This window comes from Suncus etruscus, chromosome 4 (assembly GCF_024139225.1).
Source record: "Suncus etruscus isolate mSunEtr1 chromosome 4, mSunEtr1.pri.cur, whole genome shotgun sequence".
Classification (NCBI taxonomy): Eukaryota; Metazoa; Chordata; class Mammalia; order Eulipotyphla; family Soricidae; genus Suncus; species Suncus etruscus.
Window position 1 is genome coordinate 97,097,052 of NC_064851.1, and position 72,089 is coordinate 97,169,140.

A 72,089-nucleotide genomic window follows, 5' to 3' on the forward strand; every position below is an offset into this window, starting at 1 on the left:
CCCTGAAGCTAGTTTATTCTGTGACCAGACACACTCATTTATTATGATTCCTTGTAATTAAAAGTCTGTGCTCAGCAAATTTTATCACTTGATGTGTTACAGCAAGGAGCTTTGTTTGGTGGCTATAAAATATTCCTTATTCCTGAAATCTTAGAAACTGAAATAGAATACTTTGATATTAACTATCAAAGAAATGTTTTCTCAATGTTACCCTTTTTCTCTACTAATGTTGTAATAAAGCTCTAGTCTTTAGGGACCATTGCTTTTTCTGGGCCTCTTGATGCCTTTCCCTAATGACATTTTTTTTTTTTTTTTAGGATTTGAGCAATCCAGATTTATTGTTTGGTTTTTCATTTGTATGGGTCTTCAGGTGCTGAAGTTGATATCATGATTACTCATGAAATTTAAATAAACTTAAAAATTGTAAAACTGGTAAAATTGATAAAAATTAAAGTTAAAAATAAAATGGAAATATTAAAAAATTATTTGTCATCCTAGATTTTAACTCTCTTCAAATCTTGTTCCATTCCCACATCTTTATTGGTATGAATTGTTTCATGTAAAAACAGATTTTATTTGATAAGGAAAGGCAAGAGTAACATGATTAAGAGAGAAGACTAGCTTCTCCAAAGGTTAAAGAGAGAACATTGGTATGAATTTATATATCACAAATCAATTAACAATCTATTCTTTTTTTGTTGTTATCAGATATCTTAAAAACATACATGTAACTCAGTAACCTATGTTACTGAGTCCTTTTCCTACTTTGTTTCTGTTCTGATCTCCTTAATATATTTTCATAACACTGGTCACATGCTTTTTAGTCCACTTTAATACCTTTTGATCATATTTATTTCTTCAGAACATCCCTCTTACCATTTTTGAAAATGTGCTCTCTAGTTTTTGGGATCTCAGCCATTTCAAAAACTACATTTTTTGTTGTGTCATGGTTCTCTTCATCTCAGAGTCATAGCCAAACACATAATTGTATCTTTCATAAGCATATCCATTTAGGAAGCCTCATTTAGCATCCTATGACACTCACTATAGATGGTAAAAGTCTTCTTTCCTACACTATCATCTCTTCAGCCCAAAACATTTATGGTTCTCTTATGTTACTGTGATCTTGCAGAGGATTCTTTTTTGTCTAAATAAGATCAATAATATGGGTTAAGTAATATTTGTAGCACCAACAGGTGTTTTTCCTACTGAGAGAAGGAACTAGCACTGGGAGAAGTGCTAGAGGCATCTAGAAGAGAAATCTAGAATATATTCCTGTTAGACATCAATGGAAAGAAGAGTTTACATAACTTCTGGGCACAGGGAATGTAGTTGTATATAAGTAGGTCAGAAAACCCATCAGATGATGGTTCAGATACTTTTCTGACACTCAATGCTTTTCTCTGGGGTTCTTTCAAATAAGTTTCCAGTATTATTTATTTCTTAAGGCTTTTATCTATGCGAGGTATTCCATTAATTTTATATAGGAATACAAAGCCAAAAAGTATTTTCTCTTTTCTTTTGATTCTACAATTAGATCCTTACCTTAATTCAAATACCAAGTAACTATTTGAAAAGGGGTTTGGAAACAATAAAATAAAGATATCAAAATTATCCTATAAAAACATGTTATATCATTAGCTTTAATTGTTATAAATTCCTATAAAAATTTTATAGAACAGGGGCCGGCAAGATAGCATGGAGGTAAGGCGTTTGCCTTCCATGCAGAAGGACAGTGGTTCAAATCCCGGCATCCTGTATGGTCCCCTGTGCCTGACAGGGGCGATTTCTGAGCAGAGAGCCAGGAGGAACCCCTGAGTGCTGCCGGGTGTGATCCAAAAACTAAAAAAAAAAATTTTCATAGAACAAAAATTTATTTAACAAAAATAATTTCTTTAGATGGGGTGAATTTGGGCTACACCATTAGAGCTGCCTTTATTCTGAGTTCTATAATCAGATATTGCTCCTGATGAGGCATAATGCCTCGTTATAATAGCAATTGAGAAAATCTGGGGCACTTGCCTTACATGCTACAAACTGAAGTTTGACCCCAAGATTCCTGTATGGTCTCCCAAGCACTGCCAGGTGTAATTCCTTAGTGCAGAACCATGGATAACCCCAGGGTATTTCTGGGTGTGACCCCAATAATAAAAACTTACCTAATTGAAAGTCCCAGATTATAAAGCTTAATTCAGTGATAAAGATAATTTTCATTTACACTATAGAATGTCAGCAATCACTTTTTACTGAGAATAAAGACAAAAACAGAAAATAATTTTTGTATAAATTTCCCCCAACCACAGTATAAAAGTGAAAATCCTAGAAAAATAATTCTCAAATGTATACACTATACTACTGTAAAGTAGATGGCATATATAGTAGTTGGCATATATAGTAGATGGCAAAGAAATGAAAACAACAGCTTGTAATAAATAAGAAACGATTTAAAAAATAACTAAGTACTATTTCATAAGAACCAAATGGAAGGAGTCTGCACATCTTAGAAATAGTTCACTGCAGAGAGTTTTCATTAGTTGACATTGTTCTGGTGGTCTGAAGCATAAAATGAACTTTAAGAAAGAGCAAAAGCTAGAGAAGAGAATATTTGAAACATATATCTGAGATTTTTTTGATCTTCTTGTTTTGTGTCATTTAAGCATATTAAAAATATTGAGTGTTTGGTTCATGGAAATGGACTATAAATTTATCCTAATAGTTCCCCAAACAAAACTTGAAAAAATTTTAGTGGAAATTTAAAAATTATAGAAAGCAGTTCCAAAATTTTCTGCAGACGGAGGAATTAATTTGCATGGTTTTCTTATCCCACTGCATTTTCTAAGGGTAATTCACTGCTCAGTTGAGGGAAATTGGAAATTTTTACCTCTCCCATCCCCCAGTTATACTCTCCCATGCCAACTTTTGGTGTATTACTTGAAACAATTCAGTATTTAAGTTTGTTTTGATTTTTTTATACATTTACAAAAATGAAATTTGCAATGGAAATGTAAAATGGCACTCAATTTCACACACTTTAGAGAAAATTTAAAAAATAAATTGATATATATATTTATAGCAATTAGAATATACCCTGTATAACCTAAACTTAGTAAATGTTGAATTTATAATTGAATTTATAAATATATTTATTATTCACTTATACAATAGATGTTTACTAACCACAATGTATGTGAAAGATAGTTTACTAATTCTGGAATTTATTATTCACTCAGCTAGTAATGACTGAAAACATGCTATGATTTGGTATTTTCAATATGCTACAACACAACAGTGAATAAAACAAAGTCCAGATTCTCCTAAAAGGATGTAAAATAATGATTAAATATATAATGTTTCAGGAAAAATGTTTCTGAAACATAATTGTATAATATAAGCAATGGTAAGGATGTATATAGAAGATGCATATAAATATCTCACTCACTAGCTAAACCCTGGAGAAAATAAACATAGCACATTTTAAAGTTATTTAAAGTTATTTAGAGTATTATTTCTGCTTTGGGTTGTTGAAATGCTGTAAGAAGTCTGACTAGATTGTAGACCCAAGGATCTGCAAAATTAAGAGCTGGATTATTCATCTATCTCTATCATTTGGAAAGCCTTAGATTAGGACTTCAAAGCAGAAAAAAAAAACAAAAAACAAAAATAATATTATAAAATCCAGTGAGATTTTGGTTTAGATTGAAAACTCATAATAGAAAAATGTATCATTTATATTTGATGAATTCTTATCTCAAATTTTAAATTTTAAGTTAAAAATAATTTAAAACTCTGAGGACTAAAGCAATAGTACAGCAGATAGGATATATCCCTCATATGCAATTAACCTGGGTTTGATCCTCAGCAGCCCATGGTCCCTGGAAAACATCTGTAGTGATACATCCCTAAATGAAAAGCCAGACATAATCTTTGATTGACATTGGGTAAGCCCCGCAAATCTTTTGATTTTTTTATTTTATTTTTTAATAATCTTTATTTAAGCACCATGTTTACAAACATGTTTGTAGTTGGGTTTTAGTTATAAAGAATACATGCTTCACCAGTGCAACCTTTTTATTTTATGCCAAATAACATCTTTTTTATATATATTTCATTTAAACACCTTGATTACATACATGATTGTGTTTGGGTTTCAGTCATGTAAAGAACACCACCCATCACCAGTGCAACATTCCCATAACCAATGTCCCAAATCTCCCTCCTCCCCACCCGACCCCCCGCCTGTACTCTAAACAGGCTTTCCATTTCTCTCATACATTCTCAATATTAGGACAGTTCAAAATGTAGTTATTTCTCTGACTAAACTCATCACTCTTTGTGGTGAACTTCCTGAGGTGAGCTGGAACTTCCAGCTCTTTTCTCTTTTGTGTCTGAAAATTATTATTGCAAGAATGTCTTTCATTTTTCTTAAAACCCATAGATGAGTGAGACCATTCTGCGTTTTTTTCTCTCTCTCTCTGACTTATTTCACTCAGCATAATAGATTCCTTGTACATCCATGTATAGGAAAATTTCATGACTTCATCTCTCTTGACAGCTGCATAATATTCCATTGTGTATATGTACCACAGTTTCTTTAGCCATTCGTCTGTTGAAGGGCATCTTGGTTGTTTCCAGAGTCTTGCTATGGTAAATAATGCTGCAATGAATATAGGTGTAAGGAAGGGGTTTTTGTATTGTATTTTTGTGTTCCTAGGGTATATTCCTAGGAGTGGTATAGCTGGATCGTATGGGAGCTCGATTTCCAATTTTTGGAGGAATCTTCATATCGCTTTCCATAAAGGTTGAACTAGATGGCATTCCCACCAGCAGTGGATAAGAGTTCCTTTCTCTCCACATCCCCGCCAACACTGTTTATTCTCATTCTTTGTGATGTGTGCCATTCTCTGTGGTGTGAGGTAGTAAAGTTGAGTAGTAAAGTTGTTTTGATTTGTATCTCCCTGATGATTAGTGATGTGGAGCATTTTTTCATGTGTCTTTTGGCCATTTGTATTTCTTCTGCCAAATAACATCTTAATAGGCATCTTTAAATTTCAATTGTATACCATCAGAGTGAAACTCTATATATTTTGAGATAAGTAGACTAATTTTCAGCATAACAATGTTTTTGATTTACCTTTGTTCTCTAAAATACATATTTCCCTCTTTTTCTCTCTTAGTTATTCTAAATTTCTCTAAATGAAACCACATAACTTACTAAAATTAAGTATTTTATTTAAATGTATATGTTAAGAATCCTTTACCTTATTACCATTCCTTCTCATCTTCCCACCAGCCCCATTCATCTATTCCCAGAGTATTATTTCTGGGCAGGTTTCTTGAAAGTTGTATGTGTATTAGACACTTTGTATTCCTATGCTGGTTTGCCTTAGATCCTTAGATTTTGCCTTAGATTTTTAGAATCTAATCTAAAAATTATAAATGGTGTGAAACTATAAATAAAAATACAAATATAATAGAAGCTGTTCTTTTCTAGGCTTTATAAATGTTAATAATTTACTTTATTGCATAATATTCAATAGGACATTTTGAATAGTATTATGGTACTAGTTATATTACAATAACATTAAGATGAATGAGTCAGTGTGTTTTTTAAAGTAATTTAATTTTTAAGTGTGGACACGATGAACTTTTGAGAAGACAAAAGGTTGTTTGTAATGGTTTTTCAAAGTAGAAACTAAAACATTACCACAAAAGCCTCTTTAAAAGTGCATCATAGTGTATTAAATACCTGGAGAAGAATACACTGTATAGTTAGTATAGTAAACATTTCTGAATGTGTGCTGAAAGACAAAAGTTGATAAAGAAAATGACTATACAACTTTTTTTCAGTGCTCCCATAATTCACAAAATTTAAACATTTGCAGCAAACATGAATGTTAGAATAATAACCTCCATAGAATTGAACTTTTTCATTAATTTTTAAACTACCTATTGATATAACTGGGCTTGACAGGTTGCTTTTTTCAATTGGTTGCCAACTATCAACACAATCTAAGGACAAAATATTGTATATGATTGCTTGGCAACAAAACACAAAATGTACTTATCCCTTTGTATTTTTTCTTTTACTATTGCTCTGGTTCTGACACACTTACTTTACATACGTCCACCCTCTTCAAATAAATTTATATACAAGGACCAGGGAAATGGTGGGGTTTATCTCTCAGGGTTTAAGGAGCTGTTTGTGCAGGATGCCAATCCCAATCGTTTCCCTAACACTGTATATGTCCCCCTAAGCATCACCAAGAGTGACCTTAGACACAGAGCTGGGATGAAAATTGTGATCCATGGAGTATGATACAAATTCTAAGAGGAAAAAAAAATTGCATAAAATACTAAATAACATTATGAAAAAGTAATAATAATAATATGAAAAAGTAACAATGTTATATAAATATGATAACTTATATTATTAATATAATTAATTATAATTATTATAAATAATAGTTTATTAGTTATAAATATGGTGAAGCAGCAAGAGTTATGATCTCTAAGCCTTGAAACAATATCGATAGGGAGGAATAGTCTTCCTTGATTTAGCAGCCTGGAAGTTGTAACATGAAACATATAGGTTTGTTAGGTGGGAGTAACATGTTCAAAGGTCCTAAACTGATGCCCAGGAAAACTCTGAGGACCTGAAATAAGTTCTGTGTGGTTATATTTTATTTAAAAAAAAAAGAAGAGTGATGAGTTGAGGCTCTAAATTAGGCAAAACAGTACCTTGCGGGTGAAGAGAAAGCTCCTGAAGAAATTAAGTGGCAAAAAACTAAGTAATACTTTGAGTTCTAGAAAGAAGTCTAGAAAGTTGTTTCCCTGAAACTTCATCACCAAGAGTGATCTTAGACACGGAGCTGGGATGAAAATTGTGATCCATGGAGGAAGTTTAGTTGTTTCTAGAAAGAAACAAAAAGGGATGATGATTAGTGCTGGTAAAAAAGAGAAATTAAAGGACAGAATTCACAACTTAAATGAAACTGAGATAAATTTATGATTTTCACTTATTCATTATATACCCGTTAGTGAGTGGATAGCTTTAAGTCTTTCAAATGGAAAACAACTGTGGTTTTGTTTTTGCTCTTACCTTGAGTGTGTTCTGCTTTTATTCTTGACATATGAGTCCCTGTCAGTTTTCTGAATTGAATTCAGAAGACTCCTTTAACTGATATATTTTTCTACCTCACATAAACTTAAAGGATCAAGAGAATGGTGCAGTACTGTTTGTAGTTCTGTTTATAAGAAGACAGAGCAATCAATGTTTGCACCCCATGAAAATATGGTTTCAATTTTGACTTTGAAATGGAGAAGAGATTTATTGCAAGCACAAATTTATCCCTGCCAAGCATTTTCTTATTTCTAGAGTACATAGACATCTTATGAAGCTTTGAATTCAATTTATTTTTTTCATTTGAATATAATGAAGAGCTGATAAATGACAGCATTTGTTATAATGATGGAATATCAGTTGAAATAGTATGCCAATAAAGATGGTGTATAGACATAATTGTTGACTACAAAGAATTTTAGCTGCTGTCTGTCTTACTGAGATTTCTAGATGAACACACTCCCTGACTTTCAAATATTAGCCTTGAAGTGCTGGTATCAAAAATATGGGGCAGAATTTTGAATCCAGTTCTTTAGAATGTGTTAAATGATTTATTGATTGATTTTGTTTCTGGATCATACTTGTCAGTGCTGGGAACTATTCTTTGCTCAGATCTTTGAGTCACTGCTGATTAAACCAGGTCACAACATGGTATAGGGATTGAACTCAGGTCTACCACATGGAAAGCAAGCACTATATCCCTTTATTCTATTTCCCCAGCTCCTCAAATTTATGTTGTGAACTATGTGGTTTATTATCACATTTAGCTACATAAGAGAGCAGTGACTATGAATTATAACATTTTTCATGATGAGTAAAAATAGTACATGTTATTTTACCAAAATTTGAAGTTTTTAAGTCCACATATAATCAATAATATGGTCTTTGAATGAAAAAGATAAGGTAATGTTAAATAGTACCTCAGATCTTTTTTAAATCCAGACTGCTAAAATTTATTAATATTAATATGTATCTTATTTATTCTGGCAGTGCAGAAATTGAATCCAGGGTCTCACAGAGGCAATAACAAGAATTTTATCACTAATATGTATAAATAAATGGGTGAAACTCATCAAAGCTGACCTTACATAATTTTTTATTCATTTTGCAACTTTTGTATTTACTCCTAGTTTTTCTTCAGCAACACATCATTGGTTAACTTTATTCATTAAAATATTCATATATTTGAAAATCCCAAAAGAAAATTTATTTGCTAAGTAACTTCAAATTGTTGATAAAATATTCAAGTATGGGAGAGATTTAACCTGAAATCTGGACCAAAGAATTGCTTAAGTATGAAGCCTTTTTAAACATAAAGATAGTAAATAATGCAATATTTTCAACTAATTTTTCAAGTGTTATAATACTCTTATTTGGCACAATTGGGGCTGTTTATAAATTCATATGTCTTTAAAGTATCTTAAGCTCTAGATTCTGTCCCATTTACTTTCTGCAGATGCTTGTGTAAACTTCTTAATTATAGCCTATTTCAAAATAATTTGACTTATATTATTTTTAGTATCAGTTGACATAGTTAGCTATTTTTTAACTATAGTATACTTTCTGTTTGTGTTTTCATATATTAATGGAGTGATTTTGGATTTATATAAGTTAATAATATAGAAAGTTTAAAATAGTGCCTAGAATACAAAAGCTGTTTTAGCTTCTCCAATTATTTATTGTTTTTTGCTATTCTATTGCCTTATAAAATCATAGCCCAAAACCAAAGCTTACATAACATATATGTAAAATGATCCCAGGAAAGGGTAAAGAGCCAGCAGAGTAAAGTAATGGAGGCAATGACACTACAGTAGATCAGATTGGCCATCTCTAAAAGAGTTTATTTAATATGTATTGAAACTGACTCCATCTACTCCTTGAATTTCTTCCCCTATTGATCAGGATGGTGACATGGCATTAATTTTTTCTATACTTTCAGGTTGACAAATTGTTAGTACCAATTTATTTTAATGTATCAAGAAGACAAGAATTGAAAGAATTAGGCTCAGATTTGGGAGAGGAGCTATCAGTGCATAGAGGTTCCAACTCTGCAAGCAGCCAAAGACTGCACAGAATTGTTGCAGTAACAGTATCATAAGGTGTGTCAAAGAGTATTTTAGATGGCTTATTTAGATAACATATTCTACTGGGTTTAAATATTTTGTTTTCATTGGCACATAATTGACATAATAATTCTACTAGTTTCACATGATTTTATATTTGTAAATATTGCAAAATCACCACCATAATGTCATTAACCTTGGTCACTGCATGCAAAGCTTTTTTTTTTTCTTGAGATGGAGCTATAGTACAGCATGTATGGTGTTTGCTTTGTGTGTGGCCTACTCAGGTTTGATCTTTGGCATCAAATTTCTTCTCCCAAACCTTTCAAGATTAATCCCTGAGTGCTGAGGCAAGAGTAAGCACCTGGTTTTTGCCCAGAGTGATCAATTCCAACTATCTTTGTATTGTGGTTCCATGTCTGCCTTAACTGCACTTCCTATTTTGAACTGGTCCTCCTGGCTCTAGTTTCTATTGATTTATATTACCATACTATATTTTTCTGTACCTGAAAGGAAATGGTGACTATAATACAAAGATTACCCATGAAATGGTAGAAACTATTCACCCAATACTTACCTTATAAGCAATTAATATCTAAGATATATAAGTCATTAGTAGATGTTAGCAGGAAAAATAATCTAACTCCATCCAAAAATGGAAAGAAAAGATGAACAAAAATGTCCTCAAAGAATTGCAGCTGTCCAAGAGGCATATGAAAAAATGTTACACATCACTATCGAGGAGATGAAAATCAAGAAAAATAAAAGACATTCTTGCAATAATTCTCAAAGACAAAAGAGAGGTGGGCTGGAAGGTCCAGCCCATGACATGAAGCTCACCACAAAGAGTTATGAGTGCAGTTAAAGAAATAAACTACATTGAGAACTTTCAAACAATGTAAACTTTCAAACAATGTAAATGAATGAGGGAAGTAGAAAGCCTGCCTAGAGTACAGGCGGGTGTGGGGCAAGGAGGAGGAAGATTTTGGACATTGGTGATGGGAATGTTGCACTGGTGAAGGGGGGTGTTCTTTACATGACTGAAACCCAACTACAATCATGTTTGGAATTAAGGTGATTAAATAAAGATATTATTAAAAATTAAATTAAAAAAGAGAAAATCAAAACAATAAGATATCTCATACCCCAGAGACTAGCACACTTAAAAAACGTATAAGGAAACTAGTGCTGATGTGGATGAGGGGAGAAAAGGATTCTCATTTAACTGTTGGTGGGAATGCTGACTTGTCCAGTCTTTTTAGAAATTATGAATAGTCCTCAAAAAACTAGAAGTTGAACTTCCCTATGAACCAGAAATACCACTCAAAATAGGATACAGAAAAGCCCTCTGCACTTCTATGTTCACTGCAACACTATTCACAATAGCCAAAATCTGGAAGTAACCCAAGAGCCAGAGAGTAGATGAGTGAATGAAGAAACTGTGGTACATCTATACAATGGAATACAACACAGCTGTTAGTATAAATGAAGTCCCAAAATTTTCTTATATATGGATAGATATGAAAAGCTTTATGCTAAGCAAAATGAGTAAGAGGAATAGGGATAGACATACCATAATAGCATTTGTTTGTGACATATGCCTTTTTATTTTTAGCAATGGCGTTCAGATATCAGATGTTTAAAATTCTGATAAATTAATTAAGAAAATTATGATAATATGGTTATTTTTGAAAAGAAATATTTGTCTGTGTCAGGGTCATGGGTAAGAAAGTTGCTTGCATGCTACTAACCAGGATTTAATATGCAGTACTCCATATCATCTCTTCAGCATTACATGGAGTGATCCCTGAGCATGGAACCAAAAGGAAGTCATAAGCCTAATCCAATTTAACTTAAAATAAAAAATATTTTCCTATTTTCATATAAAATATTCTCTCTTATTTTCCATTAAAAGATACATGTTTTTATTTACTTTAAGCAGTTGGAGTACTACATATTAGTTATACATGGCATTGTAATGGTATAAATCTTCCTAAAATTTGATTATTCAATTATTTCAGTATTTTGCTAAAAAGATAACCATCTCTGCATTTAATTGTTTTATCACCTTTGTAAAAAATCAACTGACCATAGATGTTATTTTATTTCAGAACTCTTTTATTTTTTACTGATCTATGTCTAACTAAAATACTACTACATTTGTCTGTATTATAGGAACATTATAGCAAATGTAGAAATTGAGTTATATATATTTTTTTCTTTAAACATAATCTGGGGCTAGAGAGATAGCATGGAGGTAAGACGTTTGCCTTGCATGCAGAAGGTTGGTGGTTCGAATCCCGGCATCCCATATGGTCCTCCGAGCCTGCCAAGAGTGATTTCTGAGCATAGAGCCAGGAGCAATCCCTGAGAGCTGCCAGGTGTGACTCAAAAAAAAAAAAAGAAAAGAAAAGAAAGAAAGAAAGAAAAAAAAGAAAAGAAAAAGAAAAAAGAAAATATAAAATAATCTAAGTTATATTAGCTTTTAATTTTTCACAGGAACTTTAAGATGTTTCAAGATTTTTACATAAATATTGCCTTATTTTCCTTAAGAGCACTTTCATTAAAATGTTTGTAAAGGTGAAGAGTAGACATCCTTGAATGATTCCTGTTGCTAGCAGAAAAGCATTTCATTTTTCACAATTGAATGTAGATGAAAAATAAGATTTTTTTATGATATGCATAATATCCCTTCATTAATAATAGTGCAAACCATAGTATCTATAGAGGAAAAAAAGAAGGAGACCAGAGACAAAGACAGAGAACCAGAGAGGGAAGGTTACTGTCTTCCCCAGAGGCAGAAAAGGGGTTGGGGGAAAGGAAACTGGGCACATTGGTGGCAGGAAATATACACTGGTGAAGGGTGGTGCACATTGTATAATGAAACTCAATTTTATGAACAATTTTGTAACCATGGGGTTTAAATAACATAACTAAAATGATTTTTTCAAAGATGCTATTTATCTTGTAACATAAATTTAACTTTGCTATATGTTCTTGACAGTTCTGTCATTGGGGTGATTTTCTTAGAATTTAAAATAAAATTGTAGGCTTATATAGGCTCTCTCTTATTTTTAGTTAAAACAAATAAGGTCATATTATTTGAACATTAAAAAACAACATTTAAGTGTTTGTTATCTTCCCAGTTTCTATACATTTTATACAAACACCTTTTTTAATCACTTTTAAGAATGTTTTTTCTTTCTAAAATTCAAGTAACAGAAAATATAAGTATATATCTTCTAATATTGCTTTATAATTTAAACACATAATTGTCTATAAGATAATTGTTTTTTACTTTATAATAAGTGAAAACACTCCTTTCTGACAATTATTATTATTATTATTATTATTATTATCTGAATACTTTACACTTGGATCGAGAGCTATGAGAGAAATTTCTGTATTTAATTCATTCAATGTGGCATTTTGCCATAGCTGCCCAATTTAACTCAGACAGTTCATGGAGAGATTTTGTGTGTGTGTAGTTCTACAATATATGTTATTGCATAGATATATCACCATTAGAAAACTAGTCCTCTAGAAATGTAGATTGTCTTCAATATTTTTACTATAGAGTTTGTATTGAGAATAATCATGTAAAATTGTCTATTCCTATCTTAGGAGACCAGTTCAAAGAAAACATGAATTTGTAATCTTTATAGTATACATTTTATTTGTGTTAACCCTTAAATCCTTAATAAGAAAATAGAGAGGTCTTAGGTTATGTTTTTGTACTTTTGTTTTTGTGTGTTTTGGGATCATAACTGGCAAAACTCAGGGTTTATTACTGGTGGTACCCAGGGAAACATCTGAGACATCATGTATTAAACCTGGGTTGGCAAGTGTCCCACCCACTGTATTATATGTCCAGTCCTGAATATGTCCAACCCTGAGTCTAGCCTGGGTTGGCAAGTGTCCCACCCACTGTATTATATGTCCAGTCCTGAATATGTCCAACCCTGAGTCTAGCCCTTGTCTGATCTTATTTTTATTAAATGTTTTGGCTCCAACTCATGTGCTTTTTCTATTCTACTTTTAGCAATGTATGTTCGTTCGACTAGACAATGTCAGAATGATTACAATATTTCATCATGATTTTATAATGACAGTAGAACATTGTATTTCATACATTTGTATTTGCTCTGAATTCACCATCTGTCATTTTCAATTGAGTTTATGTTGAGTAAAGCTACTATTATTTCATTCAGATTACTATAAAAACATAAAAATTGCAATATAAAACAATGCTTAGGCTAAAAATACTTGATGTAAATGTATTATCATAAACATTCCTTCTTAAACTATTTTTCTTTGTTCTTGAGAAAGACTTTATACATATTCACATGATGCAGGAGAATAAATAGAAGATTAATTTAGTTAAGATTATCTAATTTCCAATACTCTGGAAGAGGTATTGACACTACTTTTATTTGAAACAATATCATTGATTATAGCATAAAAACATGTTTTATTGAATTGTTCTATCCCCCAGCATCCCATATGGTCCCCCAAGCCAGGAGCGATTTCTGAATGCATAGCCAGGAATAACCCCTGAGCATCACCAAGTGTGGCCAAAAAACAAACAAAAGAATTTTACATAAAAATGATAAATAATGTAAAATTTTCAGGTTTATAATAATAGACTTATAATCCTCTCAAATATATTGAAATGTAAGTATGACGGGGAGAAGTAGACATTTAGCACTAGCAACTTAATAGCAATTAATACTCTTCCTGCTTTTAGTTGAACTGTTATGTTGTATTTCTGCATTAGAACTCCATTAATTAAAAAAAAAAGAACTCCATTAATTAAACATATTTTTACAATTGATTTTATATTTGTGCCTCTTTGCTAATAACATGCTTTAGTTTTATTAATTAACTAACTTGAAATAAATACTTATTAGGAATAACGGCTCTGGGGGACTGGAGAGATAGCAGAGCAATAGGTCATTTCATTTGTCTTGTATGCTGCTGACCCCAGAGTAACCTGGTTTGATTCCTGGCATCCTGTGTGGTCCCTCAGCCTGCCAGGGGCAATTTCTGAGTGCAGAGCCAGGACTGGCCCCTTATCTCCTCTGGGTGTGACCCAAAAACTGATCAATCAATTAATCAATAAATAAAGATTTTTATAAAAAAGAATAATGGCTTTGAATTTGAATTTTGGCTTCTTTTATTTTTAACAAATTGATTGCCTCACATAAACCCTATAATCTCAGAAGTAAAGTTCTCTTGCTGGTAAAGCAGACATAAAAATATTTACTTCATAAGATCATTTAAAGGATTAATAAGATAAAAATGTAACTTATTCAGCACAGTATTCTGAAAAATAAAAGATGCTTAATGAATGACAATAAAAATTAGAAAAGCAAAAGTTTCATTTCAATTTTATTATTGATATATACATAGAGGTGATTACATTAATGTAAAAAATTGAAATATGGTAGATATATACACACACAGGATTAGGATTTGTGTATTTATATAGATATATATACACATGAACATATATTCAAGTCCACAAGTAATATATAAAATAGTGAAGAAAAATACTTTTGTTAGCAAGAAATAAAAGTGCTTAATCTACTTACATATGTTTTACGATTACTCATTCTAATATTTGTATCTGTCTCTATATTAGCACATTCCAGAAGGATAAGCAATATTTTTAGCACTGCATTTTCTGAAAATCACATCTGCATGTACTTTAAAAGTTCACTGGGGTGCAAGGCTCCCTGAAGTATAATGCTCTGAGTATAAGTTAGGCTGGAAATCTTTCAGGGATCGCATCATAACACATCCCATGATTTCATGCATTACCCGCCTGGCATTGTTCCCAGTGGAATAGTAGAGATAGACACACTAACATGATTGCTGAAACAGTTAAAAATTAATCATCTGAAAATATTTTCAGATGAGGACTAGTGAAGACAGTCTACTAATTTTCATGTAAGTGTTTTGTGACATCACTTGATATTAAACTGTCGGTTCGGGAACATATCACCTGAAAATTCTCTCTTCATTAAATCCCAAAATGGTTAAATTTAGAGTAGATGACAGTGAACTATAAGAAAGTGGGGGAAAATTAGAACCTTGTCAAGAATATGTTTTAAATAAGATGACCAGAATTATCCAGAGAATAATTTTTATCATCAGTAAATATACTTTTCACCCTTTCCTCTTGATTCACATAAATTTAAAAAGAGACTAAAAAATGTGCACTAGCCTGCATTTTATTATGTAATAACTTTTGTATGGTACTGCTTTTCTATTTCTCACTTCATCAGAACTGTTTTTCATTTGGTTCGACCTCCTCAGCTGTGACGGTGTCGGAAAAAAAGCATCTGTAGTTGTGCAATCATCTACTGAAAGCTGTTCTGTTTCCATGTAACTATAGGTCTCTTTGAGACCAAATGGGAGATGCCTAATGTTAATAAGTAAGCAGTTTCTGCATAAATAAAGACCAGGCCCTGAAATCTACAAGCTTGATTAATTATTTTTTTTCTGTGCCAAGCCAAATGTACTCATAAAACAAGCGATAAAGTTGTGAATTAAACCCTTAGTTACAAATGTATTAGGAATAAATATGGTTTCTATTTATAAATACAAATATTATAGTACTATGCGTTTCAAGTTTAATCCATTACAATGGAGAAAATACAAATATATGATCCATGTGCTCAAAACACATTTGTACCATAGTACTACAGCAATGGATCAAATGTTTGTCTTTGTTTAAGATGCCAAAAATATGCCTCAAAGTGTTTGAAGTTGTGAGCAAGTCATATCCTTTCTGACTATCTCCCACATACTTCAATATTTAATTTGATCAAATGGGAATCAGATTAAATTACATGGTAACTTTGCTATGATTTGTATATATTTGAAAATAGGTCTTTAAAAATAATGGTGCTAATTGTTTAAAAGGAGGGAAACTTGTACTTTTATGATTTTAGAAGGTGAGAACAATAGTAATATAGTATACTGGCTTTTATTTTCTAATGCACTGAGGGGAATTTGATAAATTGATAGAAAAATATATGTATGTGCTTTTTAAATGTTTCTCAATTTTAACTTTTGAATTAAAAGTTGGTTTTGAAGTACCATAATTTATAGTTATTCATAGTTGAGTTTTAGGCATATACTCTTCCAATACCAATCAAGCCCGTAACTGGTATTAACTTCTTTCTACCAATGTCTCCAATTTTCTTCCGACTTTTCAACCTGCTTCCTTAACAAGCAATTTGGGTTTTGTTCTTTTTTTAGGAGTCACCCAGTGAGGTTCAGGGATTACTCCTGTTTCTATGCTCAGGGATTACTCCTGAACAAATTTGAGAGATCAGCTGGGTCAGCTGCAGGTAGGATAGCAGTTTTTATGTGACAGCACAGTTTTTATGTTTATATGTATTAATCCTTTATTATTTTTAAAAAATAAACAATTCTTTAATGAACCACTGTGAGAAACACATGTTTTTTTTTTTTCGGGCCACACTTGTTTGATGCTACGCGCTCAGAAATTGCCCCTGGCTTGGGGGGGGGCATATGGGACGCCGGGGGATTGAACCATGGTCTGTTCCTTGGCTAGCGCTTGCAAGACAGGCGCCTTACCTCTAGCGCCACCTCGTCGGCCCTGAGAAACACAGTTAAAGAGTTGTTCATGATTGACTTTCAGTCATATAATGTATGCCAACCTTCACCAATGCATATTTTCCTCCACCAGCTCCCCAATTTTCATCCCACCCTCTCTGCTGACCTCTCCCCTGACTGCCTCTGTGGCAGATAGTTTTCTTCATCTCTCTTTCTCTCTCTCTTTTCTTTTTCCTTTTAGACACTGTGGTTTGATCACTTAATTCCTTTCAGCAGCCAGTTCTTTCCCAAAGTGATCATTTCCAACTATCTTTGGTATAGTGGTTTCTTGTCTAACATATCTGAACTCCTCAACTATGTGTGGCAAGCTTCCTACCATGGACTTGTCTTCCTGACCCTCCTCTCTATTGTCTGGATATTTTAAAATAGTAATTTTTTTGTATCTTACAAATGAATGAAACAATTCTGTCTATTTCTCTCCCTCTGACCCATTTCACACAGCATAATATTCTCCATATATCTTCATGTATAAGCAAATTTCATAACTTCATTTTTTCCTAACAGCTTTATAGTATCCCATTGTGTAGGTATACATTGTTTCTTTAGCCACTTATCTGTTCTTGGGCACTTGGCTATTGTCAATAGTGCTTCAAGGAACATGGAAGTTCAGAGGATTTTTTTCTGCGTTGTGTGTTTGGGTCTCTGGGTTATATTCCTAGGATTATATATATCCAATTTCTATTTTTTTTAAATATACATATTGTATTTCAAAAAATCTGAACCAGCTGACTCCTCACTAGCAGTAAATAAAAGACCCTTTTTACTCTCTTTGCAAGCACTGGCTGTTTTTCTTTTTGATGGGTGCTTGTCTCTGTGGTGTGAAATGATACCTTATTGTTGTTTTTATTGCATCTCCCTGATAAGTAATGATGTAGAACATTTGTTCATGTGCTCTTTGGCCATATGTATTGCTTCTGTGAGGAAGCTCTGTTCAACTTTTCTTTTCATTTTTGGATGGGGTTAGATATTGTCTAAATATTATTTACTTTATTTAGAGAACATTGATCACATAAATGACATAAATGACTACAATAAGTTTGTTTCCAGTTAAGTTAGAATAGAGTTATTAAAATGGGAATAGGTAAAAGAAAAAGAAAGAGAATGAAATTTAAAAAATATCTAGTTAAAAGTAAATTTGTGAAAATTATTTTTTTAATTTTACTTTATTTCATCTTACTAGGTAATGAGGTAGGGCAACCTGTCCTTAGATCAAGTTGTTGCTGTTTCCTCATCATCAGGATATCCTATAACCCTGCTGCAAGTTGGTGCCATAGCGGTATTAGGGACTCCCCAGGGGGAGTTTGATTCCTGGTGCTGTTGCAAGAAACTGTGTTGGTTTTACAGTTGGGAAATGGGGTTCAGGTTTGTACAGTCACTGTCCGATCACATGGAGTCTAATTCGAGTCTCCATGACAAATAAATGTTCAGAGTGGCAGACTCCCCCTTATTAGAAAAAAGTGGATGGTACCAGGAGCAAACAGTCGCATGAACATTGAGTGGAAATAAAAAATGATCAGATCCAAACACCATATTCAAAGTCATCAACAACAGAATCAAGATAACAATCTGCAACAAGTTATAGACAAAAGGAACTTGCTACACTAGCAGTACAAGGTGCAAAGTGAGGAGGGAGGACAACACTGGTGGTAGGAATAGCCCTAATTCACAGTCACTATGTACCTCACAACTGTGAAAGACTTGTATTTCACATTGGTCACAATAAAACATGTAAAAAAAACCTTATAGTATATTGAAACAATTGTGATCTACAGAGTCCTTCATAGTTTAATTTCAGATATACAATTAGTCAGGGCCATTCCCACCACCAGAGTCAACCTCCCTCTACCAAAGGAACCAGAATATATCTTATACAACCATCTTGTGCCGCTGGCCTGCCACTATAACAGGCTCCTTTAAGTTTAGATTGTTAAAGTTTTGTCTTGGGTATTTATTTATTTCAGTCCTTATTTATTTCCCTGCCAATGCATCCAAGACCTTTTGGCCCCTGACCCCCAGCCTTTTTCCCGTTAAGCTCTACCAGTGCCTTATGTGTCTTAGATATTAACCTTTTATAATATGGGGGTTGAGTGAATAGTTTCACACATTCTTTGGGCAGTCTTTTTATCCTAGTCATTGGTTTTTTTTCAAATACAGAAAAACTTTTTAGTTTAATGTCATGCCATTTGTTTATCTTTGCTTCCACTTGCTTGCTCAGTGATGTTCCCTACTCAAAGATGCCTTTAACATCTATGTCATGGAGACTTCTGCCTACATTTTTTTTCTATATAACTTATCGTTTCAGGTCTGAAATCAAAGTCTTTCTTTCATCCATTTTGATTTGAATTTTATTCATGGTTAAAGAGGTATGAATTCACATTTTTGCATGTAGTTGACAAATTTCCTAACATTGCTTGTTGAAGAGGTTTTCCTTGTCCTGTTTTGGATTTCTTTCCCCTTTACAAACCATTATTTAATCATATACCTGAGTGTTAGTCTCAGAATATTCAAGTCTATTCCATTAATCTGAGGGTCTGTATATACTCAAATACCATGTTCTTTTAATGACTACTGGTTTATAGTACATTTTGAATTGGGGAACAATGCTACTTTAAATGAATAACAAACCTTTTATTTTTTGCAGAATATTTTAGAAAGTTAGAATTTCAAAGATAAGCTTTTGTAAGTAAAATGCAATTTAAATTTTTCAGTAGTATATAAAATAGTCTATTTCCTTCTGTAGCGGCATTTATCCCCATTCCTTTTTTTTTTTTTTTTTTTTGGCTCTATTTAGTAGGAAATTCTAGTAGATAAGTTTTTCTTGGGTTCTGAATCCATATTAGAACCAGGTGATGGGATTGTTTATCTTGTTATTTTTACCACCATTTGCACCAATATTATCCTCTGGCATTGTTCCTTTTTGCACAAGCACATTAAAATGGGGAAAACTTATGTGTGGAAATAAAATGAAATGGGTGTAATTAAAATCAAGTGACATGCAATCTATGAGAGCAGATAGCACATTGCTAAAGGTGAGTGAGAGACATGAATAGATAAGAGCCTAGCAATACTGAACAGTCACACCAAAATTGACTGATAAGTCGTGCTGAATATACACCTTTAAAGACACTACACATGTAGAAGTTCAACTAAGCCAAGTCTCATGCTCTAGGCAGGGGTCTCAAACTCGCGGCCTGCAGGCCGTTTGCGGCCCTCCGTACAACATTTTGTGGCCCTGCCCTAGAGGAATCTTTTTTTGTTTTGTTTTGTTTTAGTTGTTTGGGTCACACACCCCCAATGTTCAAGGCTTACTACTGACTTTGCACTCAAGGATCACCCTGACTTTGCCTCCTGCGGCCCCCAGGTAAATTGAGTTTGAGACCCCTGCTAGAGTTTTTGAAGAGTCTAGAATTTGGCAACTTTCCATATATTCTGGTAGGAGTGACTGCAGCCCTTTCTCTTTTGTTTGAGCAGTTGACATTGCAATGGAAGTTCTTTTTTATTTTTTTTTTTGGTTTTTGGTTTTTGGGCCACACCCGGCGGTGCTCAGGGGTTACTCCTGGCTGTCTGCTCAGAAATAGCTCTTGGCAGGCACGGGGGACCATATGAGACACCGGGATTTGAACCAACCACCTTTGGTCCTGGATCGGCTGTTTGCAAGGCAAACACCGCTGTGCTATCTCTCCGGGCCCTGCAAAGTTCTACACTTTAATTACCAGTACTTTTATTGGCTTTTTTTTAAATGACCCAAGTCTATGGGACCAAAGCAATAGCATAGTGGTAGGCCGTTTGCCTTGTACATAGCAGATCCAGGACAGACCTGGTTTGATCTCCCCACCCCCGGTGTCCCATATAGTCCCCTACCCAGGAGCAATTTCTAAACGCATAGCCAGGAATAACCCTTGAGCACCACTGGGTGTGGCCCCCACAAAAAAATGCAAAAAATAAAAATGACCCAAATCTTTTATAACTTCTTTCTTTTGACTGTCAATTAAATTTAATCTCATATTGTCATATTATGAATTGTCTCTCCCCTCTTATTAGAGTAATATTGTGATTTTATGCCACTTGCTTAAGTCATAACTTTAACCTCTCACTATGGTTGCCAACAGCACTATTGAGTCTTGAACATTATACTTATAATGTCTAGACCTCTAAAAAGGAAGATCATGATCAAAAGCCATTACTATATTAGTAATTTTTTTTTTTTTGGTTTTTGGGTCACTCCTGGTGATGCTCAGGGGTTACTCCTGGTTATGCACTCTGAAATCGCTCCTGGTTTGGGGATGATATGGGACACCAGGGGATCGAACCATGGCCTCTCCTAGGTCAACCATGTGCAAGGCAAACGCCCTACCACTTGTACGACTGCTATGGCCCCAAGTACAAAATTTTTATGCCTAAAATTCAAACTAAATTTAACTCTCAAATGTTAATTTTGTAAAGATTAACTGAATTTCCCATTCTTATCTCAAGTCCAGGTAAGTTTAGGTCCTCCTTATGTAACCTTATTAATTTCAGAAACATACACACCTTGCATGCAGCCAACCAGGGTTGGATCCCCAGATCCCATCTAGTTACCCTAGCCTGCCAGGAGTAATTCTGAGCACAGAGCCAGGAGTAACCTTTGAGCACCAGGTGTGGGACTCCCCCCACCCCAAACAAAGAATAGAATGATTTTTAAAACTTATATTTTAATTCCTTTAGATTGATTACAACTACTTCTAGTATAATCTATAATATCATAGTTTTTCTTAAAATTGAGACTCCTATTTGGGTATAAAATGTCTGGCATCCTAGATATAATTTTATAAAAATGAGTAATTAAAGACTTACTGACCACACTCCATAGACATAACTCACAAAGTAAAAAAATAAAAGATTTATAGGAATTTATAAGATTTATACTGGAATGAATGACAAGAAAGGAAAATAATCAGGTGCTGGGAGAGCCTTTGGGTTTTCAAAAACCTATCTCTGATTGAGCTTCCTTTTAATGTTAAGCTCATGGCTACTAGAAAATTTGGATTCTTAGACTTATTCTATCATGACCTACTGTCATAAATTAAGAAAAGAATGATATTCTTATTGATTCTATGATAAAAGTCATGTGGAATGACTCTGATTCACCTGGGTAATATGCCCCTTCTTGATCCATTTTTTGTGATTGAAAGTAATGAAAAGAAAATGTATGTTATCTAGTCTAATCTACAAGCATGATAGTCCTCATCATCAAGAATGGGGCTGTTTTAAAGAAGGAATTCAGGGTTACAATCACAATAGTATAACAACTCCCCCCAAAAGAACCCACACAACACACAATCATTTACATTTTATTATACATTTTTTTGGTTTATTTTATAAAGCATGGATTAAAATGTATGATTTATACCAAGTATTTGCTATGATATTGCTAAACTAAAGATGAAAATATTTTGTGTGAACAGCATTTAAAACCATGATAGTTGCCAGCTAGATTACTATAAAAGTAAATACAACTGAGGCAAGATGTTAATCAAAAAATTTAATCGAAACACTATAATGTAATGAGTTATGAAATTCTTAAGTGAGAAGTCAGAATCAGATCAAAATTTTCAAAGGAAATAAATGACTTTTAGTGGGCTTGTTTGTTGATTTTAAACACCTCTCTGATCTTTTTGGGGATATTAATTGTATAAAAAACACTGAGGGAAAATTATTAAAGTTAACTTTTTTGTTATGTTTTGTTGACACACCCAGTAGTTCTGAGGGCTTACTCCTGTATGTAGTTCTGAGGACTTACTCCTGGACCTTGGGAATCATATGCATTTTCAGGGATCCAACCTGGATTTGCCACCTGTAATCGCAAGTAGCCCGCTTGATTTACTATTGCTCTGAGCCCTGATGAGCACTCTTTGGACAAAGTGTAATTTTCTCTTCATTACAAGTCAAAAGAGAAGATTCTGAACAATATCAGTTAGAGTTGTTAAATTAAACCTGCCCATGCCCTATGGTTAGAGAATCACAGGGAAATATATAAGTTAAAGAGAGTCACTGGTACTAGTGGGAATGTATGATTTTCTATCTATACTAGATGTGGAGAAGACCTAGAATTCCTGAGTATTTCTTGAGAGAATTACATAGATCTTTATTAGATAGTATATTTAATATAGTTTTATTTAATTATTTAATAATAAAGACTTTATTAAATAATTTAAATTAAATTAACATTATTTTATTAAATAAAATGAAACATTGATTTTATTTAATTATTTAATATTAATGTAATAATACTTTATTAAATACTATACAAACATATCTGTTGGGGAGAATCCTCAAAAAGAATGGTAAAGTCAGAATCATTTTGGGAGAGAAGTAAGTAACCAAAGACAGGAATTATATTCACCCTAGTAAAAGGAACTTTAGATCAGAAATCATCATTGATGGAAGGATGGCATGGTAAAACATTACAATATGGAAACATGAAAAAGAATTCTCTTCTTAGGGAGTTAATGGCTAACATTAGCTATCTTCCAGCCTTTAAGAGATGAAAAACAATTTCACATGATAGTAGATGATATTCAATTAAGAATTTTTCTTCTCCCAGCTTATCATCATTTACACTTTCTCTTACATTGTCACTGGAAGGAAAATTAAAAAATTCTGTAGCAAGATCAAAATCAGGAGTAAGGGCCTAAGAAAAAGAGTAGAAGAAAGATTCCAAATGAGTCTTATAAAAGAATGAAATATAGTTTTACTCAATTAACAAACCAAACCAAATAGTAAAACAAACAAAATCAAACTAGAAGATTATCTGATGGTATGCTATAGAGTGTAACTTTAATTCTGAATAAAGTTAGATGCTTTGACTAGCAGTACCCAAGGTTGGACATTTAAAATATGGAACCCATACTTTGAAAGCCAGAGCAATCATATTACTTTTTATTACCTAAAAGTGGAACAGTTGTAGGATAAGCTGTGCTATATTCTGAACTCAAAAAAATTAGCCCATATCAATGAATAGATTTTAAAGGAAAAGTGCGTACAAAATCATGCATTTTTGTTTCTTACATTTAAATTAGTTTCCTTTTCTTTTAAGCATTATAAATCCCTATGAATCAAGCTCAAGTATACTTAAGCAATTAATTCTTATGAAATGATAGACCAACTTTATAAATTAATGCTCAAAAATGCGATGTACTACACAATTTGCATCTATGATTATCACTACGTGTATATTTTATATTCGTTATCATTTAGTTCATCGGGAGTCCCATTATAATGTAATTTATAGGAATGGCTTTGTTGAACTTAAACATTATTTGAGTCAGATTTACATTATTAATACAATAGAGAAAAATCAACCACTAATTAGAACTTGCAAAATATATTTTTACAGATTAAAATGAAAAACAAAATGCCGTTTAAATGTTTTAATTGGCTTCAGTTTTACAACTGCAAACCAGATGGTTTCTTTTCAAGTAGTTTACAATGTCTTTGTTGAATAACTGAATTACCAAAACAGCTGTGATCATTAACATTTACCTAAACAGAAAAACATGTCTGCTATTTGTTTACTAAAAAGGTACCTATTTTTCAAAGGGTTGGCAAATAAATCATGATTCTATTTTGCATAACATACAATAGAGAAGCTGAGATAGAGGTGTAACAACCTGCATCTTAAAGCTAACATCAATTTAAAAAATCTAACTTATTTACTAGGTGTCTTAAAACATCTGAGCTCTGTAGATTCTTCCAATTGTAATTTTTACTTACTTTTTTATGTAAAGAAACTGCTTTTAGATTTATTTTAAAACATGCTAATACTTTAATTTACTACTTGTTTCTGGAAGCAAATAGTCCTCACATAAACATGTAATGTTAAACAGTTCTTTTTACATTAAATTCTTAGCAAATGTAAATTTCTAGATATATATGTAAATGAATGCAAATACAGTTCTCTTTAGAAATATCAAAAAAGACACTTAAAGGGATACACTGGTGAAAGATATTATTTTGCAAAAGAAGATAACTTACAAGAAAAATTCTGATTAGGTGATTAGGAAATTATATTATAAATATTCCATAGCATTCACATTTTTCAATCAGAATTTTTCTTTGTAATTTACCATTTTGGTAAAAGGTCTAAAGCAATTGAGTTTTGTCCCACAAGTTTATGTTAGGCTAAGCATTTTAATTACTTTAGGTTTAATCTCAGGAAGACTCTCACAGTGGGGATTCTATTATTGAGAACCTTGGGGATTCTATTATTGAGAACCCGAGGATAAAAAGCAGAGTGAGGATTCACATCCCCTTAGCAAGCTTCCCTGTATATTTTCTGACAGTTAAAATATGGTACAAGAGCAAAGTTTCATAGCACTAGAATTTTTCTCGCTTCTGATTGTGTAATATTTGGTAACAATTCATTGACCAATGAGATAGCGTATTGGGGGCTCATAATTAAAGAGAATGACTGCATTCAATGGAATAAGCAAATAATGAAAGTTACCAATTTTATAAATCAAATACTTATTTATTATGGTTTCACTACTTTTTAATAGTATACCTGGGTTTAATGTATATTAGGCTAATTCTAACCTTTTTTTTTAATTAACATTAAAGCTGCATTAAAAATATGTGTACATAGTTTATGCACTCATACAAAAACTTTAATTAAAATTTAAAACTAAGTATAAAAGGTCCTAAATACTATGATGAAAATAGCCCATTATATTTTGTATACATGTTTTAATTTTTGTGAGTATCTTGCTGGTTTTAAGAAATGTGAAAAGCTAAAGCCCTATCACTTGTCCTTACGTTATTTACAGAGACAACTGGTAACCCAAAGTTGGTGTGTCTTTGAGGTTTATATTATATATGCTTATCACATATATGAAAACACACTATTGTTTTCCCTTTGGGTTTACTCTTTTTGACGTTCTTTAGGCATCTTGTATTTTTTTTTTGGGGGGGGGTCACACCCAGCAGCGCTCAGGGGTAACTAACTACTGGCTCTACGCTCAGAAATCGCTCCTGGCAGGCTCGAGGGACCTTATGGGATGCCGGCATTCTAACCACCATTTCTCTGCATGCAAAGAGAACGCTCTACCTGCATGCTATCTCTTCGGCTCTGTACCATCTTGTATTTTTGTTCCCATCTCTCTCTTCAAGTTGGGGGAAATTCTCAATTATCTCATCATCTAGTAGTTCTCTTCTTTTCCCTTTTCCCTCTTCTGGAATTTCTATGATTATGAAATTGTTCTTGGCATTTCATTCTATTCTCTTCATTTGTTTCCCTTCTACCTCCTAATCCATTTTTTCTTTATACATTTATTTATGGTTTATCAAGTGTTTTGCTTTTGTGCTTCATCCACATTGCATTTTTAAGTTCAGTTATTACTATTTAGAATATTTCTTCTTTTTTTTTTTTTTTTTTTAATCCAACAGCCAAAACAGAAAATTTAAGACTTCTTTTGAGCCATGCTGCATTCAATCTCGAACTGTGGAATCAGGGGAATTGTCCCCGTTTCTTACTTTTTCATGTAAGATATTGGGTTTTCTTGCCAGAAATCTTGTGGTTATAATCACATTAATTTTATTAAATTTGCCATACATATAATTTATGATTACTACTCATAACATAATATATTATAGTTATATATTTAAGTCTTTTATATGCCTTTGAATGTTTTACTTTTTTCATAAAGGTTGTCTTTCGTTTATTAGATTTTGTAGATGATAGAACCTCCCAGGTGGGGCTCTGAGGACTCAGAGGGGCTAGAGGGTGATACTTTTCCCTGGAGGTTAAGTGCTAGGGCTACTATGTGGTGCTCCTGTAGTCTTTCAGTGCCAAAGACCACCCTGTCACCCAGTGAGGCCTGTATAATCACACCCAACAACCCTCAGAGGCCAATAGTGCAGGTGGTTTTGGATTGCAACCTAACTATCTGCCTAACTTGGTGGTAACTTTTTTAAAGTACATATTTAAAATATCATCTATTATTAATTTTACATAATGAGCTCCTACCAAAATCAACAACAAATAACTAAAACAAAAAACCAACAGTATTAAACTCTTTTATCACTGATTTGATAGTAGTTTATCATATATTACTTTTCTACAAAAATGATATAATCTTTTTCATTTTCCTACTTTCCCTGTTTTCTATTTTTCATATTTCTACTTTATTCTAATTCCCTACAAGGTCTTCCAAAGTTATGTTGATTAGATGCTTAGAATATTTTAACAAGGGCCCGGAGAGATAGCACAGCGGCATTTGCCTTGCAAACAGCCAATCCAGGACCAAAGGTGGTTGGTTCAAATCCCGGTGTCCCATATGGTCCCCCGTGCCTGCCAGGAGCTATTTCTGAGCAGACAGCCAGGAGTAACCCCTGAGCACTGCCGGGTGTGGCCCAAAAACCAAAAAAAAAAAAAAAAAAAAAAAAGAATATTTTAACAAAGTTTACTCCCTGTAGGAATTTTGATTGATAAGCTCCATGAAGAAAGTTTTGTTTTTATAAAAGTTTTTATAATTTTCTCTTTGAGTTTCACACTCAAGATAACTCCCTTATATCCACTACCCTCTTTACTGATACTTGTTTTAGTTTGCTTTTTTTAGATCGTATATGTATGTATATCTTTTATATTAAATTATTTTTAATATGGCGCTGAAGCCCAATTTGATCCCAGGTTCACATGATCCTCAGAGCATTACAAAATGTAGCCCTGGAGACCACAGAGCACCTCTGGGGATTTTGTGATGCCTCAACGCAACGAAATACTTTTGGCTTCTTGCAATGAACTGATATTTTTAACCGAGAATAATTAAAGGGCTCCAGATTTCCTGAGCTGCTTGAGAAATTCCTTCAAAAGAATACCAGCATTCAGACCTAAGAGATAATCAATGAGTAACAATGATCCTTGTCATCTGCTGACAATGGTTTTATCCCCAAAGCCCATATGGTGTCCTGAGCACCTCAGTGTTCTGTCAGGAGTAAGCCTGAGCATAAGTAGGTATGACCCCAAAACAAAAAAACAAATCCAATATTTAATTCCTTTTAACATTTTTAAATTTTATTATTCAATATATACCTGTATACAATGTTATTTGTACTTATTGATTTGTGTAAGTCTGCTTTGTTTGTATTCTTTAGTTATAAAAATTGTGCCTTTATTTTTTTAAGTTTTATATATATATGTATATCTGTATCTGTGTCTATACATCTGTATACATTACATTAGGATTACACTAAAAATCCAGTTTCATATAATTACAGTTTTCCACTTTTAACTGACTTAATTGCCTCAATTCTTTCTTTTCTGATAAATACCATTTGCATTCTTAATCTGAGTTTTATTTGCTGTATTTATTATGTTATTTTTATATATAATTTATTTGTTATATTTCTTCATTTTCTTTTTTTAATTATCTTTATTTAAACACCGTAATTACAAATATAATTGTAGTTGTATGATTACAGTCATGTAAAGAACACCCCCCTTCACCAGTGCAGGATTCCCACCACCAATTTCATTGAGAAACAATGATGCAAAGAGGACAAGGTAAAGTTACAGTGAAAGAACAATCACCCATAAACAGAGTTCTCAGAAGAAAACTCCTTGCTGACACCTAAATATTGAATGTACAGTCAAAAAAAAACATTAAGAAAAATAAGGCAGAACCCATATACTTTGTCCACAAGTCCCCAGATTGTAGGACATTATAACATTTCTTAGCAGTACACAAAGCAACATAAAGCCATGAGATTTATGTGACTCCTTAACTTTGAAGGCATAGTATTTTTATATATTCATGCACATACATACTAGTTTAAGTTAACATCAAAAGTTTAAGAGGTTTTTTTTTGGGGGGGTATTCAAAAGGGCACAGTAAAAACGGTGTTAAAGTGGCAAATATTGTTTGCATAGGCCCACCAAAATATGGGGGTCATAGAAAGGAATAGCCTTGGTTTAAATACAAGGAGACACTACCCCTGAAGTTTCCTGGCATAAGACCAACTCTAGGCTCCAGGCAAACTAGTTTATTCAATCCAAGTCATTGTCTGTAGTGCCAATACAGTTTTATTTTTCACACAGTCCTATTGTTAGCATCAGATTTCTGTATTAAAGATCCTGGAATCTGCACATCCTACATTGACGTCAGGCTGGTGTGGAGTATTTTCTAGTTTCACCTCACAAGTAAGGGGCAATAGAGCAAGCCCTGTCCAGTAAGGAGGTCATTGTTCTTGTTAAGTCTTTTCAGTGTTAAGGGAAGTCTCTTTTGAGTAGATCCATGTCAGAGCAGTTGTAGGGTCTTCCCTGGTAGAGGATTGCCTCCAGCTGATGTTATAGACAACCTTGGATGTTTTGTAGATTTCTTCCCTAGATCAGGGGTGAATGGAGAATGCCCATTCTTCTGAGGCCTGTGCCAGGTCATTGCCATGTCAATGTTCAGGGTGTAAAATCCCATTGCATTACAAGATTTGTGTGTTCCCATCTCTATTAGATAAGAACTTATTGGTATGTATAGTATTTTCCTGTTTTAGTGTGCCTAAGCAAACAATAAATAGAGCCACGTGGCGTTATCAGAGTATATGGGGGCGTAAAAATACATCCAACAATACCCATGATTTGGTTCAAACATAAGCATTAAACTGAGGGATTCTTTCACACCAAATTCCATATTGAGCAGTTCACAAAGAGAAGATAAAAAAGGGGGGAGAACCGTAATTGTATAAGAAAATATTCAGCAAAAGTTATAGCCATCAAAGAAAACACCCATAAAATGTTGAAAAGACATATGTGTCTTTTTTATGCCTTTTGGAATAGTTGGGTGGGTGTTAACTACAGGGAACCACTTTGGTCTCTGACTTAGGACTCTAGAGTACTTAAGTTAGAAAGTTTAAATTAGGAGAAAATGATAGGGGTTAAGGAAGTTAAAGAGAAAAATGATCTTTTTGTAGGGGTGTACAAAAGGGCAGAGTACAAAATGAACATTCTGAATACATAAAACCATAACTCAATGATAGTGAGTACTATTAATGTATCTTGTGCACGCGGGGGTGCTAGCCCCTGAGCGATTTTGAAAATATACACTGAAAAGAGATTACCAGTGAAGCTGGGAGGCCAGAAGTTCAGGGCCCCACCCATACCCTCCCTAAGGAGCTGAATGGATAATGGGGGAAAGCCTAGGGTACCTTCAAGCTCCGCCAAGGGACCCAACTCACCGGCTTGCCCAGGCATGTGGCCCAGGGTAAGCCCTGGAGATCTAGAGCAAGGCGGCAGAGGGGTGCTGGGGTTACCCAAGTCCCGCACCCCCCCTCCAGGCCTGGTTAAGAAGGCCTCCAGCATGGCGGAGGCCTCCCAAACCCCATACTGCTAGGCTCCAGGCTCCCCTTCATTTTCTAAATACAGTGTAATTATAGGATGTTGTCTTGATCTTACTTATTTAACTGAGAACAATAGATAAATCAATGTTATCATAACTTATTAATATATTATTTTATATTGAACTTAATATTTTATACTGAACATTATTCAATTATGTATATATAAAACATCATTATACATTTATTTTTAGAGAGGCACTTAAGTTTATCACCTGTAAGATATTATAAATAATGCTGCAATGTATACAGTGGTGATTATTTAAATTTAACTGTTGTTTCTGCACTTTGAATACATATCCACAAATATTATTTTTGGTACAAGTAATCAGAAGTAAAATTTCTGAATCATACTATTTTTATTATGTTATAAATGAATATTAATACTATTTTTATTATATTTATTTATTTTGGGTTTTGGGCCACACCCCGTGACCCTCAGGGGTTACTCTTGGCTGTGCACTCAGAAATAGTTCCTGGCTTGGGGACCATATGGGATGCCAGGGAATCAAACCACAGTCCATTCTAGGTCATCCCTGTGTAAGCAAATGCCCTACTGCTGAGCCAACACTCTGACCCCATTAATATTATTTTTAAAAGTGGTTGGATGGGCCCGGAGAGATAGCACAGCGGCGTTTGCCTTGCAAGCAGCCGATCCAGGACCAAAGGTGGTTGGTTCGAATCCCGGTGTCCCACATGGTCCCCCATGCCTGCCAGGAGCTATTTCTGAGCAGACAGCCAGGAGTAACCCCTGAGCACCACGGGGTGTGGCCCCCCCCAAAAAAAGTGGCTGGCTTCCACCTGTTTACATTTCCACCAATAGTGATAAGAGTTTTCTTTCTGTATGTTCATAATCAACACTTACTTTTTCTTGTGCATTTTATAAATTTGTAGATTTGATATCTAATTTTTTCACTTGGTATTCTTAATAATAAATAATAATAAGCATATTTTTATTTTATACTTTATATTTTGCTGTTAATCAACTATATGTATTCTTTTAGAGGAGATTGTGTTCAGAATTTATGCCCTTTCTCAAATAAGTTGTTTTGCTACTGTTGATATTTATTATGTATTTTACATATTAATCTTTTTTACATAAATCCTTTATAAATGTCTTTTTCTTTTGCATAAACTCTTTTATTGTGTTGATTATTTTTTCAGTGTGCAGAACAATTTTCCTTTGATGCAGTCCCATTTTCTTTATATGATTCTGGTTTATTTGCTTTCATTATTGTAGACAAGTTAAGAGAGATATAGCTAAAGTCAATGTAGAAGTGTTACTACCTAGGTTTTTTTTCCATGAATGTATGGTTTCAGGTATTATACATAAATCTTTACTACATTTTAAATTTTGTTTTTGGGCTGGAGAGATAGCACAATGATAGGGCATTTGCCTTGACTCAGCTGATCCAGGATGGACGGTGGTTTGAATTCTGGCATTCCATATGAACCCCCATGCCTGCCAGGAGCAATTTCTGAGCACAGAGACAGGAGTAACCCCTGAGCGCTGCAAGGTGTGACCCCCCCAAAGAAAACACAAACAAAATTTATTTTTAATTATATGGATTATTGTATTTATTGTCTTATTAGAAATAAATTATTTAAGTGAATTACTATGAGATTCATAGTTACAAAGTTGTTCATTTTCAGTCATAATAATTCAGTTGTGTTTTAATCATAATTCAGTCTTATTTTTTATATTATTGTTTTTCTAGAAAACTTTTTTAATACGTTTTATTGTGACCAACATGAATTACAAGTCTGTCGTAGTAATATTTAAGGTACAGAGTAACGTTGAATCAGGGGTATTCCCACCACCTGTGTTTTCCTTTTTCCAATCCTGTTCATAGCATCCCTCTCCTTTGCCCTCCAGACTGCTAGTATAACTGGTTCCTTCTGTGTATAGCTGGTTGAAGATTGGGTATTGATTCTGTTGTTGTTGACTTTGGGTTTGGTGTTTAAGTCTGATCATTTTTTATTTCTACTCAGTGTTCAGACGACTGATTCTGGTGCCATTCATTTCCCCCCTCAATTTATGAGGCAGAACAAGATGATTCAAATTATGTTGTTCTGTTGAAGAACAAGAAAAAAGAAAATAAACCCCCCAAAAAAAACAAAAAATGAAAAACAAAACAAACAAACAAAAAAACTGGGAAAAGTCTGTCTAGAGGTTATAAATATCAATTTAAAAAGAAGAAAGGAAATAAAGAAGAAAAACAACAAAAAAAGCCACAAAAACCAAAAAACTAAAACAAAAAATAAAACAGAAAAAGAAACAAAAATTAAACAAAAGACCAAAACCAGCAACTACAAAGAAGCACGACAGCAACAAATATGACAACCAAACTATATCCATGAGACCAAAAGAAAAAAAAAGAAGAAAAAAGGAAGGAGGACTGGCGTGGCAAGATTTTTTGTTTGTTTGTTTTGCTTTGTTTTGTTTTGCATAGGCACAGTAAATATTGGGGAAATTAGAAAAGGAATTCCATTGGCCTAAAAAATACATTAAAGCATACTGTCATGGGAATAATTACAGGCTTTGTACATGCTCTTTTACACACCCCGAGGAATTTATAGTGCCAGGAAACTTTCAGTTAGTTATGGCTGATAGAATCAGGCCACTAACTAGAGATCTTGGTATTTGCACAAGTCATAGGATGAAGCCTAGGATAGCATCTTTCTTTTTGATTCTAGCAGTTCTGTTCCTTCATTGTTGTAATCAGTCTTCTGTAATTAGTGGTCTTGGTTTTTGCACAGATCCTAGGATGAGCCTAGGATGGAGTCTTTCATTATGGTTCTAGAAGTTCTGCTTAGTCTCAGTTGACAAAGTCAGACCCCTGGATTTAGAGATCTTGGTTATTGTACAAATCCTAGATCAAAGCCTAGGCTAGGGTCTTTCTTATTGGTCCCAGGATAAGTTCTGCCCAGTCATAGTTGTCAAAATCAGTCTTCTGTTGTTACTGATCTTGGTTTTTGCACAGATCAAAGAACTATGTGTCTTCTGATATAATCTTACTGCTAGGTGATTAGTTAGGACAACCTGCTCTTATATCAAGTTGTTGCTGTTTCCTTGGTGTCAGGATGTCATATCAAAACTGGAGCAAGTTGGTGCTAGAGCAGTATTAGGAATTTCCCAGGGGTAGTTTGGTTCCTGGTGCTATTGCAGGAACTGTGCCCATTCTATGTCTAGGCTCTAAGGCTCAGATTAGACATTCACTCTCAGATCACATGGATTCTAAATTGTGTCCACATGACACATGTTCAGGGTGGGAGTAACCTCTATATTATAAAATGTCTGGGTTCTTTTTTGGTTTTTGGGCCACACCCAGTGACACTCAGGGATTACTCCTGGTTACATGCTCAGAAATCGCTCCTGGTTTGGGAGACCATATGGAATGCCAGAATTGAACAGAGAGATCTGTCCTGGGTCAGCCACGTGCAAGGCAAACACCTTATTATTATGCTACTGCTCTGGCCCTCTAGAAAACTTTTTGATGAAAGTTTTACTCTTCATTTTATGCTCTGGACTCCCTTGTTATGGTTAAACTATCAGTGTTTTTTAAATTTTATTTCTGAGCATTAAATGCAGTGCCACTGATTTGTGTGCCTGCTTTATTTTTATACCACACCTTCAAATTATTATTGCTCTAATATATAGTTTAAAACAAAGGCATTCAATTGCCTTATTATTTCTTTCTTTGGAATTTTATTAGCTATTTGTGGATCTTTTGTAGTTCCATATAAATTTTAGGTTTCTTATTTTTATTAAATTAAAAAAGATTGATAGGGAATGCACTGGATCTATATATTGCTTAGGTATGATGACAAATTTTAACAATGCCAATTCTTCCAATTCATTAATATATAATATTTTTTTTATTTTTGTGTGTGTTCTCTTCTGTTCCTTTGAACAATGTTCTATATTTTTAACTGTTGTGCTTTCTCATACAAGAGTTTATCATGATTAAATTTTCTCCAGGTGTTATATTCTTTTAGATGCAATTAGAAATAGAATCATTTTCTTAGTTTCTTCTTCTACTACTTTTCAGTGGAGTACTTATTGGTTTCTGCGCATGTTATAAAATCATCTAAAAAGAGTAAAAAACATTTTTCTTTTTATTGTGAATACCTTTTATTTCATTTTTATGTTAATTGCTCCTATGCTATGTTAAATAATAGGGTTAAAATGTATATCTTATTCTGGGTTAGGTAATTTTTTTTTAGTAATTTTACTATTCAGTATAACAGTAGCTATTGTTTCTGTTTGTTTGTTTTTGGGTTTTGGTTTTTGGGCCTTACTGCTTGTGCCACCCCACAGGCCCCAATGCCTATTGTTTTTTAATGTTAAAAATATCTATCTTTTTATATTTTGATATACCTCTGTCCTCCTCATTTTGTTGAACTATCATAAATTGATGTGGAATTTTAAAAATGTTTTCCAATATATATTGATATAATTATATAATTTTACCTTGATTTTTTTATGTAATATTATATTAGTTGGATTGTTTATGTTGAAAAAATCTCGAATTTATTTAATAAATCCAACTTCATTATGATAACTGATCCTTTTACTGAGTTATTAAATTTGTTTAGCCTATTAAATTTTGTTAAGGATTTTTTGTAACTATATTTATTAAAGGGAGTGACTTAAAGTTTTCTGTTCTGGGCAACTTTTTTGGATTAGGTATCAGCATAATATGTACCTCATAAATATATTTGGATGTATCCCCATTTCCCCCATTCAATTTTTGAAAAGATTTATTGAAATTAATTTATTGAAATTTATTGAAATTAATCTCTAAAGCCATCTGATAATAAACTTTTTAGGAGGTATATTATTAATGCTTTGTTTTGTCACTTCTGATTATCCTTTTCATATTTTCTGTTTCTTTCTGATTTAGTCTTGGAAAGTTATGTATTTCCAATAATTTAAAACATGATCATCATCACTGGTTATTAAGGATGTTCAAATTAAAATCACAATGAAGTATTATTCTCATACCAGCAAAAATTGCATCTGTCCATGTACCTATAGACAAACACTTGGCAGGTTTGTGGAGAAAAGGAATCATCATTTACTTTTCTGTCTCAGTCACTATAGAAATAGTGTTGAGATATAATTTTAAAGTGTTAAGATGCAACTACTATACTATCCAGAAATTATACTTTGAAGAAGAACCCCAAATGTGTATTGTAACACTACTAGCAATGCTTTAGATCTGGAAACAACCAATGTGCCAAATAACAAATTGTGGATAAAGATAATTTGATTCAATTTGCACATTGAAATTTTACTAGCTATCAGTAATTATAAAATATAGCTGTAGTAACAATATGGTTAGAATTGGAGAGTTCATGTTAAGTCAGAGAACAATAAATACCAAAATAATTAATATGTCAGATAAAGAAAGCAAGAATATTAACAAAACCAAAGTTAAACAAATCTTAGAATTTGACCCTCAGAACTAGTGTTTATAGAGAAGGTAAGTTGAACAGATTGAAGTTGACAATAAGCCAATGGATCATAGTGGAGGATTATTGAAACTTTGATAGTGAGTGAAATATGGTAAAATATTTGGAAGGGGTGTGAATTATATCTACAATATTTGCAATTTTTTAAACCAATGTTATCTTAATAATTTAGAAAAGTTAAATATGCAAAAGTAGAAACAAAGATCATAAATTGATAGCCATTTATTCACATTTTTGTGAATTTTCTTCTGGCCATTTTTTTATATTTTTAATATTTAATTATTTATTTGTTTGTTTATTTTTGGCCACACCCGGTAACACTCAGGGGTTACTCCTAGCTCTGTGTTCAGAAATTACTCCTGGCTTGGGAGATTTTATGGGACGCCTAGGGATTGAACTGCAGTTTCTCCTAGGTTGGTGTGTGCAAAGCAAATGCCCTACCATTTGTGCCACCGCTTCAACCCCATGTGCTGTAATTTTTAAATTAAATTTTATGGCTATTATAATCAATATATTTTCAGTGACTAACAAAAGTTTGTCCAATTTTTTGTGAAAATTTTCACCTTTATATATTTATTATTAATACTTTCAGTAATACTTTTTTAATCCTACAAAAAGGTGTGTCAGCAATGGTATATTTAATTATTAATTTCACTTAGAATTATTCAAATTTATTAATAGTATATGAATTAAATTTGATATTACTATTTTCTTAATGTATTCCACACTTGCAGAGTAGTACAAATATTGAACACTAAATACAACACGAATTAGTTAAAATGTGGAAAACCTTATGGTTTCTTTTATAGAGACCATACCACGCTGTGCTTATGAACTACAAGATCCACACAGGACTGTCGGGAGCAGGGGAAACCTTGCCAGAAATAGAATGCAGGTGTCACAAATATAATAAGTGTGCTATACCAATGAAGATATCTACTCAAGTAAATAAATAAATAAATAAATAAATAAATAAATAAATAATTGCTCATTAATTTTAAAAAACAATTGCCTCCCCAAAAATTGACAAATGAACATGATTGTATAATTGGATACTTAATACATTTTTAAGCATTTAAATATGATATTTCAGTGATCTAAAATCTATGTTTACATATTGTATATTTCTTTTGTGAGTCTTATGTGTGTCACATCAGTGTCTTTCAATATTTTTGAACTCATGTTACTGTAAATGTGGTATACATGCATTTTTCTCACTTGGAGCTATTTTAGACTTCCTACCTTATTATTAAAAATATCATTCAAAATATTACTTTAAATATAGCTATAAAATAGTTAACTGAATGCATATACCTAAGTTTGTACATTATTCTTTAATTTTTTTCATATCTTTTTGCATAACATTTTTATATATCATCCTAGTGTCATTGTTACTTTTGTTTCTATCATTACTTTTCCATTTAGATGAACCTATTATTTCTAGGATTTAGAGTTAAAGGTTATTATCTCTCATGACACTCTGCAGGAAAAATCCTTTATGTGTGTTTTAAAGTTCTAATTGCCCTTATAAGTTTAAATCCAATGAACCATGGCAATGTAATTCTTTAAGGAAAAAAAAAAACAATTGAAAAAATGAAAGTTTTAAAGAGCATTGTATTTTAATATTTAGGTTGTAATGTGATTTTTCAGTGCTTGATCCTGTAATGAATAAAAAGTTAAGTCTTTTTGAGGTACCTTTTTTTAGTAAGCAGAATTTAGATGCTTTTCTTACATTTAAAGGTACTATAACATAAATGGAAAATGATAAAACAGAGATAATATCTTAATGTTTTTTTCTTTTTTGGTTTTTGGACCACACCTGGTGGTGCTCAGGGGTTACTACTGTCTCTGTGCTCAGAAATAGCTCCTGGCAGGTTTGGGAGACCATATGGGATGCCAGGGATCGAACACGGGTCTGTTCCGGGTCAGCAGAGTACAAGGTAAACACCCTCCTGCTGTGCTTTCACTATGGCCGCAATATCTTAAATTTTCACTTAATTTTTTTTTAAAAAACAAAATAAACCTTATTATTTGGAGTCATTCAAGCTCTTTGACAACTCTATCTTGCAAAAAAAAAAAAAAATTCTTTGAGCCAGAGTGACAATCCAGGGATATGACCCTCTCCTTGCACAGCAATCCAAGTCAATTCCATTCTGGTCATTGCACATGGTCACTTAAACACCGAAGTTCCACCAGGAATGATCTCTGGGGAAAAAACAAGGACTAAGAACTGAGCACTAGATGTGACCCCTAAAAGAAATAATTGTATCACTATCAGCTTTATCAAACTCTACTATTCTTAAGATAAAATAGCTTAATGTCTAAGATGTTGTTATAGGAACTAAAAACAATTTTCCATTATACTCTAATATAAATTTTAAATATGTAAACAATTTACAAAAATGTACTTACATTGTAAAAGTTATGAAAAATGCAAATAAATTAAAAAATCTTCTTTGAATGCTAATCTCCAGCTCGTAACTATATATGAAATTGTTGGCGAGAATTATTAGAATTACGTATTACTTTGCTCTCTTTACTATCCAATAAGATCCCTAATTACATGTGACTATTATATGTAAATTAGTTAAGTTTAAATAAAAAGCAATAGGAATTATATTTCAAATGTTCAATAGTCACATGCTGCTTCTGTATTGATTAGAACAGATAGAGTAAAGCATTCATCACTGAATAAATTTCTACTGATTTAAGTCCAGGAAGAGAGCCAGTAGTTACCATCCTAAATATATGAAAATGTTAGTTAACAGAAAAAAAGGAACTTTACAAATTTGATTAAGTTAAGGAATTTGATAAAAAAAAAAAAGATGATCAGTAATATTTCTGTAGGTCAAACAGAACAGCCAGGGTTCCTAAAAGAAAGGGTCAGGAGTGTCAGAATTAAAAAAATAAATAAAAGTGGGAGAATGTGGTGGAAATAGTAGGCAGAATGATGAGCTATGAAAATAAAGGGAAAGGATTACTTTTTTTTCTTTTCCTTTTATTATACTATGGATGAAACCCAGGATCCCACATAATACAAGGCAAGACAGCTGAGCTAAATCACCTTCCCTTCTGCCAGCCCTTTGAAACCAAAAATCAGAAGGAATTCTAAAAGTTGACAAGTACAGTGAAATCAGTATGCTTGGGAACTTCCAGAAGAAAGGCAGCGTCGTTGACCCTTGATTTGAAGACTTTTACTGAAAGGTGATTCAATTTGTGCCGTTTTGAGCTCTCAAGTTAGTGTGTAGTTGTTTTAGCATACCAAACTTTCCCACAATACCCCCATCACTAGCTTAGCTACAGACTAGAGGCACTAACAGGTTTGACGGACAGGCCCAAGAAAGCCACGCCTCCTGTGACGCCACTGAACCTCCCGGCGGGTGCTCGCGATTGGCAGAGCAGCACCGCCGGGGCGGGGCTTGCCTCGCTGACGTCACCATCGCGCGCCTGGCGCGCGCCATTGGCGGTGAATTCAAAACTCCGTCTTGCTTTTCTGCTGGGGCTTGCAGAAGCGTCTGGAAGCTGATTTGGTTTTTTGTTTTATTGTTTGCTTTCCAGCCGCCGTGAGCTTCCGGGAGGTGCCGGCGGGACCCGGGCAGTTACGAGCACTCCTACCTGCGAGGCGAGGATGGCGCCCTCCACCACCGTTTCCCGGAGGAAGCGGCTCAAGCGGAAGGCGCCCCGCGGCTTTCTGAGGCGCCTTCTCAAGCAGCGGAAGCCTCAGCTGCGCTTCGAGAAGTGCGCAGATTTACTGGTGAGTGTCGGGGTGGCGCAGGGCCTGGGGATCTGGACGCGCTCGTTTGCCTCTTGCAGGAATCTAGGTCTCTCCGCTGGCAGGACTTTGTCAACCAGGACCACGCAGGTTTCCTCCCCAGAGTCCAGACTCTCGGTGGGGTTAGGGTCCGCCAAGAGAGACAGACGTGGTTTTAATAGGTAATGTGATGTGTTCCATATTTATCTAGTGCTGCATGAATTTAAGGAGAGAAAACGTAACGTTCATTTCCTACTTCCAGCTTTCAAGTATTGCTTGAAATAATAATCTATATTTAATATATCATGTATTACAATATATATTTAAATTATAAATTTATTTATATGATTTATATTTATTTATAATTATATTTACATATATTTACATATATTATAAATATATTTAACTAATTTATATCATTTATATGTATATGTACAAATTAAATAGACAATTAAAAAAGATGACATAATAAATATATATTTAATATGTTATATAGCAAATATTTAAATATATAAATTATAAATTTATTTACATGATTTATATTTATTTATATGATTATATATTTATATGATTAAAACTATACATTTACATAATTTATATTTATATGTACAGATTACATATATTTAAAATATATGTTTAAAATAGATATAATAAATATATATTTAAAATAAATTCAGGCAGGGTCTGAATTAATTAAAATAAGTAGCTTTTTTTGTAAAAGGCGCACTACTAACACACCTTTTCAGTACCTCTCTTCGAGTGTTCCTGCCTGCAGCCTTCTTGGGATGTTAAATATATTGCTCATTTTAATTTAGTGTCTTAGCCGGAAAGCCATGAGCCAAAAGTTATTTGTCAGTAAGACTGCTCTCAACTGTGAATTAGTTTTTTCTGAAATAGTAAAAGAAAAAGACCTATTAGGTTAGGTTTCAAATCGAGATACTGCAGTCGCTATGGTGATATTGATGTTCACCTGAATCGCTTTTTTTTTTTGTCTTTTATGTTGAATGTTTTTGTCTTAAATACCTGAACATAAAGTAGAATGCCCACTGTTTCCCTAGCTTTAAAAGAATGGAACATATCCTTTGGTCTGTCACAGAGTAAAGGACATGTTTTGATTACGAGAAGGAATTTATGTGGGCACTTAATTTCCAGGAGATCAAGATAAGAAATTGGTTTCATTAGTCAACTTTTAAGCTACATCTCAAACCCCACCCCCCACCCCCAGCATCCTCATTTCTCTTCTGCTTACCATGTGTTGCCTACTTGCTATCTTTCTCTTACTAGACTTTTAAACAGCTGTGGCCTCATGTCACTTTATTTGGTCACCGGAGCCCAAGCACCCCCCACTCAGAGCTCCCCACCAAGTATTCCTAATCCTTCCTGTTCATTTTGTTGCTTTCTGGATTTCTGGATTCTGGATATTGGTTGACACTTTCCTCAGCCATTTCCTGTTCTCTGTTTCCCATAGTGGTAAGAGAAGTGGCATAGGTGAATTAGGTTCATGTGAAACTGATTGGCAGAACAATTTAGGATAGTTTAGTCTGGAATTTCCATTGGTGCTGGGTGGGTGGGCTAAAGGGAAGATAAGGAAATGTATCTGGTCTAGAATCCAAGATACTAACAGCTGTTAAAGATCAGTTGTCAGAAATTTTAAATATTCTCTTTCCTCTGGCATTAATACTTGCCCAGGGTACCTTTAGATAGGTGGTCTCCCTAGTGGAGTGGAATCAAAGTGGCCTGGGAAGGAAGTGGACTTGAATTTCTAAACTTTTGTAGAGAAATAAACCTTTTGGCTATCCTGAGTGTATGGTTGTTTTTGGCTTTTCCTAATTTTTCTTCACTGTCTTGTATATGCTGTCATCAACTTGGTTTCTTTGCTTTTTGATTTTCTCTCACAATAGACAGTTGAAAATCATAGCCAGGAGTGGTACATTTTACACACGAATACTTAAAATTAAAACTAAGGTGTTATGTTTTGATTTCCTTTTCTGTGAACTTGACAGCAGTTAGGCTAGATCAGACTAAAAGTCACCAACTAATTATTAAATATTAATGACTAATAACATTGAGTAATAATTTAGTTGTTAGAACAAAGGGCACTGTTTCATTGTGGTATGTAACTTTTTTTTTTTGGTATGTAATGTAAAGGGGGGAACTGTATTATTCATCTCATTTTGCATCACCTTTCTTTAACACAATTAGTTTCTGTCTTTTGTACATGATATTATTCTGTCTGATATGTCCTCACTCCACTCCACTTAGAAAACTCCAGTTCTTCTAATGCAGACATTCAAATGCCATTTCCTCAGTGAAGTTGTCTTAATCTTCTAAAATCAAACTTGTCTTCCATTGGCTGTTGCTACACATGTGTCCTTAATATATAGATTTGATTTTCCCACTGGTCTGAGAATTTTTGGTTTTGCTTTTGTTTTGGGGCACACCCATTGGCACTCAGGAGTTACTCCTGATTCTACAATCAGAAATCACTCCTGGGAAGCTTGGGATTATATGAGATGCTGGTCAAAGCCTGAGTACTTTTAATTGGTAACTTATGTATTCCTTTTGCTAAACATGATAACATTCGGAATGTGTATAATTAACTTTGGAAATACACAGTAGCTATATGGGTTGGTGTCTTTTCTAATATTTATTCATTGTAATATTTATTGTTCTTTTTCAATTTTTGGGATGTTTTACTTCCTTGATTGATTATATATCCCAAGGTTAGTACAACTGAGGATATCTGTCCCTCTTGATGAATCGGTTAATAGATTTATCATTTGAGTAATACTGTTCATATATTTGGTGTTATTGGAGGCTTGTGCGTGACAGAGGCAAGACACTGTCTCTTTTGATCTATTGAGATAAAATATTCAAGAAATATTGCACAGTGAACACCTAAATATACTTTATGGTTCTCTTGATTTTAACTGTTGTATGCTGTTGGGTTACACCTTATTTTACCTAAAACAAAGTTTATTCCTGGTTCCTTTGTATCTGTATTTGTTTCATTGTACCTGTTTGTTTACAACTTGGTTTCATCCAAAACAAAAATTGTCTTACTGCCCCACCCAGAGGTGATCTCTGTACTCAATAAAAACCAGTGGTTTTGGCAGGCAGCAAGGTCCATACTAGGTAGAAGACGGCCAGGCTACACGTGTTTCACCTTCAGCCTGGTCTGGATTATTTCTTGTGCAATGCTGATTCAGACTCCTGCACTTGGGCTTGGAGATGTGTGTGGGGGTGATTTTTACAACTGGCGCCTGTACAGGGATGTGACTTGAACCCTGAATCCAAGAATAAAATTGGAGGGCCCAATGAGGTGGCGCTAGAGGAAGGTGTCTGCCTTGCATAAGCTAGCCAAGGAAGGACCGCATTTCGATCCCCCGCCGTCCCTTATGGTCCCCCCAAGCCAAGGGCAATTGAGCAATTAGCCAGGAGTAACCCTGAGCATCAAACAGGTGTGGCCTGAAAAACCAAAAAAAGTAAAAATAAAAAGAATAAAATTGGAACAATGGTGAGTGCTTTGACCTTATGGGGGCTTGTCATGGCTTTCTTAAGCTGGACTGAGAATGGAGAGCTCAGAACACACATGGTGTCTGTTCTGAACATGGTAGAGGCTCCTTCAGGCTGGTCATACACTAGAAATGAAGGGGGAAGAGCTGAAAATTTGGACTCCCCATCCTGAGGCCTAGGCACCCTACCTTTCTCCTACCAAAGGTCCCTTTTCCAAGGACCACTGCCTCCCAAAGTACAAATAGTGGTCACTGATTTGAAAAAAAAAGCTGGAAAGAAATCTCCTTGGAAAGGGACTTGTAGCAGGGGAGTGAATTCCTGCAACCATTCCAGATGAGTGACCATTCCAGCCTAGACGACCTTGGCATCCTAACACAGAAGGTGAAGGTTGAGAATATGTAGGATACAAGACCAGCTGAAGACTAACAAAGGAGAAGCTGTTTTTCAGAATTTAGAGCAACCTTAACTTTGGGTCAGGTTAAATTTCTTGACTATTTTCATGGATCATTTTCTTGCTGGTTAAATTGTGTCTTATCTGTATGGACCTTACTGTTTTGTTCTAAGCCCCACTGCAAACGGAACTATTTGTATCTAACTTTAATACTTGTTTGCACAGTTCTGGGGAAATGCATGTTAGAGTTTTGAAAGTTCTCAGCTATCCTAGTGAATGTTCCCCAATTGCTATGTTATATTGTGTACCTTACATAGCAGCTTATTTTCAAACTGTATTATCTGCAGAAATGTTTTTGTGATTTTGTTTAGAGAAGCTTATGAAAAGAAATTTGTATGTTCTAGGCTTATTAATAATGCTTCTGTAATAATACAAAAAAAGTAGAGAATGTGGATATCTCCTCCTCAACTTCTTATTTATCCCACCTTAATGATCAGAACTGCCCACACCTGGAATGGACAGGTAGCGGTGGCTGCTGGGGAGAGAAAGGGGATAAGAAGAAGAGAGTCAGCAAAGCATTTAGCATCAGCAATGAAGCAGCAGCTGTAGCATCAGCAAAGGGAATCAGTCAGCAAGGAAGCCTGAAGAAACAACTGAAAGGGTGACAGAGGCAAAGTGAGCCAGAGAAGGAAGGAACAGAGAAGTGGCTAAGAAGCCCATATATGTTAGGTTAGGACTGTGAAATAAGACAGAAAAGACTACTGGAACTTCATCTTATTGCTTTGTGAATGTCTCTGCTGTCGCCCTGCAAACCTTCAGACCTGCCAGGCTATAGAGGCTTCAGGAGCCATATCTTTTTTGTTGTTTTTGGGCCACATCCTGAGGCGCTCAGGGGTTACTCCTGGCTCTCTGCTCTGAAAACTCTCCTGGCAGGCACGGGGGTCCATAAAGGATGCCGAGATTTGAACCATCATTGGTCTTGGGTCGGCTGCTTGCAAGGCAAAAGCCCTACTAATGTGCTGCTGTGTTATCTCTCTGGCCCAGGACTCTCCTTTTAAGTGTATTCAGAAAGTCAGCTCATTATTTAAAAGAAAAAAAAACAACAAGAAATAAATCTCTTTATAAATAATCTTTTGACTCTTTATTTGAGGCTCATGTTCATAGAGAGGAAATGATATTCCACATAGAACTGATTAAAATATTTTATTGCCCAATTTGCATTGATATAAAGGCATGTTTTGTTTGTACAATAATTATTGATTTTTCCTACTTATTGATCTGCTTGGTGTACAATACTTAGAAAGATAGATTTGCCCATTGTGTAAGATAAGTAATAAATTGCAGCATAATATATGTAGTTTATCATAGCATAATATGCAGTGATAAAAAGTTGTTACGGGAAGTGATAGGAAGCATGAATTTACATGTTGGGAGAGTTAGATTTTCTAGAGAAGTTTTCAGTCTAATAGGTAGGTAATGTTTTATTCAACTGTTGAAAGAAGTTCAAAAGATCTAGTATAAAACTGGAAACTGAGAAAGGTGAAAGATGAAAACAGAAAAGGCTAGTCATGTGATACATAATATTAAGGAATTTGGAACTTATCCAAAAGACATCTGGAAACTATTTGTCTTTTGAAGTAGAAATTTAAGAGGAAAATTTGCCATATTATTCTGTTTTTGCTACAGAATATTGTTGGAAGTTGAAAAAAGATTGAGATGGTGTTTTGTATAGAGTAAGAGTTGGGTACTTCAAGCTTGTGTATGTATGTGCCTGCATGTGGGTATGGTCACATACCAGGAATCAAAGCCAGGGCCTCATGTAGGGCAAGTGCTCTGCCACTGAGCTATCTATTCCAGCACCTACTTAAAAGTTCTTATGAAGGGCCTGGAGAGATAGCACAGTGGTGTTTGCCTTGCAAGCAGCCGATCCAGGACCAAAGGTGGTTGGTTCGAATCCCGGTGTCCCATATGGTCTCCCATGCCTGCCAGGAGCTATTTCTGAGCAGACAGCCAGGAGTAACCCCTGAGCATCCCCGGGTGTGGCCCAAAAACCAAAAAAAAAAAAAAAAAAAAGTCCTTATGAAAATTAAAGAAGATAGTTTATCACTGTATCAATATACCATATTTTCAAATAATCTTGACCATAATCTAAGAATTTCTATATAATATAAAAAAATTAAAAATACCCCATGACTTAAAGAACACATTACCTAATTCTTTAATATTTAATGAACTGTGTGCATGGAGTGGAGATTATTAGCTATCATGTTTTAATCTTTTAACTGCAAAACACATACATTATGCTGTATAAATGGCCAAAGAAAATGTTAGAGATGCTATCTAAAAAGACCTAAATTGATAGTGCCTTTAGGCACCCTGCAAGGGATGGGAGCCCTGTTCCAGTATTTAAAAGTATATGATATGTGATCCTAGAATGGAGTTGAAATAGGATCACAATTTACTTCTTTGTTGACTAAACTTTGTATTTTAGTTGGACTGTTTTCAAAGTATGTGCATTAGATTGAGTAGCACTTTCTGATTTTGATCGTAAATTTAAAGTATTTAGCAAAATATAATTTTATATATTCAAATAGTCCAAATAATCATGCATTTTTTCTTAAGTATAGTACTTATGTCTCTAAGAATATGCAAGAAACTGCAGAAAATATTCAGGCATGTTCATATAGGGGATGAAGTAGATGATCTTATTTGACCGTCTGTCCTCCTTAGACTTTGCTCTTTACTTTTATTTTTAGATAAAGCCCTAACTATCTTGTGTGGGGAAAAAGATGGACCTATATTAAATTAAGTTTTCTGCTACTTTAAATAAATACAATTATGAAGGCTACAACATGAAGATTGGAGACTTCTAAGTTATTTCCAAGTTTTAGTGTTTGAGTTTAAATATTTTTTGGAATTTTTTTTTAAAGGTGCACCTGAACTGTTTATTGTTTATTCATCGACTAGCGGAAGAATCCAGGATAAAAGCCTGTGAGAATAAGTGTGGAATCATTAAAACTGAACACATACTTAATGCAGCAAAGGTAAATCTAAATGTCTTTTCTTGACCAGAATTAACTTTAAACATACCTTGGTGTATATATGTTTGAGACATTATCTTGGCAAATCTGCATTTGGATATATCCCTTAATATTTTTGTGTAATATCTTACATGAAATTTCAAAGCTCTGTGACAAATGAGGGAGCCCTGTCACTCACAAAGGGAATAAACATTCATTCTCCTTTGAGATCTAACATTCACACAATTCTGTTTTTTGTTTGTGCTATTAATTATATTTCACTGCATAGTTGCCCTCTCTTTATAATCTTCTCACTCTGACACATAATCTTTTACCACATTTACCTTTGGGTGGGGGAGTAATTATTATATAGGGTGGAATTTAGTACCACTGTCTAATTTAGAGTCCTTATTCTTTGTTGACAGAATCTGATACTTGGCTCTTCATGTTAGTATGTTTTAATTAGAGGTAAATTTTTAAATGGTAAGATTGACATCAGCTCACATACTTCTTATATACTTTTCGAAGATAGGGGAAATAAATTATTTTTAGTCTATGGTTTCTACTAGGAGGTTATTGTATTTGAAAAAATTCATCGCATTAAATTTATTAAACTATCCTTGGTCAATTCAATTTTTATAATTATATTTTTTCTTTTTTGTGGGGGGCCCAGACCCATTGAAACTCAGGGGTTCCTCCTGGATAAGCACTCAGAAATCCCTCCTGGCTTGGGGGACCATATAGGATGCCAGGGGATCGAACTGCAGTCCATTCTAGGTCAGCCATGTGTAAGGCAAACGCCCTACTGCTGAGCCACTGCTCCGGCCCTAATCATATTTTTCCTAATTTTGAGATTAATTGATGGATCATATAGATAAGGGGAAATTGCTTCTTATTGATATTCTGATAAAATTTGAATGAGTGATGCCTGTGACAGAATTTTTTTTTATGTATGCTCTGAGATCATTATTCCCACTTGATGTTAATAAATACCTCTCCATAAAAAGCTTCTGATATCGAATAAGTTTAACATTATACCTGTTTGGACAGTTACAATGTTGTTTTATAGAGAGCTTATTTCCTATAAAATATGTAAGTAATTAATTGGCAGCTATGTTTGGTAGGTGATGAATTATGAGAGACTTAATTTTTGATAGTTAATTTTAGTAGGTGTTTAAACTTTTTTCCTTTTTGTTCGGGTCTTTATTTTGAAATAACCAGTCTTCATTTTGAAATAATAAGTAGGCATAAAAATGACTTTCCCATGTAGTTTTTTATTTATTTGTTTTTTGGGCCACACCCCATGGCATTTAGGTTCCTCCTGGCAGCTCAGTACCATATGTATACTGTGTTCTAACATAGGCTCGTCCCGGGTAGGCCACATGCAAGGCAAATGCGAGATGCCGTCAGGAGACAACGGTTGAGAACAACCAGCCTGCAAGGCCAAAGCGTATTTACAATATGCCAGTCCACAGCTGGTTAAACACATTTAAGCTAACTTTTTTTTTTTTATATTAAAAAAACATTTTTTAAATACTTTTTCATTAAAAGAAAGTCACAGCAGCGAGGAGGGAAAGAATAAGAGAGAAATAGCAAAAATGTCACAGCAGTGATTAAGTAGTCTTAAAAGAAAGCTCTCTATATGACCATGAAAGTGTGTTAACCTGATTGCTTGTACAATGTGGTATGTCTGCAATAAAGGGGGCGTAACATCGTGGTTACGTCAAGTGGTTAGTATATGATCTCCTCTCCTGCACTCAGGCTTCAGCTCCAGGTGGTATTTGCTCCATAAGCCACACAGACATTTGGTGGTTGGGTGTGTCTTATGGTATGTAAAATACAGTAATTTGTGTGTTTTCAATGTAGGGTTTGTTTTATTTCTAAATCATAGGTTTGCTTATCTTAAAAAAAGTTTTTAAAAATGTTCTGGAAATCGGGCCAGAGAGAGTAGTAGTCCAGACATTTGCTATGCTCAGAACCCTGTTTGATCCCTAGCACTGTACATAGTCCTGAGGACCCCAAACAAGAGTGACCCCTGAGATTAGAACCAGGAATAAATCTTAAATACTACTGGTTGTGGCTCCAAACTCATAAAATAAAGTTTTTGGAAATATTTTGGTCTAAAAGTGCTTCCTCTCTCATATTTTCTCTCCTAAGGGCTATGTAGTTTGGAAAATATCTATGTAACAAACTCTTCAGCCTATGACTAATCATGTTCTCTATATTGATATAATGCCAACCCCAAACATTTTTTATATAGCAGTAAATATTTTATTTTATTTATTAAATGCTTGACATAGTAGGATTTTCATATTTGAAGCATTTTTTGACTTCTTGTGTACAAAACTTAAGTTAGAAACTATTCACTTGAATACTTTGACAATCAAAGAAACAATTGAAGAAAATAGTGTTTAGAAGTTATTTTAGTTAACTGTTAAAGCTATTATACAACAGATTTTGAGAATCTTTTTATATCTTTGAGAGACAGGCTAATTTAGAAAAATCTATATTAGTTGCAAGGTAAAGGATTCTCCAGACATCTTCAAATTGGTTTCTGTAAATTCAGTCTTGTATATTATAAGCATAGGACTATTTAATGTTTTACTTAGAAATTATTTTTGTCAAAGGTTTAATATAAATCTTCATTTCTTTCTTCTTCCTTCAGGTAATTCTAAAGAAGAGCAAGGGTTAGAAGTCACTGGAGTCACTTTTGTAAAACATTTGATGTATTTTAGGTGATAATGTTTATGAATCACTTCATATTATTTATGATTAAGTATTAACTAATTGTAAAATTTGTGTATTTGTACACATTTTTCCTAGAATATCTAAAATGAATAAAGCCTCAGAACTTTTGTTGTGTACATTATGCTTCATACATCTTTGATTTAGTTTGCTTACATTTTATTGCCACGGCAAATAATATCAGAAATGAAATCTAAGTTGAGTATAGGTAATTCTGTAGAATTGATTAAATAGATATTGCAAAAATTAACTGTTGAATTAATCTAATCTCTATGGGACTGGAAAAATATCTAGGTACATTTTATATATTCTCGTATCAAAAGAAACACCATTTCTTTTGAAAATATTATCTTTTCCTTATAATTTTATTTTGCCACAAATTGGCCTTAATTTTGTGGATTATTTTTTTATTTATGTATTTATGTTGTTTCCACCAGTAATAGTCTTTATTTTTTGTTCTCTTTTGTTTGACACCGATTTACAGTTTTGTTGATGATATAATTTCATACATATAATGTTCCAAGGGAATTCCAGTCTCCACTACCAGTGTCCACATCCCTACGTTAAAGTCCCAGCTTCCTTCCCACCCACAACCTATCTTCTTGACAAGCACATTGTAAATTTTAATCTTTTTAGTTTGAGTCTCAAGACTATGGAAGTATTGGGTCTAGTGGGTTGGATGTATACATCTATCTTGTTTCTATCTGACAAACAGGCCCAAGGCCTGTGAGTTTGCCCTGTGTTATTTCTAGATCATCATCACTTCCCCTTTCCATTTCTCTTCTTCCTTGGAAGTTACATTTCTGTAATCTAGAGTCACTGTTTGGCCTACCTTTGTTATTTTTGGTGTCCTGGTCATGTTAATTCCTTTACACAACATATTAAGGAAATCATCTATTAATTGTTTTTGTTTATGTATAGCTTAGTACTTCACTTAATATAAGATCAGAGTCTTTATTAATGTGGTTATATGTTGAAATCAGAGTTAATCCTTCCACTAGATTTTTTTTCAGAGTTGCTTTGGCTTTTCTAATTTCTTTTACCTTTTCATTTGTACAGATTTTAGGACATTATTTGTACCTTAGAAAAACTCCTTGTTATGCCTGGCAGTAATGGGTTAAACTCTATATGAGTTTGGGAAGACTTGTTATTTACTGTTTAGTTTTCCAGCAAACAAATGAGTAATGCATTTAATACTATAAATTGTCTAAGCTGTTGGTCATTTTTGTTGCTTGTTCGTCATTCAAATAAGAATGATAATCTTTCTAGTAGTTCTGGTGAGGTGTTCATTTAATTTAACTCTTCTCTGCCTATAAAGTCTCATTTGCTCTACTGTGATTCTTAATGGAATTCCTTTGTATGTAAGTTCCTTCTTTAATCTGCAACCTTCAGTATTTTGTCTCTGTCATGGACTTTCATAATTTTGATTATGGTATCTTGGAATTTTTCTATTTTAGCCTATTTTGGTCATACCCATCTGGCTTTTTGGCTCTGGGTAATGTACACCTCAAATTTGGGATACTCTGATTTCTTTGATTAGTGTAATTATTGTATCTCCAATGAAGTCATTGATACAAATAGCAGAAGGTTTAGTAAGCTCTTTTTTTTAAAGATAAGAGATAAAAAATGCAATAAAAATTGTGTGTGTGTGTGTGTGTGTGTGTGTGTGTGTGTGTCAATTGTTTGCATGGACACGGCAAAATATGGGAGAAATAGAAAGGGAAAATCTTTGGCCTAAAAACAGAGACCTTACCCATGAACTATCCTGGCAGAAGATGAACTCCAGGCTGCAGGCATACTAGGTTGTCCAACCCCAAAGTCTTTCTCTGGTCCCAGTAAAAGCTCTTAACAATCATGGTTGTTGCTGTCAGATTTCTGTAGTTAGAGATCCTGGTTTCTGTACAGATTCTATGTCAAAGTCAGGGTGACATGGAACATCTTTTGGTTTCATCTCACCATTAGGTTATTGCTGTTACCAAGTTGCCAGCATGTCATAAGAACCCTCTCTGGACAAAACCAGAAGACTTGTCACCCTTTGGTAGGCCCAAAAGCCAAGATCGTGATTTACAGATGACTGACTGCTAGAACCAAGACCAGACTGTATATATCTTGGGACCAATAAAAAAGCCCTAGTTTAGGGTTTGAACTATGACCTACACAATAATCATGATCCCCAGTTCCAAAGGTCTGGCAGAGACATTTGTAACGGAATGGGGCTTCTGGAAGCACAAAGAAAGACACTATCCTAGGTTCAGCACAAAGACCAAGATCTCCAACCACAGAAGATGGATTAAAATGACACTGAGGGAACAGAACCTCTAGAACCACAAAGACTGACTTCATCATAAGTCCCACCTCAGGATCCATGCAGATACTGAGACCGCTAGACACAGAGGTCTGATTGTATCACCCAGGACAGAGCAGAAGTCTTCCACACACCACAAAAGCACCACCGGGAGAGTAAATGATCCTAAACAGAGTCTATAGTTGATCCCATGACAATATACTCCAAGGACGGAGAAACCCCATATTTCTTAGGCCAAATGAATTCCTTTTCGAATGACCCCAATATTTACTGTGCCAGGGCAGGAGGGAAAAAACAAAAATACAAAAAGCACAAAACCTTGGTTATTTTTTTATATATTATTTTTTATCTTTATTTATTATTATTATTATTTTTACTTACCTGTCTATCTTTGGTCGATTTCTCTGGGTGTGATTATTGAAATTGTTGTCCCCAGTTATACTTATTTTTTTCTCTTTGTTTCCTTTCTTTCTTTATGTGCTATGCCATGTTTCTTATTTCAAGACCATGGCATTTTTTTTGTTTGTTTTTTTTGTTTTTGTTTTTGTTTTTGGTTGTCTTTTTCTTTGTTTTGTTTTTTTGTTTGTTTTTTTGTGGTGCTAATCGATATAGCTGGAATGTTCACTGGATATTTGACAGTTCTTTTGGTACTGGTGGAGTGTTTCACCTTCTTTATCTCCTTCATCTCTCAAATCGTTGAAGAGAGCCCCTAGAAGGATTCCGCCCATTTTCGGCGTATTAGACTCTTACCCCAGCTTATTACTTTTTTCTTTTTCAAACAAAACCATGCATCTTGAACTAGCTAGTCCTGCCTCCAGTTAGAGGGGGAAATAAGGGAGACATCAAGACCAAACAGGTGCAAGACTACTAAGTAGTAGGTCAGATACAGAGGGGAACACATATTCTAGCCACCCTGGGGGTGAGGGAAGAGGAAATGGGAGGGAGGACAAAAATGGAGGTATAGGGAGGACAATTTGGTGATGGGAATCCCCCTTGATTTTATGTAAATATGTACCTAAAATAATATTGTCAACAATATGTAAGCCACTATGATCAAAATAAAAATTATATTAAAAAAAAAAACAACCCTCTCTGGAGTAAGTTCATGCCAGGGCAACAATAGGGCCTTCCCTAGTAGAAGTTCAATTCCTGGTGATGCTGCAGAAAACTGTGGTTGTTTCCATAGATTGTATCCAAGGTTCAGGGGTGAATGGTTAATGTCCGATCTTCTGAAGCCTAAGCCAAGCGACTCACAAATGTTCAGGGTGTAAGGTCCCCATTGCAATATAAAATTTGCGTATTCCTATCTCTATTAGATAAGAACTTGTTTGCACAGGTAAGATTTCCCTATTTTAATGTCAGCACTATTATTGAAGAGGCTTTCCTTGTTCTTTTTTAGATACTTTGTCAAAATTAATCATCTACGCATTTTACACTTTATAGCTGTGATCTCAATTTCAGTAATCTGTTTCTGTATCTAATATTTCTAAATATCAATAAAACTTACTGTATTTATTGACTTAACTATAGTTGTTGCCTCTTTAGATCTACTGCATTGAAGTATTATATCTTCAGGATTAAAGGGATAAGCAGCTCTGAAACATTACTATTATTGTGTATTAATCTTAGCTGCTTGCGTTCATTTTTCTTTTAACTAAAAATATTCTCTCAAGCATTGTGCCTTGCAAGCTTTTAATAACAGTTTCAGGCATTCACTGTTACAATGCCAAACCTAGCACTAGCCTGAGAATCCCTTTACAAATGACCCATGGCTCCCTCTTTTCACTCCATATCCTAGCAAACTCATTTAGAAAAATACTGTGATTTGGGTCATACATGTTTATGTATGCATGTGCATGCATGTTAAACATTTTTTTGGATTTTTAGCAGTCTTATTGAAGATTAAATTTTCTTAATCTTTCAGTTTTGTTTTGTTTTATTTTATTTTATTTTTTTATTCATTTGTTTTGTTTAGTTTTTATTGGGTCCAACTCTTGCTTTCATTGATCTTTTGGATTGTTCTTATTTGTACAGGACAATAATTTGTGCTTTAAGTTGTATTATTTCCTTTGACCTGCCTATTTTTGGTTCATTTTTTGGGTAATTCCTAATTTTTTTTACCGCACCCTGTGGTGTGCAGGGATTACTCCTGGCCCTGTGCTCAGAAATTGCTCTGGCAGTCTTGGGGGACTATATGGAACTTGGGGATTGAACCCTGGTCCATCAGGGTTGGCCACATGCAAGGAAAACACACTACAACTGTCCTATCACTCTGGCCCCATTTCTAATTCTTAAACTATGCCATTAAGTAATTTATGTAGACTCTTTCTTCCTTCTTGATGAATGCTCACAAAACTATTTTTCCTCTTAATACTGCTTTAGCTATGTTTCACAAATTTTGTTAATTTGTTATTTTATTTATTTCCAACAATCTTTTTTATTTCCTCTTTGATTTAGTCTCTGACTCACTCATTGGTAGTTCAGTAGTTGAGATTTTTAATTTCCAGGTATTAAAATTATTTCCTCCTGTATGTTTGTAATTTACTTCTGTTTTTTAGTGTATTACAATCTGAGAAGATAGTTGATACGGTTCTATTTCTTAATTTTATGGGGTATGTTTTATGGCCCACCATATAGTCTATCTTGGAGAATGTCCAATATGTATTTGAGAAGAATGTGTATTCAGTTTTCTGGGAATGAAGAGCCATATGTATAGCTACTAAGCCACTCTCTTCCATTTCTTTATCCAAAGCCAGTATATTCTTGTTGAGTTTTAGCCTGGTTGATCTATCTAGAGTTGACAGGGCTGTGTTGAAGTCGCCCAATGCTATTGTGTTGCTATTGATATTTTTCTTCAAGTCTATTAGTTTGATTTTGCTGACTTCATTGGGTGCATATATGTTTAGGAGTGTGATTTCTTCCTGATGTACACATCCTGTGAATATTAAGAAATGCCCCTCTGACTCATAACTTTTTTTTTTTTTTGATTTTTGGGCAATACCCAGTGACACTCAGGGATTACTTCTGGCTATGCACTCAGAAATTGCTCCTGTCTTGGGGTACCATATGGGACACCGGGGTCCTAGGTTAGCTCATGCAAGGCAAACACCCTACCACTTGTGCCACTGCTCCTGCCCCAGACGCAACATTTTCAAGCCTACAGACTGTCATCTGATATAAGTATAGTCACTGCAGCCTTTTTAAGGAAGTTGTTAGCTTGGAGTATTGTCCTTCAGTCTTTGATTTTGAATCTGTTTGCTCTGTTTATTCAGATGCGTTTCTTGCAGGCAGCAAAATGTTGGATTTAATTTTCTGACTCATTTTGCCACATTGTCTCTTAAATGGTGTATTTATTCCATTGATATTGAGAGATATTGTCTTGGGGTTTTGTGTCATCTTTTTATAGTTTGCTGTGTTTGTTTGGTCTGTCTTGCCTTAAAGTAGACCCTTCATCTCTTGCTTTTATGTTGGCTTTAAGTCTGCAGTGTTTCCGAGTTGTTGTTTATCTGTGAAGCTGTGTATTCTTCCTTTAAACCTGCATGAAAATCTGGCTGGAGGAAGTACTCTTGGTGAAGCATTGATTTCATTAAGTATTGTCTTCAGAAGTACCATCTTTATTCAATAAGCACGATGGGGTTCTGCGTTGTTTCCCCATTGTGACTTTTGCAGTATGATGGTGGTTTTTTTTTTTATGTGTTGTATAAAGGCTCACTGACTAGAGGCAGTGCACTGTTGTAACTCTTCTGCTTCTCAGGCATGCTCAATTTTCTTTTGCTAAATGTTAGCTGTTCTTTGCCTAATAGGTTTATTCTTTCTTGACTGTTGGGTTAGGTGGTTTTGTGAGTGCAGTTAAATTTCTGATAGGAATTGCATTGAATTTGGAGATTTTAGTATTTGTTTGGCAACACCTGGTTTAGCTCAAGGCTTACTTTTGACTCTGCATTCAAGTTACTCCTGGCCAGCCTCAGGGAACCATATGGAGTGCTAAGAATTGGTCCTGGGTCAGCTGCATGCAAGGCATACTATTTGCTATAGTTTTCTTTGGGTAATGCAAATATTGTTTTATTTTTTTATGCTTATAATGATCTTCTAACTTAAGAACATGGAATATCTTTTAATTTTTGTCATTTTCAGTGACACTTATCAGTGTTTTGCAGTTTTCAGTATATAGTTCTTTCACCTTGAATTTTCACCTTAAATTTGTATTTTGTTATTTTGATATTTTTTTGAGAATAATCATAAAATTCATTAATAAAGGAAGGATAAGTACATATTAATAGGCATTTCTTTCTTTTGTGGTTTTTTCCCCCCTGTCTTTTGGGCATTACCCTGTGATAGTCAGAGATTATTTCTGGCTCTGCACTCAAGAATTACTCCTAGAATGCTCCGGTGGAACCTTGGGCTGCCGAGGTTTGAATCAAGGTTAGTGTGTGCAAGGAAAGCACCCTACTCACTATAATATTTCTAACCCGATTTCTGCCCTTCTGACAGAAAAATTGCTTTATACAATTTGCTGATGTGAAATCTTTGTGAAACCATTAAGTTAAAGAACTTAACATATTTACTTAAAACTCTTAGTTTCATTCTGGAATCAGGCAATTTTTCTTTCTTCCTTTTTTTTTTTTGGTTCTTCTATTACTTTTTCAAACTCTTTGGGCTAAGGAAACATAGATTATGAATTAATCAATGAATTTTCAGTTTTGTAATCAGTGATTAGAGATTCTAGGGACCATAATACCTGGCCAATCAGGCTAATAGTTTGATGGGAATGCCCAAAAGTTTGTTACTTAGGCCATGTGGTGCTAGGAACTACCTGCCCTGCACCACTCCAGCAAGAATTAGGTACCATCATAGTTATAACTAGTCAAACTCAGGGGTCTGTAAGATTTTACTAGGTGATGCTTTACAGTTGTCATGTGGTTCCAGGGATTGAACCTAGGACAATCATTTCAATTCTGTACTATCTCTCTGTCCCTAATAATAATGTATACCAGTGAGATACTGTAATACTTATATGCTGTGACCAATTTAAATATATGAAAGATGTACATAAATGTGTTTAAAATATATTGATGGGGCTGGAACAGTGGCGCAAGTGGTAAGGCATCTGCCTTGCCTGCACTAGCTTAGCATGGTTTGATCCCCCCGCATCCCACATATTCCCCCAAGCCAGGGGTGATTTCTGAGCACATAGCCAGGAGTAACCCCTCAGCATCATCAGGTGTGGCCCCAAAACAAAACAAAAATCATATTGAAAATTTCATGTTTAATGCATATGATACTGCTTTTATTTAGTATCTAATATCTATTTAGTATTTAAATATTAAGTTTCTATTATTTAGTATCTATTCAATATCAATAGTTTTCACAATTGTGTTATATTCTCTTGCTTTGTAATACCACTGGTGATCCTTGATAAAGATAAGCCTTCGGAGTGTATTACAAGTCTATGCATTTTTTTTTTTTGTGTGTGTGTGTGTGTGGTTTTTGGGTCACACCCGGCAGTGCTTGGGTTACTCCTGGCTCCATGCTCAGAAATTGCTCCTGGCAGGCACAGGGGATCATATGGGACACTGGTATTCGAACCAATGACCTTCTGCATGAAAGGCAAACGCCTTACCTCCATGCTATCTCTCCGGCTCCAGTCTGCATTTTTTACAGTTTTACAACAGTTAATAAGTATAGTCAGAAAACCAGATGTACATAATGGTAAACTTTGTTTCCCTTGTGATTTTGTTATAAAGTTGTATAGCTAAAGGTATTTAATAAATGAGATCATTGAATTGGCATATTCCTGAAGATTTTAAGAATGAGTCTCTGAAGGTGTGTGGTTACTTGAAATGTATTTTGGACAAACTTGCAGTAATACAGAAGTTAAGCTGTCTGGCAAACTTGCAGTGACAGAAAAAGTCAAGATATCTAGCCAAAGGATAAATCACTGAAGTGCAGAAAAAAATAGCAGTAAGCTTGCTAAGTGTTTTTTCTGCAAATGCAATCATTTCGATCACTCACACAAGTCTTCTAAAGAACTTTGGGGTGTTACCAGTAATATTGATTCTGTGGCCTTGAGTACAAAATGGAATATTACTCTTTGTTGTTTAAAATTTTAAATGTTATTTTATTTCTAGTTGAGATGAATTTGTCATTTTCTTATTTTTTATTTTCTTAAATCACAGATCATAGTTCACAGTTACGAAGTTGTTTGTTGATGGTTGAATTTCAGCTATATAATGTTTCCAACAACTTTCCCTTCACCAGTGTACACATCTCACCACCAACGTCCCATTTCTTTCCCACCACACACAGCCCAACCTGTCTCTATGGCAGATACTTTTCTTCTCTCTCTCCCCCATTTTTTTCTTTTAGGTACTGTGGTTTGCAATACTGTCACAAATGGTACCATTCATATTATTTTACTTGCACCCATTTCTCGTCCAGAGTGATAATTTCCAACTATCATTGTCATAGTGGTCTCTTCTCTGTCTTACCTGTATTTTCCCAGTCTTTGTGGCAAGCTTCTTACGGTGGAACTGTTTTCCTAACCCTTATTTTTATAATTTTCTGGTATTATTTTCAAAGTATGGATTGCTATTTTTTTTATATCCCACAAATGAGTGTGATCATTCTATGTCTATCCCTCTCCCTCCAACTCATTTCACAACAGCGCGATTTCTCACAATCACACCACAGAAACTGTTAACAAGAAAAAATAGTGCTGGTGTGGATGTATGAAGAAAGAGATTCATTCATTGCCAGTGGGAATGACGACAGGTCTTAGTTTCTGAGGATACCTCAAAGTAATTATATTTCCCTCTGATTTTAGTATAGTTGAATATTCATTATTACTTCATGCATAAAGTTCTAATGACAGAATTTAAATGATAAAAAACAATGTTTGTATTCTGAAATCCAATCCAGATGTGGGTTGGAGAGATAGTAAAGGCAGGCATGTGATGCCCTGGTTCAGTCTCTGGTACCACATAAGGTCCCCCAGTCTACCATGATTGATTCATGAGTACAAATCCAGCTGTAAAACCTGACAGTTGTCAGCTGTTCCCTAAGACACTTCTGTAAATAAAACAAACCTCAAAGCCAGGAATCTTTGTATTAAAGGAAATAATTTTATAACAAAACTTATAATAAAACATATAGGAAACAACAGAAATTAGTTGGGCCTCTAAAGTTCTTAGTCTGTGGACAAAATAATAAATTTTATTTGAGTACATACTATTTATAGGACACCATTCTAGAGAGTGATGGAGATGAAAATCATTAAAACACATTCTTGCCCTTAAGCAATTTATAGTTTGGACAAATAACATAGACAATAACTTAGAGCACCTGACAGTTTAAAATTTAAATCCATTCTGGCCATAAAATTTGTGTTTTTCTCATTACTATGTTACAAATCATGTTAAAACTCATTGCCTTAAGACAACAGGATTTTTATTCTCATGATCCATGGGTTGGCTATGGCTCAGCTGGGCAGCTGTTCTACTGGTGTTACTTCAAGTTTCTTATACTGTTATGAACAGTAGCTGGACTGAAATATTAAAGCTCTTTTTTTCCAACTCAACTATTTCAATCCTCATTTCTCTTTTTAGAATTTCTTCCCATAATTTAAGAACCCAGAACATCCCCTTGTAGTCTTTATCTCTAGTGGGATAAACGTATTTAATAGATTAGGACTCCAAGAATGAGATAGTGGAGACTTCTAATGTTCTTAAATCCTGGGTCAGATGTACCAGTTATTTTCATCCCACGAAAGCATCATTTATACAAAATTACACAGGTAAGAAAACAAAGTTATTAGATTAATAATAGTACGAATGGAAAGCTGTTTAAAAATTTATTGGAAAAAATAAGTCATTGAAGCTTGTATTGTTATTACAATCATAACAGAAAGGTTTTGAAATGCAAATAAATATGGTATGTTGTGTTTGTTTTAGGGGTACAACTGGCAGTACTCAGGTTGGGCTGTAATTGGGGTCCATTTCTGTCCAGTTCTGGAGGTTACTTTGAGTATGATTGAGGGACCATGGAGTCCCAGGGATCAAATTTAGGACTCCTTTATGCAAAGTGTGAGCTCCAACTTGTTGACTCATTAATCTGAACAAGTAGACATATAGGCTGGTGTACTTATACATCGGTATCATATTCTTTACCAGTGGCAAAACCAGTATATCTGAAGTGGCTTTGAACCATCATTGCTTTCAAATTTGAGATTGTCTTCTGAAAGCTAAGTACCAAACTAATGCAGCATGCTATTAGAGTATAGTACAAGCAAGAAAAGATTAGTTTAAATGATGTTGGAATGGACATTTTTGACATAGTGTGTTCTTAGGTAATTTTAGGTTTCTCAAGTAGTTTTAATAGGAATGGTAATTTCTTAGTAATGGGTATGATCGCCATAGAATTGACCACACTATTGGCTTCTGTTTTTAGTTTGCTTTTAAAAATTTAGTCACAGGCTGCAATTTCAAAGTTAAGAAAGAGTAGGCCCAAAGAGACTGCTGATTCCTGGAACCAGGCTGTAAACCATAAGGGCATTCCAATGCAAGGACATCTTGCATTTCATCTTAGAGACACCTTGAAGGGACGGGAGGGAGGTGGAACCTAACTGACCATCTTACATTGCGACATGGAGACACCTTGGTCCCCACAGAGGGAAGATGGCCCTTGAAGATTAGGGGGGAATAATTGCACAGAGTCACTAAAAATGAGAATAACACATAGATGGTACAATAGGTATAGAATAAGGGTATAGTCTAGTTTAATGCTATTCTCGCTTCTGTCACTGGCTTGCCTGAGGTAGAAATATGAAACCCCAGACTACCTCCTCCCAATAGCCCACAGCCTAGGCCAGTACCTCCACCCTAGTCACATGGGGTACCTCCGTCTTGCTAGCATGGGGCCCTCCCAGGTCAAATCAGAACACACCTAAAGACCACCTGGAGGTCCTACCCATATCACAAAATACCACTGGGATGAGGGCTGAAATTAATGATGTCATGATGGGACTTGAACAGTTAGAAAATCGTACTTTTTCCTGTGATTGTTATTGGTGAATTTAAATTATAATATCATGCGGAACCTATGAGATGCTTTGATTTGTGTGCTCATTATCACATGAATTTCCTTAAATATTTTGAATCTGGATGCTCGGGGTTTCAGACCTAAGTCTGCAACAGAAGGCTGTGGTAGACCCCAGAGCTCTGTGAATGAATACATCTGCGTTGTTGAATTGCATCTCTGTAAGTGTGTGGTCTCCAACTTGGCGGTGGGCTTTACCTGGACCCTAGGAATACCCAGACCCTGGCCACCTGCCCTGGGCCCCAGGCATTCCAAAACCTCAGACCCCAATAGGGCCTTAAGCCCTTGGGTTCATTTTTAACAATATGAAACTTTTATATTAAAATTTAGTAGAATTCTTTTTCATGCATTTGAGCTATCTTTATCAGCATTGAAGTGATCTCTAATAGCTGAGAATGAGCAGTACAGATTTTGTAAAATAAAATTTTGTGAGGGTCAGGATACAACTCAAAGGAATGGAGTGCACATCTTTCATGCTCAGGTTCCGAATTCCTTCCCTGGCACACTGCATGACTCCCTGAGCACCACTGGTGCTGGGTACTGGTCCCCAGGAATGCCAGTAGCACAGAGGAGGGAGAGACTGATAAAGGACCAGTATCTTTTAAATTTATTCAGTTTAGAATTTTAAAGCATTCTGATATGATCATTCTGATGCAGAGGCTTGTTTTTAGTACTAGTTCTCATTGTAGCTTGCAGGTTAAAGAAAAAAAAAAATCTCCCAATGCAGTGGATCATCAAAGAAAGCTATTATCAACTTATTGTGCATGTCCAAAAGGCTAGAGATACTAACTCACTTTTGAATTGATTTGCTTAAGAATCTTGGTTTGGTGCAGTGAAAGAGTTAGTGAGTAAATGAATGAGTAGAACTAAAATACTTGGTGCAGGGAGAAGACTTCTCTGTTTCACACAAGCTATTCACTATCCCAAATACATGGCTAAATATCCTATAGTAAATTTTACTTCTTAAATTAGTGCTTTTGACCTAGTTTGCCAGGCAGCATATTTTTTCTTATGATATAATGATCATCTTTCAAGGTTAACTAACATGTGTTCCTAATTTAGGATTCTTCCAACTTCTATTTTTATCTTTATCCTATCATTGAAGTTCTGAAGTAATGACTTGGGCTAGGTAAAAGTCATGTTAATAATGGTAGGTAAAGCGTTTCACCTTGCACATATGAGGGATTAGATTCCTGGCATTACATATGAGCATCCTCTAAGCCTGCCAGGAGAGGTTTCTGAGCACAGAGCCAGGGGTAACCCCTGAGCGTTGCAGATGTGGCTCCAAAACAAACAAACCAAACAAAAGCATAACAAGGCAAGAGATATAACACAGTGGGTAGAGTGCTTGCCTTGCATGCAGTGCTTAACTTGCATGGATTTGATCACCAGTGCCATTTATGGTCCCTTGAGCACTGCCTGGAATAATTTTTGAGTGTAGAGTCAGGAGTAACCCCTGAGCATTACCAGCTGTGTGTATCCTCGCCCCCAAACACAAACAGAAACCTATTAACAATATTAGAGTTGACAGGGAAAAAATTGGTGGTAACAAAGCACAATCAGAGTAAATATTACAACTGAAACTGGGCAATTCTAAGGGATGCCATCATCATATATTTTCTGGCTAGTTCAGTCAATACTCCTTTGTTTTATTATATTATTAAATACTTAAATAATTCTTAAATGCATATTTTGGAATATTTTTTTTTGTTTGGGTTTGGTTTTGGGGCCACACCCAGTGATGCTCTGGGGTTACTCCTGGCTATGCATTCAATAATCGCTCTTGGCTTGGGGGACCATATGGGATGCTGGGGGATTGAACTGTGGTCCATCCTAGGCTAACGTGCGTAAGACAGACACCTTACCTATTGCACCACTGCTCTGGCCTCGATATTTTTTTCTTAATACATGAATTGGCAACAGGAAAGTCCAATAGTGAATAAACGTGCCTTTTGCCCTTGGACGTATACTAGTATTTTTATTTTTGTGTGTGTAAGGTACAGTGTGGGTCAGTGTATTTGTTTTCATTTTGATAAAGTCAACACATGACTTCCTCTGCACAAAGAGCCTATGTAATGGAATATTTAGGTAAGATGGTGTTCTATTTTGATACATCAATAAAATTAATTATTTAATTACATTTTATTTTTATGTTAGAGGAGAAAGCAAGAATAAAAGAATACGGGTTCTTTTTCTATGCTGGATACAGGAGCGGAGTTCTTTGACCCAGATATCTACTCACAAGGAATATCACAATTAAGATTATATTTAAAAGTACTCCCAATTTAAAGAATAGAATGTTTCTTTTGCATAGAAACATGGATTCCCTGATTAACTTTACATGCATAACAGTTTATCTTCTCATTTTTCTGATGTAAGGGGAAAATTAAAAACTTGCTACAGAATTGAATCAAGATCTGCTGTTATTCAATTAGCAAAATTGATCTATTTTTAAATCTTAGTAAAATGTAGTAGCTAAGTGATATCATTGTTATTTTCAAGATGATTTTGAAATAAACTATCCTTTTGTAATAATGGCATGGAAGAAAGAAATATAGTGATAGCTTATGTACCTTTGTTATACATTGTTGTAGAAGGTAAGTACCTTGAACGATTCTTTTTAAGCCAGTGTTTCTGTGCTATAAAATTGGGACTGCAAGATGTTTTTCACAAAATAGACATATCTTTTTTAAAGTACTTTAATCCATCTTTTGATTTGTTTTGCATAAGTAAACCACATGCTAATACACCACTCACTTTAAGAGCATTATCCAAACATCACAAAGCCAGTTCCAAAGTCCAGACAATTTCCAGTTCCTCTGTGAGAAAGCAAATAACAACAAAAGACTTCTTCCAAACACAAGTCAACCAGAACCTTGGAGAACCTTCACAGTAACTTGCTTTGCACAACAACTTCAGGAAATTTTGTGAATAACCCACAGTGGGGAGCACATAACCCCATAATACTCAGAACATATTGCCCAAGTTACACATGATGACAAGGTAAACATTTGCTTAAGAACTCCTTCAAAGAGGGAAGTGGTATGAAATAACCAGGGGATGCTCTCCCATCTTTGAAACCCCAAATTAGCTACAGCCTTGGCTGTACCCAGCACCCTCAGGGGCTGAGTGCTACAAATTATCCTTTGGTTCAAAGAAAACAGAAATTTAAATTTTCCACCAAAATACTTTTGTTAACCTGCCAGAATGGAGATAGGAATGGGTATGCTTGAATGATAGATGTTGTTATTTGATTCTTTTATACCCCTCTCCCGGCATTTCTCAACTGACTCCTAGCAACTCCATACACAAATACAATTATTTATGTATCAATTACTTTTCTACTAAAGAGCACAAGGTGATTAATCACTTGTGGAATATCCCAGCATGGATGCAATTCCCAGGTAATTGTAATAGTGCCATAAAACCATGGTATACCAACTTCATTTTAGTAGTTTCACACTTAGCTGTAACCCTGCATATAAGGGTCATTAAAGTTAAAATGTCCCTGGAGTTTCTTTCTAACATTAAATTTGTTTCAGCTACTACAATAAGAAACAAAGCCAAGAAAGTAATGTTCTGGCTTGAATAAACCTCTGATGGTGGATGTTTTATCCCAGTTTTCCAAGATTTATTATTTCTATGATATATTGTCCAGTGCATACCTGCTACATAAAGCTGGAAATATGAATTAGTTTATATTTAATATATGAACCGATGACTAAAAGAATATCAGAAGTATTTGCACACAGTATAATTCATAGAATAAAAATACTAAGGTTTCTGTAATAATTCAAAAATAGTTTTATTATAACTAGATGAAAAATACCAGTAAACCCATTTTAAAAACAAAAGAAGCGGGAAAGGTTATCAAATGGAATTACAACAGAAAAGTTATTTTGTATAGAAACATTTTTTTATTAATATAAATAAATATTAAGTTCCAGTTCAGTGAGTCTTTTATTATGGTAGGTGAATATTAATACAACATTGTAACCTTGAAAATGTTTTCTTTTTTGCCCACCTGGCAATATTCAGGATTCTGTGCTCAGGGCTTGGTGAGGCTTAGGGGACCATATAGGGAACCAGGAGTCAAATTCTAAGTAGAGCCCCAGGTAAGTCAAGAGCTCAACTCTGCACTGCACTCATTGCTGTCTTTTTATACTGATTACAAATATTATAACAACTTATTTATTGAGATTAAGAAATAAAGTTAATTCTGAGTTATGATTCAATTATAATGCTCCACTGAAATAGCAGAACACCAGATTTGTACCAAATCATATTTGGATAGAATGTGGATTAGATGGATAAGAAGGAGTCTGCTTTTAAGAACCCTCAAATGGATAAAATCCACAATTCAGCTTGCCCTTATCTCAGGGAACAATTCTTTTGTGGAAAATTTTAAATCAAATATCGAAAAAAAATTCTTTTTCTCACTTGATGTTTCTTCCTGAAAAATAAGTGTGTTTCTTGGAGGAATACTAGAGGGTATTTTAATGAAATGAGCCTAGAGCTACACTCATTATACCTGTCTTGATAAAAAGGAAAGATGTTAACGTTCAGTTTCTTTTTAGTTGAATTTTTATTCTCTTGATTCTTTTTATTTAGCTGCTCTGCTTCCACTGAAAACTATGTTAGTTTATTCCAATCAATGTGGTCTGAATAACTTCCAACAACTTAGTATTTATCAGGCTAAACTTAGTATTACTTGATAAGTCAAATTGGTTGCAAATTACTTCCAGTTGTATAAATACATATTTTACTCATAACTGATAAAAACTTTATGCTTCCTTGAAATGAATTGACATACTTATGAACTAGGAGTCTGGATAAGTGTGATTATTCTGGAGAAAGAAAAATTGAAATAAAGTTAGATTCCTTGAAAAATTGTAGTAATTTTTGACAGTTCTCTAAAACATTTTCCAAAAATTTGTTTCAACAATATTTTCTGTTTCTATTTATATAGTCTTCATAAATTGCCTAAAATTTGGTTGAATGTACTTAAACATTTTAATCAAAGCTCAGCAATTGATGAACTGAGTTAATTCTGAGGCAGTTCCAAATGACCCAGTCTCTAAATTGTGAGTTGTGCTACCACCCCTTAAATTCATGGGTGAAATGACTCACTAGGGGAAATACTAATGGAACAAGTCCAGTATAGAATAATGACTGGAAGTTTATTTAAACAGAGAAAAGAACTGAAAGTCCAGTTGAAGTTGATTAAGATTTATTGTATTTTGAACTTAAACATCACAGATTTACAGGGCAACTTTTAAACCATGTATTGAACCTAAAATGATAAGAACTCACATTTGATAGTGTTTTAATGCCAAAACCCATTTAGGACCTTGGGACAATGGTCATTCATTTGGCCCTAATTTTGGACATGGAAGAATGGGTTTTGTTTTAGATTCTCTGGTTGCAGAAGCCATGAAGAGGACTAATAGAGTTGCTAAATTCTATTCTGGTTTGTGAGTCTCAGGTACTTCCTTGGGGTTATGTTCATCTACTCAAGTTCATCACAGTGTACAGTAGTAAACATTTCAATATTATGTTTCTGTTATACACTGACTAGCATGCCAGGTATCCAAGGTATATATTACTTGTTTACACAGGCTTGGTACCGGCATTGTGAAAATGAAATGAAAATGAAGTCTAGATATGACTTATTTCTATTTTTCCTTTTTGGATCACACCTAGTGCGTCTCAGGGCTTTTTTTTTTGTTGTTGTTCTTTTCTCATGGATCACTCCTGGTGGGATTGTGGTGTCAAGTTTTAAACCCATATTGGCCATGTATAAAAAGCATATGTCTTCTTTACCTGCTGTACTATTTCTCTGGTTCCTATTAATTTCATAAATATTATTTAATTCTGCATTACTGACAGTGATGACTTAGGAAAAGTGTCACTATTTGTGAGAGTTATTCTTTCTGCGTTGCCTTAAGATTTTTATTAAAATTTCAGGCATTTCTGTTATTAGCAATATCATACTGAAATTAGTCAAGAGGGGGCCTCACACTTCTTTAAAGATCTAAGTGATGGGGCCGGGCGGTGGCGCAAGAGGTAAGGTGCCTGCCTTGCCTGCGCTAGCCTTGGACGGACCGCAGTTCGATCCCCCGGTGTCCCATATGGTCCCCCAAGCCAGGAGCAACTTCTGAGTGCATAGCCAGGAGTAACCCCTGAGCGTCAACGGGTGTGGCCCAAAAAAACAAACAAACAAAAAAAAGATCTAAGTGATGTCTAGCTATCCCAACTACTCCCACACATACAATTTATTAAAATTAAATTGATACCTTTATTATTAAATTTATTAAAATTTATTAAAGTACATAGGGACCTTCATTAAAGTGTCCAGCCTTCGTTGAGCAAATGAACGTAAATATCCAGTTTTAAGCCTTAATAAATGTTTTTTTTTTTTTTTTTTGGTTTTTGGGCCACACCCTGTGACGCTCAGGGGTTACTCCTGGCTATGCGCTCAGAAGTTGCTCCTGGCTTCTTGGGGGACCATATGGGATGCCGGGGGATCGAATCGCGGTCCGTCCTAGGCTAGCGCAGGCAAGGCAGGCACCTTACCTCCAGCGCCACCGCCCGGCCCCCCCTCTTTTTTTTTTTTTAAATGTTTTTTGTTTTAGTAAGTAAAAAAAATCACAGAAAATGTTTTGTGCTTGATGTTTTTGTTTTTGTTTGTTTTTTGTTTTGGTTTTTGGTTTTTGGGCCACACCCGGCGGTGCTCAGGGTTTACTCCTGGCTATCTGCTCAGAAATAGCTCCTGGCAGGCACGGGGGACTATATGGGACAGTGGGATTCTAACCAACCACCTTAGGTCCTGGATCGGCTGCTTGCAAGGCAAACACCACTGTGCTATCTCTCTGGCAAAGTCTTTTTTTTTTTTTTGTGCTTGATGTTTTAACAGAATCTCCAGTCTCAAGACTTTTTAGATCCTAGAGAAATGTTTTTCCACTTTATTTTGTTCCATAGTATTGAAACAAAAGTCAAATGTATATGAAGGTGATGGTTTTGTATATGATGTGGTTATTCTTTGGAGAGGCATACAAATTTTCTGTATGGGAATTTTTTCTAACTTTATGAGAAATAATTAAAACTTAATAAAAATAAAATAAAATAAATAATAAAATAATTAAAACTTAATATTGTGTAAATGTACAAAATGTTAACTTAATAAGCATATATTACATTATGATAATTTGAGCACCGACTAATAACTAAACATTTATATGAAACAAATGCTTTGATAATTAATACTTGCTCAATTTTTCTAAACATTTGGAATTAAATGAATTCTTATTAAATGCTGCATTTAGCATCTGTTTTCTTTGTTGTTGTTTTTATAATCCACTTTGATTTTGAAGGAACTAAAATAGCATAGTATACATGGTATTTCTGGTATTTGAATAAGCAGTTTAAGAATATTCTGCAATAGACACACACACATATATATATACATATATATACACACACATATATATTTTGTTTGTTTTGGGGCAACACCTGCTAATGCTCAGGGGTTATTGCTGGCTCTGCACTCAGAAAAGGCCCTGGCTTGTGGGATCATATGGGACTCTGGGGCATCGAACTGTGATCCCTCCTAGGTCAGTCATGTGCAAGGCAAATGCCCTACCACTGTGCCACTGCTTGGCCCTATTACGCAATATTTAACAATTTACACATTATTTAAATTTCTTGAAATTTGGGGACAGAGCAATAGCACAGTGGTAGGGCGTTTGCATTGCACACAGCTGCTCATGACAGGCCTCAGTTTGATCCCGGCATTCCATATGGTCCCCCGAGCCAGGAGCGATTTCTGAGTGCATAGCCGGGAGTAACTCTTGAGCATCACTGGGTGTGGCCCTAAAACCAAAAAAAAAATATCTTGAAATTTAAAGTACATGTAGGTGTAATTATTAATATACATGTATATTATACAGGTATAAATTTAATATACATGTAGAATATGTATAAAATGCCTATAATCAATTATATATCTACATTGACATTGAATACTTGAATTACTATTAGTCTTGTTTATTAAAATATATATTAAACTGTTGATATTAATTTAAATTATTTAGCACTCAACTTCTTTTTTTTTTTTTTTTTTTTTTTTGGTTTTTGGGCCACACCCGGTGACGCTCAGGGGTTACTCCTGGCTATGCACTCAGAAGTCGCTCCTGGCTTGGGGGACCATATGGGACGCCGGGGGATCGAACCGCGGTCCGTCTCCTAGGCTAGCGCAGGTAAGGCAGGCACCTTACCTCGAGCGCCACCGCCCGGCCCCCAGCACTCAACTTCTTATGGATTAATTTGAAACTTTAAAAGGAAATGTTTATAAGAAAATGTTTAAAATTATGCATGTGGGCCCGGAGAGATAGCACAGTGGTGTTTGCCTTGCAAGCAGCCGATCCATGATCAAAGGCTGTTGGTTCGAATCCCAGTGTCCCATATGGTTCCCCGTGCCTGCCAGGAGCTATTTCTGAGCAGACAGCCAGGAGTAACCCCTGAGCAATGCCGGGTGTGGCCCAAAAACCAAATATATATATATATATATATATGTTAAATTCCTTGGTTTTCACAGTGAAATATTCTAATGTTTTGTTGTGAATACTGGCTGTGTCTGGGGTTCATTGTCAGTGCAAAATATGAAATATCTTGAGATTTTAATGAATTTTTATATATTTTGTACAAACTTATGGTTATATTTTATTTTAATTCTTACATGGTACTTTTAAGACAGCACAACTATCTTGATTATAATAATAGTGCACCCGGCGATTTTGCTGAAATTAAAGCTAGTGAATGGTAATTTTGCTTTTGGAAACCAAAGGATTGCTTAGAGAACTTACTGTAGACACTCCTACTAATATATTGGCATGCAGATCTGATGCTCAAGCATTGTGGTGTTATCAAAGCAGTGGTGTCTGAAGCCACCAGAATCATTCATGGTGGCCTTTCAGGGGCCATGTGTTCCTGAGGATTGAACTCAGAGTCTTGTGCATGCCAAGCATAATCCTTTGGTTTATTTCCTGATCTAATGTATAGTTTCTAAAAGTTAATTATATTGTTTTTAGTCTAATAATCTGGATATTTTAGGCCACATTTCAATGTAATACTAATAATGTATTATATGTAAGTTAATGTATAATAATAATTTAATTCTGTTATTTTCAGTTATGCTAAAAATCTGATTTAGCTTTACACATTTTTATCTTTTGTTGTAAAATGATATTTATCAAAATAGAATTTTATTTTGTATTTGTATTTGTATAATATTCCTTGAAAGTAAATGCAATCAGTATGAAGAACAGTCTGCCTTTCAAGATGGTGGACATGTATTAAGATAGGAACTTCTTAAATGATTTGAGGAGTGTTGCTAATCAGGTGAAAGTTGGGAAGCTGGAAAGACATGTATGTAGAGCTACAGTACTGTTTCCAGACTTCAGACCTTAAATTATTTGCAAGATCTACTCCAGAGGGGTCTGCAGAGAGGAAAAGGAGACTAGAACTGCTCTTGTAGATTGAAAAGGGTCTTCAAGGGCTTTCTCAAGAAGTAAGAAACTTGGGGGTGGAGCAGTGGCACAGCAGTAAGGCATTTGCCTTGCACACATCTGACCTAGGATGAACCTCGGTTTGATCCCCTGGCATCCCATATGGTCCCCCAAGCCAGGAGCAATTTCTGAGTGCATAGCCAGGAATACCTCTGAGCGTCACTTGGTGTGGCCCCAAAACAAAAAAAGAAACTTTCCTAATACTAAAATAATTTTATAAAAATTATCAGATAGAATGCCATACACACAAGGGGATGGAGATTGTGTCTGCATTATTTGAGAAGCTGCCCTAGAAATTTGTCTTATAATGAACTACAATTAAAGTTTTTCTTACTGGAAAAAAAAAAAAGAACCTTAAGGGGCCTGATCAGTGGCTCAAGCAGTAAGGCGTCTGCCTTGCATGCACTAGCCTATGACGGACCACAGTTCGGTCCCCTGACATCCTATATGGCCCCCCAACCAGGAGCGATTTCTGAGCTCACAGCCAGGAGTAACCCCTGAGCATCATTGGGTGTAGCCCCCAAACCAAAAAACAAACAAAAACAAGCCCTTAATTATATAGACTATGGTTTATAGCCTCATTTATGTTTCTCCCAGGGCTCTCAAAAGTTAATGTTTACCAGGATGGTTCATTAATTTGCTACAAACCTCACAATTTTTCCAATGATTTATTTTTAACAAACCATTGAAAACTTTAAAAGATTTAAGCAAAACATTTTAAGGACTATAGTGTTTTATCACAAGGATATCATTCAGGACGCCATTTCTGCAGGATCCATCCATAGTAGAAGCTCAATAAGAGTTACGAAAGGTTATTTTAGTTATGTAAAAACTTATCCACTCTCTCTCCCACCCTTGTGGTCCTGTACTTCTAGTCTTCTTAGGGTTGGGCTTCCCATGTTATTTATTGATGTTTTCTTTGGAAAATTGGCAATATTATAAATTTAACATCTCAAAATGCCACATTTGATACCATTAACTACATAACCTACTCATATACTTTCTCACTTCATTTTCCCAAGGCCACCAAATGGTTGTTCGATCTACTTTCCATATTGGGAAAGAGTAGAAGGGATAAATGTTTTAAATAAGCAAATCGTTCATATAGTCAAATTCAGTTAATAAAGTCTAAAATTAATAAGAGGTAATTTCAATATACATAAATTTTTAAAGAGTTTTTTTTTTTTCAAGATAGGTGTGAGTGTATTTGAGATTCAGGATTAATATAAAATTCATTATTAAGATGAATAATCTATTACTTTAACCTATATTAAATGATATTTGGGTGTTTTTTTGTTTGTTTTTTTTGTTTGTTTGTTTTTTTTGTGATACACCTAGCGGTATTCAGAGCTTAATCCTGATTTATGCTCAAAGATTACTACTGGCATACTTGGGGAACCATATGGGGTGCTGTTGATCAAACCTGGGTCAGTCACATGCAAGGAAAATGCCCTTTGCCTCAAATTAAAATTTTCTTTTAAATTTTTAGGCCATACCCAGGAGTGCTCAGAATTTAGTCCTAGCTCTTTTCTCAGGAATTCTATTTTTTGCAGAAATTATCCTCATGTGGTACTATTATACCTTTGTTAGCCACAGGCAAGGCAGGTGCCTACCTTCTGTGCTATATTTGGCCCCAAGGATAGTTTAATTAATGTTAGAGCATACAACCTACATTAAGTTCAGTTAAATATTTTTTGTGCTTTCACCCTTTAATAATAATAGGGACTGAAGTCTTGTGTGTGTGGTTTAAAAAGTCTGTCTTGTTAAAGTCTACTTATGACTTTTGTTCCAATCAGACTTTTTCATTATCTCAATTATAAAAAAAAAAAAACCTTTCAATGCTAATAAATGGTGGTAAATTCACAAGAGTGGGGTATAGTTAGTCCATTGCATTTTCCATCTTCTCAAGCAAGCATTGTTTGCTTTAACTCAAGCAGAAAACATAAATGTAAAACATTTGTGCCCCCAACTATTTGACCATCTTAGAGTCATTCTATGCTCAGAATGCTCAAAATTCATTGTTAGTCAA

At 34.5% G+C, this 72,089-nt stretch overlaps 1 protein-coding gene across 1 annotated transcript; it reads left to right on the top strand.

Moving 5' to 3' along the window:
• Positions 1-39,301: 39,301 nt before the first annotated feature.
• CENPW (centromere protein W) lies at positions 39,302-49,043 on the top strand. The gene is made up of 3 exons (XM_049771158.1): positions 39,302-39,427; positions 46,262-46,375; positions 49,017-49,043. Exons 1-3 carry the CDS (start codon positions 39,302-39,304, stop codon positions 49,041-49,043), a joined length of 267 nt encoding a protein of 88 aa, XP_049627115.1.
• The last annotated feature ends 23,046 nt before the right edge of the window (positions 49,044-72,089 follow it).

Coding starts and splice junctions, on each gene's coding strand:
- CENPW (XM_049771158.1), top strand. CDS start 39,302: ATGGCGCCCTCCACCACCGTTTCCCGGAGGAAGCGGCTCAAGCGGAAG. Junction 39,428..46,261: donor AGAAGTGCGCAGATTTACTG/GTGAGTGTCGGG, acceptor TTTTTTTTAAAG/GTGCACCTGAACTGTTTATT. Junction 46,376..49,016: donor ACATACTTAATGCAGCAAAG/GTAAATCTAAAT, acceptor TTCTTCCTTCAG/GTAATTCTAAAGAAGAGCAA.